The 54,377-nt window shown below is 41.5% G+C and overlaps 1 long non-coding RNA gene across 1 annotated transcript; it reads right to left on the bottom strand.

The window, feature by feature from the left end:
* Window positions 1-8,150: 8,150 nt before the first annotated feature.
* Window positions 8,151-50,882, bottom strand: LOC309619441. Its single transcript, XR_014238963.1, has 4 exons — window positions 50,766-50,882; window positions 39,245-50,577; window positions 28,200-38,880; window positions 8,151-16,300 (listed from the first exon to the last, which is right to left on the bottom strand). It is a non-coding gene; the product is annotated as an uncharacterized lncRNA (long non-coding RNA).
* Window positions 50,883-54,377: the final 3,495 nt, after the last annotated feature.

Genomic DNA, 54,377 nt, shown 5'->3' with positions numbered 1-54,377 from the left:
AACTGTATGGTCTAACACGCCCCATTCTTTATATTTCGTATTTCCTTTCTATGACATTTTTTTTCAAGGCACTACTTTGTTCTCCCGATGTCCTGCTCAGCTTAAACAGTGAGATTTAGCCCCTGATTATTTCTCTCCTCATTCCCATCCTCTGCTGTTTCTACTGCACAATATTTTTGGCAATTGTTGCTCAATGATATGGTATCACAGGAAGGAGACAGCAAGCAGGAATCAGACAGGACTCGGGCGGGTCATTTCCAACATCACCACCTTCCTCCGATTCTATCCCAGGCTTCGGACTGACGGACTGTTGGCCCACTGTAAGATAGTCCCTCTTAATTTTGACGTTTGTGAAGCTCCTGTTCCTCCTGGAGCATACAGTGAATCGAGAGAGGGTCACAGACTAGCATTTGCTAATAAGAGGGAGGAAAAAGGAAGGGAGGAAGGAGATGAAGCAAAGATGAAAACAGGAAGGAGGGACAGGAAAAAATGAGGAGGGTCAGAAAAGGAAAATAGGACAGAAAAAGCAGGCACACACAAATTTTAAGAAAAGAATGAAGACGTTGAATGACCTTTCAGGAAGGGGATGGAGAAGGAGTGGCAAATTCTTAAAACGCATAGGAGAAATCTCTGCAGTTCGTGAACAAGCCTGGCAGAAGTGAAATCTGCTGAATAGTTCTTGAATTGGATTACAGTATTTACCAAGTAAATGGGGTGAATACCATGATGGTTATTTGAAAATAATGGTAAAAGTCTGAGGTAAAACACTTGAAATACATTTGGCAGGAAATAACTTCCATCTCTACTTGTGGGCATGGACACTGAAAGTCACATCATTCACCATCGTTCATATCATGGTGAGGTGCTTTCGAGAAGATCACGAGGAAACAGAAAGCATCTCTTCATCTCCAGATTTAAAGCAGATGGTTTTGCATGTAACATCAGATCACACGAGAATTTCGTTGTGATTTTTTGTCTCACAAGTTATAGGACAAGTTTGTGCTGTGTGTGAGGAAAGGACAAGTTCTGTTGCCCCTGTCGCATGTGGGTGGGCAGTGACGGCGTTGGCAGGAAAGAGAAGTCATCCTTCATCTGCATTGTGCGGGTAAGGACCCACGTCCTCTGTGCTCTGGGGGACCTCGAGCTTCAAGAGGCTGAGGGGGTCCTGGAGGTTGCAGAGTTCTCTTGAACAATCCAGTCTCTCCTCTGCCTCTGAGATAATTCCCGGAATTTGAGTTAGACCTAGAAGAAGTCTTTAGCAATTCTGAAAGTCGACCTTTCATTTTCAGGAGTGAGAACTGTTGAAGGTTTCTCCTGAGACAGACAGTGGAGAAGCAGAGTCCATATGAAAACACAGGGCAAGTGACCGTCAGTGTAATGTTTGTCTCACTTCTGCAATGACAATCAATGTGTGTTCCACAAAGTGCCAGGCTGACACCAGACCCCCAGTCCTCATTCCACAGAGCAGGCCTACTTTTATCTGTTTTACGCCAAGATACTGGGGGGGTGGGGTGGATTTTATTTTAATAAACGTCCTTGCAAATTCTTTTTTTAAGTTACTGCTCTGACATAGGACGTTTACATTATTGAATTACGTTAACAACCTCTTGCTCTCTGCAAAAGCCATCGCCGCCCAGCTGAGCAGCTATGCCTGGAGTTTTGGCCAAAACCCTGTAGCACTGAAAAGCCTTTCCTTGACCAGGGAAGCAACATATGCTGACACCAAGCAAGGCCACTGTGCTCTTATCAGGAGAGGGGAAGAGTTCTTAACCCCCATACAAAGTGCCCCAGCCCGAATACTGCTTACAACAGAGAATTTCTTAGAAAAACTAGGTAGGCTTTAATTCAGGTTTTTAACAAGGTACACTTATTGGACAGCCTTTGACCGAAGCACAAACCTAAACCAGCATGAGCTGGGCTGCAGCGTCCTCTGGGTTGGATTTATAATCAGCCCCTTCCCTTGAGCCATGAGACGTTACTCTTGGACCAGATCCATGTGCCTTGATTCTCTCTTCGCTTCTGAAGAGTTGTCTTACCAAGGACTTTGAGCTGCAAACAAACAGGAGCCTCCCTCACCTGGACATGCCTCATTTTCGTCAGAAGGCTGGTGTGAACTCAGCTCCTTTGTAAACGCGCTTTGCCCTCTCTTAATCTGGTCAGCTGCCGTAACAGAATACCACAGACTGGGTGGCTTGAACAACAGAAATTTACTTTCTCACAGTTCTGTAGGCTGGAAGTCCAGTATCAAGGGGCCAGCAGGGCCCCTTGATCCTGAAATCAGGATTTCTAGTTTCTAGTGAAATCTCTCTTCTTGGCTTAAAACAGCCACCATGCGTCCTCACTGTGTTCCCATGAGGTCTTTCCTCTGGGCACCCGTGGAGGGAACAGACTGTGGTGTCTCTTCCTCTTCTTAAAAGGACACCAGCCCTATCAGATCAGAGCTCCAGCCTCATGACCTCATTTGACCTTGAATACCTCCCTAATAGCCCTATTTCCTAATGCAGCAACACTGGGGCTTGGTGCTTTGACCAAGGAATTTGGAGGGGACACAGTTCAGTCCATAGCAGTCCCTCTTGCAAATTTTAATTGGCAAGAAAAAGTTGAATATGAATCCAAACTTTTGACACCAAAGAAAGTTATTTCAAGGCAGATGGAGCACCTGAAGAGTGTTGGGAGCTGGTGTGAGAGCCAAGTAAAGGAGATCTGCAGAGAAAATAATTCAAGAGCATTCAAGCTATACCTGAAACTCCACCTGAGCTTTTGAAAAATAGCGCAACTGAGCTGTAAGTAAAAATAATGAAATAACTGTGTATATAAACTGGGTTTTGCTTCCAACTTGGGTCTTAAATTGATCTGCCTCTATAGTTGATAACATCAAGATACCTTGTATTGTAATGAGCTTGTGTTGAACAACTGTCTGCTGCTTTCATGAATCTCCATGCATTCTTAATTTGTTAGAAGGAAATCTGGAAAAAACTGGCAAATCTAGAAATGATTTTTCCAAGCAAGATACAAAATGTAAGAGACTCTCAGGATTCAGCCAAGTATCAAATTTTAGAATCTGAATTTATCACCACTTGTGATTACAACAAAACAATGTTGTAATACATTCAGTCATACATTTTGTCACATTAGGTCATGAAACTTTGTACTTTAAATATATCAATTCCAACCCTTTCCTCTTTAATATGTAAAAGAGTTTACTGGAGGCTAGCTTTGAGAGATCAAGATAAATGTTCTGAGAAAGGGTCATTTTTAATTTAAAAAAAAAGTGGGTTCTTTTTGTAAAACATACAGACAGAAAGAAAAAGGAAACAAATGACAAGACATAATTTAAAGGCATCTGAATATTAATGACATTACACTGGAAACAAATTTTGTGTTCAAATGTCTACTTGATTAAGCATTTCCCATATCATTTAGATAGGAATTTCCTTCATTTTTAATGAAATGCACTTTAGTCATAAACCTTAGAAATTCAGTTTAAATCAGCACTCCTCAAACATTAACTATGAGAGAATTCTTACTGCACTGTTAAAGGGAACATGATCTGGAAAATGTCACTGAGAAATGCATAATATTCCTGTGCTTGAAACTGAACAAAGCAGGCAAAACTGTGTCCTTAATATATAACATGCTTATAAGATTAGACATAACTATTAAACAGCTGTTGGAGAAAAAAATACCATAACTTAGAAATAGCTATGTTGGGAATTCTCATCCGTTTCTAGCAGATTTGAATTTAATTTTTTACTCCTTCCTTCCTCAAAAGAAAATAAATTTATAGAGATCTATTGAAATCCCAAGTACCTTTTCTAAAAGATGATCAACAGAAGTCTCAATCAAGCCGATTCAAAGCATAGTTTGTTGAAAAGGGTGAAAGGTTAAAAGTGTACAAATATGAGGGCTTGGAGGAGGGGAGGTAATAATTTTAAAATTAAACTATACAAATCACCAGACCAAAGAGTGTGGGCATATATAAATTTAAAATACTAATAGGCAAATTAAAAGGTAAAACAGGAATCTATTATAATGTTAATAAAAAATATAGACCATCCTCCATGTACTACAAATCTCAAGAAAACCTAAATGTTATCAGTAAGATTCAACTTTCATCTCTAGGCAGGAAACACAAAAGAAGGAAAAGACCTACAATAACAAACCAAAACAATTAAGACAATGGTAATAATAGGAACATACATATCGATAACTACCTTAGATGTAAATGGATTAAATACTCCAACCAAAAGACATACACTGGCTGAATGGATACGAAAACAAGACCCATATATATGCTGTCTACAAGGGACCCACTTCAGACCTAGGGATACATACAGACTGAAAGTGAGGGTATGGAAAAAGATACTCCATGCAAATGGAAATCAGAAGAAAGCTGGAGTAGCAAATCTCATATCAGACAAAATAGACTGTAAAATAAAGACTATTACAAGAGACAAAGAAGGACACTACATAATGATCGAGGGATCAATCCAAGAAGATATAACAATTGTAAATATTTAGGCACCCAACAAAGGAGCACCTCAATAAATAAGGCAAATGCTAACAGCCAAAAAAGGGGAAATCGACAGTAACACAATCATAGTAGGGGACTTTAACACCCCACTTTCACCAATGGACAGATGATCCAAAATGAAAATAAATAAGGAAACACAAGCTTTAAATGATACATTAAACAAGATGGACTTAATTGATATTTATAGGACATTCCATCCAAAAACAACAGAATACACTTTCTTCTCAAGTGGTCATGGAATAGATCAGGATAGGATAGATCAGATCTTGGGGCACAGATCAAGCCTTGGTAAATTTAAGAAAACTGAAATCATATCAGGTATCTTTTCCGACCACAAGGCTATGAGACTAGGTATCAATTACAGGAAAAAATCTGTAAAAAATACAAATGCATGGAGGCTACACAATACACTACTAAATAATCAAGAGATCACTGAAGAAATCAAAGAGGAAATCAAAAAATTCCTGTAAACAAATGACAATGAAAACATGATGACCCAAAACATATGGGATGCAACAAAAGCAGTTCTAAGAGGGAAGTTTATAGCAATACAATCCTACCTCAAGAAACAAGAAACATCTCAAATAAAAACCTAACCTTACACCTAAAGAAATTAGAGAAAGAAGAACAAAAAGACCCCAAAGTTAGCAAAGGAAAAAAAAATCATAAAGATCAGATCAGAAATAAATGAAAAAGAAATGAAGGACACAATAGCAAAGATCAAAAAAACTAAATCCTGGTTCTTTGAGAAGATAAACAAAATTGATAAACCATTAGCCAGACTCATCAAGAAAAAAAGGGAAAAGACTCAAATCAATAGAATTAGAAATGAAAAAGGAGAAGTAACCACTGACACTGCAGAAATACAAAGGATCATGAGAGATTACTACAAGCAACTATATGCCAATAAAATGGACAACTTGGAAGAAGTTGACAAATTCTTAGAAAAGTACAACCTCCAAGACTGAACCAGGAAGAAACAGAAAATATAAACAGACCAATCACAAGCACTGCAATTGAAACTGTGATTAAAAATCGTCCAAAAAACAAAAGCCCAGGACCAGATGGCTTCACAGGCAAAATCTATCAAATATTTAGAGAAGAGCTAATACCTATCCTTCTCAAACTCTTCCAAAATACAGCAGAGGGAGGAACACTCCCAAACTCATTCTATGAGGCCACCATCATCCTGATACCAAAACCAGACAAAGATGTCACAAAGAAAGAAAACTACAGGCCAGTATCACTGACGAACATAGATGCAAAAATCCTCAACAAAATACTAGCAAACAGAATCCAACAGCACATTAAAAGGATCACACACCATGATCAAGTGGGGTTTATCCCAGGAATGCAAGGATTCTTCAATATACGCAAATCAATCAATGTGATAAACCATATTAACAAATTGAAGGAGAAAAACCATATGATAATCTCAATAGATGCAGAAAAAGGCCTTCGACAAAATTCAACACCCATTTATGATAAAAAATCTCCAGAAAGTAGGCATAGAGGGAACTTACCTCAACATAATACAGGCCATATATGACAAACCCACAGCCAACATCGTCCTCAATGGTGAAAAACTGAAACCATTTCCTCTAAGATCAGGAACAAGACAAGGTTGTCCACTCTCACCACTATTATTCAACACAGTTTCGGAAGTTTTAGCCACAGCAATCAGAGAAGAAAAAGAAACAAAAGGAGTCCAAATCTGAAAAGAAGTAAAACTGTCACTGTTTGCAGATGACATGATACTATACATAGAGAATCCTAAAGATGCTACCAGAAAACTACTAGAGCTAATCAATGAATTTGGTAAAGGAGCAGGTTACAAAATTAATGCACAGAAATCTCTTGCATTCCTATACACTAATGATGAAATATCTGAAAGAGAAATTAAGGAAACACTCCCATTTACCATTGCAACAAAAAGAATAAAATACCTAGGAATAAACCTACCTAAGGAGACAAAAGCCCTGTATGCAGAAAACCATAAGACACTGATGAAAGTGTCTGCTGAAAGAAATTAAAGATGATACAAACAGATGGAGAGATATACCATGTTCTTGGACTGGAAGAATCAACACTGTAAAAATGACTGTACTACCCAAAGCAATCTACAGATTCAATGCAATCCCTATCAAACTACCAATGGCATTTTTCACAGAACTAGAACGAAAAACTGCACAATTTGTATAGAAACACAAAGACCCTGAGTAGCCAAAGCATCTTGAGAAAGAAACACAGAACTGGAGGAATCAGGTTCCCGGACTTCAGACTATACTACAAAGCTACAGTAATCACGATGGTACAGTACTGACACAAAACCAGAAATACAGATCAATGGAACAGGATAGAAAGCCCAGAGATAAACCCACGCACATATGGTCACCTTATCTTTGATAAAGGAGGCAAGAGTATACAATGGAGAAAAGGCAGCCCTTCAATAAGTGGTGCTGGGAAAACTGGACAGCTACATGTCAAAGAATGAAATTAGAACACTCCCTAACACCATACACCAAAATAAACTCAAAATGGATTAAAGACCTAAATGTAAGGCCAGAAACTATAAAACTCTTAGAGGAAAACATAGGCAGAACACTCTATGACATAAATCACAGCAAGATCCTTTCTGACCCACCTCCTAGAGAAATGGAAATAAAAACAAAAATAAACAAATGGGACCTAATGAAACTTAAAAGCTTTTGCACAGTGAAGGAAACCATCAACAAGACGAAAAGACAACCCTCAGAATGGGAGAAAATATTTGCAAACAAAGGAACTGACAAAGGATTAACCTCCAAAATTTACAAGCAGCTTATGCAGCTCAATATCAACAAAACAAACAACCCAATCCAAAAATGGGCAGAAGACCTAAATAGACATTTCTCCAAAGAAGATATACAGATTGCCAACAAACACATGAAAGGATGCTCAACATCACGAATCATTAGAGAAATGCAAATCAAAACTACAATGAGGTATCACCTCACACCAGTCAGAATGGCCATCATCAAAATATCTACAAACAATAAATGCTGGAGAGGGTGTGGAGAAAAGGGAACCCTCTTGCCCTGTTGGTGGGAATGTAAATTGATACAGCCACTATGGAGAACACTATGGAGGTTCCTTAAAAAACTAAAAACTGAACTACCATACGACCCAGACATCCCACTACTGGGCATATACCCTGAGAAAACCATCATTCAAAAAGAGACATGTACCACAATGTTCATTGCAGCACTATTTACAATAGCCAGGACATGGAAGCAACCTAAGTGTCCATCGATAGATGAATGGATATGGAAGATATGACACATATATACAATGGAATATTACTCAGCCATTAAAAGAAACAAAACTGAGTTATTTGTAGTGAAACGGATGGACCTAGAGACTGTCATACAGAGTGAAGTAAGTCAGAAAGAGAAAAATAAATACCGTATGCTAACACATATGTATGGTATCTAAAAAAAAAAAGGTTCTGAAGAACCTTTGGGCAGGACAGGAATAAAGACACAGACATAGAGAATGCACTTGAGGACACGGGGAGGGGGAAGGGTAAGCTGGGACGAAGTGAGAGAGCGGCATGGACATATATACACTACCAAATGTTAAGATAGATAGCTAGTGGGAAGCAGCCACATAGCACAGGGAGAGGGGTCAGATCAGTAATGTGGGACTGAGACAGACTTCCTCACCGGTCTCCTCAGATCTCAGAAAGCCAGGCCGTTCTCAACACACTCTGCTTTTCAGGATTTGTCCCCAAACTGAGACGCTACTGTCCAGTCTCTTGAGCAGCCGACGAGCGAGAGTGACCCCCTCTGCCTCCATCTCTCTCTGCCAGAACCTCCCAAGAGCCAGAGCTTTACTTTCATTCTATTACATGGAGATTGCAATGTTTTTAGCTCAGCAGAAGCCAAAAGCTTGGAGTTAAAAACAGGAGTGATTTTAGATCATCAATTTCACAGCCGAGTTTTAGAGAAAAAATATATTTGACCACTGAACCTTCAATCTTGGAAATAGAAAGTTATAAAATAGGCAAAATATTGCTCAGTAAAAGGAACTAGCCTATTGGTATCACAGAAGCACTACATAAAGGGTAACAGTCTAATTCCTGCTGAAAGCAATTCTGAATTAAAGAGGCTAAAACCAGAATTTTGTTGGCTTTCCAAAACCTAATATGTAAGGGGCAAATCAATTACTTCAATTTAAAGTGATATGGAAACATACTCAATCCAGGCAACTTTTCATCTCAATAAAGTTCTTTATAGCTATTTTTTTTAATGAGGTACCGACTACATCCTAGGCTTTACACTAGGTGCTTTACAAAATTTTTTAAAATTTCTTCCAATTCCTAACATTTTAGTTATAAGTGTTCCCATTTAGAGATTTGGCGAATGAGAAGCTAATGGTTAAAAGCATATGTTCTGAAGACAAAATGATTACTTTACCTTCTAAGTCTTACTTTTTTCATCAATTAGATGGAGAAACCAATTGTGCCTGCCTCTAAGATTGCTGCAAAAATTCAAAGTGGAGGCCAAGAAATCAAAGTTGCCCGTGGTGATAAAGAGGGTATTGGTGGAGTACACAGAACATTGTAAGGGTGAGGGTTTTGTGTCCAGGCAGCAAGTCAAATGTCCTTTGGAACACTCTTCTTCAAAAGCTGAAGAGAAATAAGAAGCAACTTCTAGAAGCTCAGAAATATCGACTCCTTGATACACTTACATACATATTTTAGTTGCTCTGGGTGTAAGAGCACTTTAAAATCAGCATGACAAAGCAGTATTTTGCTCAAAAAGGGCTTTTTTCTTCTAATCATTTAAAATCCAGTTGAAGAATCTGCCAAATCCAAAATAATGATGTGAGAGATCTAATCTTCCTTCCATATTGTTATAAATTATGGAAAACAATGTTCCATTTCAGCTCCGTGGAGTTTTGGCCACAAAGCACATTTCGAGGGTCACATACCACCCAACGAAACTGGGCTATCAGGATACTCAGACATGTTAGCAAAAGAAAATAAACCAAGACGTTAGGAGAGAGATCGCCTACAAATCAAGCACACACAGAGGTGACACAATCAAGTGACCCACTGGGAAAGCAATGCCAGCTGAAATAAAGGTGCTGGACCCCTTGCTGCTACAGAACTGTTGCCACCCTGGACTGAACAAGAATAACAGTGACGATGACGATGATGATGATAAGAAAGTTCAAAGTTACCTCTGGTCACAAACCTCTTTCTCAGCTATTTCGCTCTGAGAGCGGCTGCCATATCTTTATGGGGTGACAGGCGACTGGCTGGACACCCGGACGACTTCCAAACTGAAAAACGCTTACACATTCAAGTCAGTGGCAGAGCGGAGTCAAGGAAAGGAGAATCATTCTTCCAGGAAAGAAAGTAACATTGACATGCCATTTTGGAGGTGCTGGAGTCTAAGTCAGCCCGTGCTGCCCCGGGTCAGAGGTCATGAGAAAACCAAGAATTATCCATCCCACTTTGGACAGTCCAGAACTACACCCTGGAAAGTTTGAGGCCAACTTCCTATGAAATGAAAATTTTAACCGAAGTCTTTAGAGAGAGTAAGCACTTACATTTGGAAATTCTGGGTCTTGCTGTTTCCAGTATTTCCTTTTCTTCAATTCCATTCATATAGTCATTTTCACAGTATCATAATTTTCACTCTTTATTTTCAAAGTGGTTGTAAGCTTTGTGAAGATGGTTCTAGTTTGATTCCATGAAGAGTATTCCTTCAAATTTGCAACGAAAGACAATATGCCAAGTAAATAATTATCATCGATTCATGATCGAAGCCCCTCTTCTCTCCGCTGTCAACTCCCCACAGGCACAAACTGGGAAATCATGACAGAGGACACTATCCAAACCCTCTTTAACTGTCGCAGTTCAAAAACACGAAGCTGAGATAATTTTCCTAATCACAGCCATTAAAAAGCTGATTTTGAGGAATAAAGGACGCGAAGGGAATTCTTCCCAGCAACTTGGGGAGTTATTTAGGTCTTCCAAACAGTCCAACTTCTAGAGAATTATTAAGGCAAAATAATAAAAAGATCATATGACTCAGGCATTTTTAAAATATGTATTTTTTGTTCCTCAGTAGCTTTTCAAATGTTGGGTCAAGTCACCCTCTTATGAATGCTCAGCCCTCGCACGCACATTCATACACGATGGCACCAAGCCTTCCCTCGGATCTTTGTTTCACAAGGAACTGGTGCACAGCGATTCAAGGTTTTCACATGCTGTGTGTGTGTGTTGCTGTGTGGGAGTGTGTGTCTCTTCTCAGCCATGGAGTAGGACTGGCGAGTTTAAAATTGAGTGAATAATATAAACTAGTTATTCAGTACTTGCTATTTCTTACATTGTCCTGTGTGCATTTTTCACAGGTGGCCACAGGAATCTCTCTCCTCTCGCATGCTCTACACTGTGCTGTGCGATCGCCCCGTTGAGGGTCCCATCCCCTTGAGTTTGGGTGGGCCGTGCGGTTCCCCAAAGCTCTCATGCTGGGAGAAGCCTGAGTGACTCAGAGAAGCCAGGTGTGTGTGCTCTGTCGGCCTCCCTGCTGAGCCCTGCCTTCAGTGCGTCCCCGCCCAGGTGCAGACATATGCGAGATTCCAAACTGTGGTCCTTCAAATCAAGCCCAGCGGAGGCCCCAGACACCATGGAGCAGAGATTAGACATCTTGCTAAACTCTGAGTTCCCGAACCACAGACTCTTTGGGGAAAATAAAATGACTGAGATTTCTTTTGTGCAAAGTCCCAGGTGCTATGTTTAGGCAATGATAGTAAATTAAATAGAACTGGGTGCCATGAAATGAAGAACTGCCAAAACAAACCCTAACCCAGGCAGAATTTGTCTTTAGACTGTGTGTGATGTAGAAGTCTGAAAAGCCTGTGGTAAAGTGAAATATTGCCACTGAAAGACACCCCCATCCTCATTCCTGGAACCTGTGAATATAACCTTATTTAAAGTTCTTTGCAGACTTGATTAAATTAAAGATCTTGTGATGGGGCAATTATAACTTACCCAGGGGGGCTTTAAATGCCATCACACTGTCTTATTAGAGAAAGGCAGAGGGAGGTTTGACACACAGATAGAGAAGAAGTTCATGTGAAAACAGAGGCAGAGATTGGAGTGATGCAGCCACAAGCCACAGAAGCTAGAAGAGGCAAAGAATGGATTCTCCACTGGAGTTTTCAGAGGGAACTCTGCCCTACTGACACCTTGATTTTGTCCAGTAAAACTAATTTTAGACTGGTTCTCCAGAACCGTGAGAGAATGAATCTCTGTTGTTTTAAACCACTCAGCTTGTGGTAATTTGTTAGCAGTCATAGGAAAGCAGTAGCCCACAAAAAGACAGTCCATGAAGGCTGAAAGACACTAAGGAGATTGTTATTGGAAAGTAGAGGAAAGGAAACCCTCAGTCCTGGGGAAAATCAGAAAAACACCAATGAACTCAGTAAGCTGGGTAAGGGGGTTTCAGGAGAGGAGCTGGGTACGTGTGGCTTCTCTAGCTGGTTATGGTAGAAGGTGAGAGCAGGCAGATGAACCGAAAAACAAACTATATTCCGTTTTCAAGAGCAACTACAGAGGGCTTAGGAAAGCAATTCAAGACAGAAAAATCTTAAATAAGAAAGGATCTTTGGTTCAAATATTGAACCCAGAGTGCTAGCAGGAAAACATCATCACAGAGTAAAGATGAAACCATATGTCTGACTGTGAAGATCTCAGAAAGGTTTACATTCATGACCTGCAGACACATTCAGATGGACAAACAGCTTTCTAAGGCTCTTCAGGGTCTACCTCTGTTAAGGAAAAAATTAGGATTTTTAAAAATCTTAATGATGTTATTCCAAAGAAGTCGCACAAGTGGCCAATGTAGAAATGGGCTTATCGCTAAGAGATTTGTGAGTATGGATTTTCTCTAAAGCATTAGGTTCATAAGTTGACATATAACAAACCCACAAAGGTCTTAAAGAAGTGTATTCACTGAAACTAAAAGGAACAGAGATGGTACAAAATGATGAAGTCTTTGAATCCCTGAACTTCTATAGGCAAAATACAGGATAAAAACAAAAATAAATAAAGAAACAAACAAAAATCTGCTCGGCTGTAAACATGAGCTACAGCTTATGAAAAAGAAGAATGTCTTTGGGAGAGGAACGAAGAGCCCAGGATGGATCCAAAAGCCTCGGAGAGCATCTCTCAGGTTGTAGGTCCAAAGCCCTCATCAAGGAGCCAGTACCGTGGTCCTGCTGGATTTCAGAATTGCTATGGAACAGTGATTCTGTTTTTGACTAGGACGGTCTATTTTGGTTATCATAAATCTGACCAGCACATATTTGCTATTTTGGGGACAGATAACCTGTCTCTTGTTCTCAGATCAGATTGAGAGAAACCATACTTGAGGAATTGCATCCAAGGTGTCTTATCTACATGTCTCCTGATTTAGATGACAAGAGTCTGGACCTTGAGCCTGAGATGGAAATCAAAACAGAATGAGACTTCTAGAGTCTCAAAAGAGAGCGACTGTATTTTGCAGGCTGTGAGATTTGAACTCTTGCGGCCCAAGGGTGAATTTGGCATACTCTATTTCCTGAAGGTGGCCACCAAGTGCATCCCCCACAGAATACTTTTCTGAAACGTGCTTTGCGACCCTCCCATCAAGAAATGCAGTCTATTCTTCTTCCCTTCAATCTGGGTGCGCTTGTGCGGGTTCAGTCAATTGAGTACAGTGCAGGTGCTGGCGCATGACCTTCAGGTTGGGTCAGCAATCCCGTGCTGCTTTTGTGGTCCGAGTCATTGGAGACGCTCACTCTTTGGACACCGCCTCTGGGATGTTCTCCCACACTGTGCCGTGGGTCTCCTCACCCACATGGAGGGGCCATGGCCAGAAGTCCCCGACAACAGTCCCAGCTGAGTCCAGCCTTTGCGTTACCCCAGGCCAGATACCAGACATGTGAGTGAAGAACCCTCCAGATGACTCCAGCCCTCAGATATCTGAAAATCCCTCAGCAGAGGCCCCAGAAGTTCTCTGGCAGTCCCAAGTCATCCCTGCTGGGCTCTATCTGAATTCCTGACCAGTAGAATCAGTGAACGTAATACAATTATGCAGTTTCACAGTAATTAATATGGATAGTTTGTTACATAGTAACCAAAACAAGGGTGATCAAAGAGTACCAAAGTAAAAGAAGAAGTCACTAAGGAAACTTTGGAGAGGTAAACAAACATTAATACTACAACTGATCTTGTTTACATGCCTCAACAATGTCAGCAATTGGGCTTTTCGTGGGATAAGAAGGTCCTGGAAATGGATAATGAGGCCATTAGTGCTCCATGCACCATATGCAGCTCATGATTAATCCGGGAAAACCAAATACATGCACAATAGCGGCACGGGGGAAGCATGCCCATCAATACGTTTTGTGTCATTATTAGAGAGATGCTTGACAAAATGTTAAGCAAGTCGTTTGTTTTCAAGTCTGCCTGATTTGCCAAAATACCAGTGATGTTTGAGCAAGGGGGTTGGAGGTGGGGAGGAGGCAGAGGGGAAAGGAATTTTAAATTATCAAAGAAAGTTTCAGCCCAAACCATTTTAATGAAAACAAGACTTTATAGCAAAGTTGCCAGATATTCCAGTGGATTCAAAGCATTCTTAATTCTTAACAGCACACAGACGCTTTTTCTGTGATAACTTGCTTCCTTCACAAACACACGGATGCCTTTTGCAGGCAGCATGCTACCACCGGGTAGGTCTTTGCATCCTTTGTTGAAAACGTGGCTCAGTATTCGTGCATATGAGAAATACTCAGTTTTAGATCAAATTATATCCTCTTTACAAACCAATTTTTTTTCTTTCTTTTATTTTTATTTATTTTGGGCTGCGTTGGGTCTTCGTTGCTGCGCGCAGGCTTTCTCTAGTTGCGGCGAGCGGGGGCTACTCTTCGTTGTGGTGCGCAGGCTTCTCGTTGAGGTGGCTTCTCTTGTTGAGGAGCACAGGCTCTAGGCACGTGGGCTTCAGTAGTTGTGACACGTGGGCTCAGTAGTTGTGGCTCGCGGGCTCTAGAGCGCAGGCTCAGTAAATGTGGCGCACGGGCTTAGTTGCTTCAGGGCATGTGGGATCTTCCCGGACCAGGGCTTGAACCTGTGTCCCCTGCAGTGGCAGGCGGATTCTTAACCACTGCGCCACCAGGGAAGCCCAGAAACAACGTTTTAAAAGGTGACAGAATCAATGTAATATTCTGATTTGGCACACGACAACCTGCTCAAATAAAGGGGAACAAGACTTCCAGGTGAGCAAGTCTCCTTACCCTAAAGAACAATCACAAGTGGATGCAATTATCCAAGGAGGCAACAGGTTCATGGTTAAGAACTGTGTCAAGAGGAACACGGGCAGGTGTCACCAAGCGTAAACAATGGGAATTGGACCCTTCGCTCAGTGCAGTGGGTCTCTATCTTTGCAGGACAAATGACCAGAGCCTGAGCAGCTTCAAACGACACCTGTTTACTAACTTACATCCCACAGACTGGAAGTCCAGAGGGGCGGACCCCTCTGCTCAGAGTCTCACAAGGCTGGATGCCCGATGCTGGGCTGGGCTGGACCCCCTTGGGGGTCAAGGGAAGAACCTGCTTCTAAGCCCATTCATGCTGCGGACAGAGTCCGCTACCTCCACGGACCCCCTGCCTCATGTAGAACCCTCTCACGCTTCGACTCGCTGTGACTTACTCTTCTGCAACCAGCTGGAGAAGGTTTCAAAAGGCTCATGTGACTAGATGAGGCCCACCTTCACCACCTCCCTATTTTAAGGTGAACTGGTTCGTCATCCTAACATCAGTGGAACCACATTGTTGAAAAGAGGAAAAAAAAATCCTCTAATTTACTTTCAGCCCTCCCTGTATAGATGGCCAATTTCAACTCTTCGGCACTGTGGCCTGTCAACGGGGTCTGAGTTTCAGAGTCACAAAGCATACTTTGAGTTCCGCTTCTGCTTCTGACCAACTCTGTCATGTCAGATATATCCCTTTATCACACTGCATTTGCGAAAAAAAGGAGGAAATACTACACATTCCACAGGGTTCGTGTGAGAATTAAGTGAGCTAATAAGTGTAAAACGTTATCTCGTCCTATGCTTTTTATTGACCTAGTGAGCACTCAGAAGAAATCCCCAAGCTCTGTCTGTCCTTCTTCTATAAAATTACAGGTGAGCTATAAATATACTGTCTACCCCCGTCACCTCAGGTATTCAGCATCTTTTATCAGTATTCTTTTATGAGCATCCATTATGTGTCAATCTTTTGCTGCATGTAATACTCAAATGAAGGCAGAGCAGTAAATCACCAGCAAATGAATATTTAATTTTAAATATTAAAATAAATCTAAATATAATTCCAGTATTTATGGAGTTGGGTTACACCAGTTAATATCAATGTATATTTAGTGGGAGAATTTGACAAGTGTAAAAGAAAAAACTAATAAACATCTGGTAAATTTGATTTCAGGAGTAATGCCAATAAGCCCTGGAAATGTTCTATTAATTTTAGAATAAGCTTATTTTTTTGAGAGTAGACCCTGTATTAATCATATCTTTCTCTATTAATTTATAAAGTAAGTTACTAATACCTATATTTGTCATTGTTCAGACAATTCCAGTGATGTAGGTAAGTGTACTTACTTCCATGTTGCTGATGAAAACTGAGAATGATTTAAGTAGCTCCTCCAGGATCGTTAAATACGTTAATGGCAGGATCTGGAAAAATCCAGAACAGTCATCTCTTATTGCAGAGCAAGCCCCAAGTCTTACGCAAACCCATGCGCCATAATGCTACCTTCAGTGTCATTCTCACTCCTTCCAAAGGTTTCTACCCTCGACTGCATGGAGGCAGCTTGTTGAAATGAGATGAAAACAAACCAAATTCAAATATCAAGTTAACCCAGGTCACAGTTTGGTTTAAGAACTGAGAACTGCTTGCCAATCCAAAGTGCATATCTTATGGGTTCAGAAATATTATCTTCCTAAGTTTATTTATTCCTATTTTTCTGTACAGAGCATCATAGAAAAATCATCCACTTTACATTCAGTTGTTGGTAATAACTGAGGTATAGACATGGAAAGTCACAGAGATTTGAAGGAAAACAGATGTTTCTGGGTTTTTTTTTTCACCGATACTGAAAAAAACAGCTTAGAAAAACATGTCTTGCTTGAGTGCAATTTTCTCCAGAAGACAAAAGTGAAAAGAGCTGCATTTCTCCCGTAAATGAATTCAAAAGCACCAACTATGAAAAACTACCACCAAAATCATCACACTAGACCAGACCAGAAGGTTGGCATTTATAGAGACTCATCTGCAACTATTCCAGAAATTTGGAAGCACAGAGCTGGTCTCTATCATTGGAGTTGCAAAAGGAAAAAAAAAGCTAAAAGGATTTTGGAAATGGATTACTGGGGAGAACTCTAAAATTTTATTTCCCAATTAAAGTTTTTTAAATTTTTGGAAATTTTCTAACTTTTGGAAATGTAGGTGAATTCAAAAATTAGAGTTATGATTATTAATAAATGATTGAGGAGTCACACATATTAAGATAAAATTTTAAATTAGCTTTCAAGAGGTAAATGCAAATTGTTTTCCTATTTGGATAATTTGTCTAAATTCTCTTTGATTCTTTGCTCATTCCTTTCTGTTTGGCCGGTATATTTCCAATAAAATAACTCAAGCTACATAAGACTCCTGCTGGGCTGAGAGCTGTATTTCAATTGCCAAATCGCTAGTAATCCAAAGTACCAGTCACAGAAATACTTTGTCAATTAAAAAGTTAAGATGGAAGTTTTACTAGTTCTTATGAACTAGCAAAGACTATTATAACAAAGACTTTATTAAGGAAAACCTAGAATGTAGAAACTCTTTTGTAAGTAAGGCTGTTTTCATAGGATCTACAGAGAAACAGGTAGGTTTTTAATTCAGGAAGAATACAGTATGATCAGATGTTACATATTATATTATTTTTCTTCCTTACCCTCAGTAAAGCTGGTTTGACTCTCAAATTAGTTTGTGTACATAATTAAATATTTCTTTTATCCTTATGAGTAAAGGACAAATAACTTAGCATTATTTTATCCAGTCTCCTCTCCCCCATTTATCACTGTATTTCAAATTAAGCACCACAGATACACTAATATTCCTGAAACATTACTCTGAATATATTACCTGCCTATGAATTTACAATATTGCCTTCCAGATCAGAAGCAGAATCCTTTCCTTAGCGTTCAGAGTGCTCCACAAAAATCCCCAGAGGATTTTCCCACTACTATCCAGATTTTGATCACTTTGGACTGGACCCTTCACTTTTCCCACCACTACACTTTCCTGTTTGGGGATAGCCGTCCCGTTGCTGCTCACTTGATTGATACCTTATCTTTCCTAGTAATGCCACAACTTCTCAAAAACTATTTTCAAACTATTTTCAAATCAAACCAGATTATAAAAAGAACATAACTCCATTCTAAAACATTCAGAAAATACATGAACCTAGGAATTAAATTCACTCTAATTCTATCATCAAGAGATACTCAGTTAACATTTTGATGCAACATCCTTGACAGACTTTAAATTTTGTTGTAGTATATACTTTGAAAATGGTATCACGCTGTACATAATATCTCATAAGCCATATTTTCACTAGCAACCACCCTACAGATATGCTAATATATATCTTTTCACACCTCATTCCTTGACTACTTCTCTGTGTATCCTTCACCTTTGTGTTCCCTGCAGCATCCGACACAGAGTGTGACATGCAGTCACAGAGGTCAATGTACAATCAGTAATATACTGTAGTTCTGCAACTTTTGTCTATTTACAACTATTGGAATAAAAACAAATTCAGCGATGTTTAGTCACTTAATTAAATTTTATATAACATTTTGTTTTGTATATGAAAAACAGATAAGAAAATTTGTCACCTAAACAATGTATTTAATAGTTAATAAATTATTTTATTAATCACAGTACTATTACATAATTAATTTGTAATGAATAAATAATAATTAGCAAATAATAGCATATTTATATTATATATAAATATATAATAAATATATATATATACTCTAAAAAGGAAGATAGCTCAAGAGAGAGAACCTTCTCTAAAACAAAACAAATTCTGATGATAAGATCTTTAAAATGATCCGTATGACCAAAAAAATGGGGGCAACACATCAAAGACAGGATTTTGACTGCATGGCAAAAAATCTCTGAATGGGCACCGACTAGTGTGTTTCAAACCTGAGCAGTGGATGGATCCATGTTAAAGAGGGACGTGGGAATCCCTTGGACGTGAAACTGCATCTGGGGATTCATGATCTCTGCTTCACGGTTCAGGTAACTGGCTTTGATTTTTAAATGCGCATTCACAAAGCAGGAACCAGTTAGAAACATCTGGTGTGTTCTTGCCACTAGCTTACTGTAGAGCAACAATTATGCACATACATGATTAAATTATTTAAAAACCTTTTTGCATGCTAGAACTGCGTGGTTTCTAGCTCAGCTGGAGAATAAAAATAACTTCTCCATTGCGAGGGGATCTAGACGTGACAAACCACGCGGTGTTTGCAAGGATGGCCCCAGGATATATCATAATTTAATCTGGAGATGACTGTATGCAGGTAGCGGTTATGTTCACCTTGAATAGAGAACATAAATCTTCCTTTTTCTTTTACTCTTTGGCTTTCATTTATCAATTCCCTCAACCAAATTCCTTCCTCATTCTCTGCTCCTAGCACTCCTCTATTTCAATCTCATGGAAACCATTGTACTGGAGGAAAGGGACGAAAAATGTAGATTCATTCAAGAAATCGTAACAGGGACTTCCCTGGTGGCGCAGCGGTTAAGAATCTGCCTGCCAATGCAGAGGACACGGGTTCGAGCCCTGGCCCGGGAAGATCCCACATGACGCGGAGCAACTAAGCCCGTGTGCCACAACTACTGAGCCTGTGCTCTAGAGCCGGTGAGCCACAACTGCTGAGCCCACGTGCCACAACTACTGAAGCCCGGGCGACTAGAGCCCGTGCTCCGCAACAAGAGAAGCCACTGCAATAAAAAGGCGGCGCACCGCAACGAAGAGTAGCCCCCGCTCGCCGCAACTAGAGAAAAGCCCGCGGGCAGCAACGAAGACCCAACGCAGCCAAAAATAAATAAATAAAATAAATCTAAAAAAAAAAAAAGAAATCGTAACAATTATAACAAGACTGTAGATATTAATTCACACTTTTTGCTTTGTCTAGGTTTCCACATTAACATTGCTAGATAATAAAAAACATTAATAATTTAAGAAAAATAGCCACATATATAACAAAAGTAATGAAATTATTCCCAATGTTATGATACAGTAATTAATACATTTTAAATACTGAGATTGAGTTAAATGTTTTAATAGTTTTCTCAGTTACTATGGAAGTTATGAAATGGATTCTCAACAGATCAGGAAAATCTATTCTTATCTTTAATCTATTTTAGTCAGTTTTTTTAACATTAGGCTCACTAAGAAATTGACATATTCACTTTAGTTTTATTCAGAATTCCTCACTTTCATTCTGCATAGATTTATTCTTCTTAATTGAAATTTTTATTCAGAGCTTAGCTTTTAGGAAGAATGAATATAAAATGCACTGTGCTCTTCTATCTAAGGTATTCCAGAAATCTCTGCATATCCTTATATTTCATCACCAGAAATTCATGCTAATATTTCCCTTAAATTAGTATTACGCTTGTTTATTTCCTAGGAAATGGTCTCCTGTGAAGATAGTAAAGAAAGACTATATTCCAGAAATAACACAAGTCACCTTTTTTTTCATTAAGACTGTATTTTTAGAGCATTTTTAGGATCACAGCAAAGCTGACAGGAAGGTACAGAGATTTCCCAGACGCCCTGCCCCATACATGCCCAGTCTCCCCACAAGATGGTCCATTTGTTACAACTGATAAGCCTACTGACACATCATCATCATCACCCAGGGTCCACAGTTTATCGTAGACTCCACTCTCGATGTTATACATGCTGCGTTTGGAAATATGTAAAATGACATTTATCCATCATAACAGTATCACACAGAGTATTTTCACTGCCCTAAAAATGCTCTGTGCTTTGCAGACATCCATCTTCCCCCCAACTTCCTTCCAACCCCTGGCAACCACTGATCTTTTTCTGTCTCCATAGTGTTGCTTTTTCCAGATTGTCATAGAGTTGGAATCCTACAGCATGTAGCCTTTCCAGATTGGCTTCCTTCACTTAGTAATAAGCATTCATGGTTCCTCCATGTCTTTCATTTCATTTATTCAGTCATGCAAAAAATGTAATATTTTTCTATACTATAATTTCATCTCTTTTGAGGCAGTATGTGTCTGATGACAAAAAGAAATAAACATTGGCCAACTACGGAAGAACTCTCATCCCAGATTTACATTCAACTAGATAGCCCCTTAGCTGTGACGTAATACCTTGGCTTTGGGAGAGAGCACCTATAGCTGGATACTGACGTCTGCTCACACGGAACCCTCTGTGAGTTACTGTACTTTACAGTCCTTGGATGTAGTCAGCCAGGAACACCAGCACGTGCTGAGATGCCTGCCTTCCTGGATTCTCCGTTGGTCTGTGTGAGCTACATCTTCCTTGACTTGACTCTGAGGGACCTCATTTTCAACCACCCCTAGCCTTTTGGGGGACTTTGAGAAACACAGAGATGGTTTTCAAACCTCCAGAGGCAAATGAATCTTATCCAGCCTTTTCTGTCTCAAGAAGTCTTGCTGCCATTTCTACACTTCTGCTACTGTGACAGGTGGGCACACATCAGGAAGACCCCATCCCCTGCTTGCTCACTTTCTCGAGGAAGCTGAAAGCATGCTTCTGTGTCACATTTTCTCAACTCGAGGCTAAACCTCCAAAGGCTACTCTGGAGATGGGGTAGGGGAATGCCTGGTCCCTACACAGATACACTCCCTGGGCTCCTCTTCTCTCTCCAGTTTTTCCTCCTTTTCCAGCCCATGGAATCTTAAATATGATCTAGGTGGTTGAGGGGAGAAAAACCAGCTCTTACTGTATATTCTTTGCTTATTGTTTAGATAGGAAACCTTTGCTCTTGCTAGTCAATGGATAGAGATGAAAACTCCAAAAAGGCCTTTTCTCAATGACATGTACTCTGCCTTGAGGTTCCAAAGTCTATTAAAAAAAACAACAGCAACAACCAAAAAAGCTCATCAGATTGCTTGTATCACTACTGCAAGAATCTCCACCTGAGGGCAGTAATATAAATCACCATTTCCCCACTGCTCCCTGAATTTGAGAAGGAGGTGGGGAAGGATAGAGATAGCTGGGTGTGCTAGAACGGAAAAACACAGTAAGTCTTTATAATTTCACTCTGCCACCCATGTAAAGTACTCAGAACAGTGCCAACTATATAAGCACTGATATATTTCACATCCATAGGAGATTAGCAGAGCATATATTATCAAGTTTACAAGATAAGGAAATTGAAACACAAAGGTTTACTTAATGCCTAACAGTCTCAGGCAAGTGGGAGAGGCTAAAACAGCTTCCCTGATCCTTTTCTGTTTTCTTTCCAGGATACTGTGTGGCCTCAGGGAGTTGGTTAAGAGATACTAATTTGTTCTTCATGTGCGCCAAGGCAGCAGTTCACAAATCTGTCTTCTTTTAAATAAAAATTCAACAGGTCTAAGATCAAAATACCACTTTTGAGATATTTTGCAAGTTATAAGCCTTTCCCTAATACTATGCCAATCTTTGAAAAATGGATTTCTCTGCTAATAGAACATGTACAAGAAGGTACAAGAGCTTGAAATCTGTCAGTGTCTCAGTAGGCTGCACCAGAGTAACACTTTGGGAATCTTTTGCACATATTTCACATATATTTCTATATAACTCCATATGTCTAAGAAAACAGGGTTTGAAAGGGGTATAAGTTTGGTAAGTGTGTGAATGTGAAAAAGAGTGTGCCTTCACCCCCAAATCAACTTTCAGGATGAGAAATAAAGTAATTAAAGAAACAGTGTGATAATATTTTTGCTAGGCAAAATTGTGAGGCCAAATTTTAGACATTTTGTTAGCTCTGTGGACTTTCCTGATATTATTTATAAAGGGCCAAGAAAAAATATAATAAGTGAGGATGATAAGTAGATTTCAGACTCACATTGATTTTTGTAGAGCATAAAGGAATATTCGATTCAACTGGGGCAAAGTAGATGGGAAAAAATTTCAAGTTCCCAACTTCCCAGAGACTTGGTCAATATATATGATACACTTCTACAATTCATTTTCATAAAGAGGGCTGAAAAATGTCAGTGGTGAAAAAAATGGAGAATTAATTTAATGATGTACTTTTGTCTGAAAAAATACCACCTGACTCATCTCTTTTTCTCTCCTTCCCATCTCATTGTTACTGGAATGACTTCTTATTTTGTGAAAAGAGAGAGAGAGAGAGAGAGAGAGGCGGGGGGTAGGGGGGAACTTACTTAAGGAACTAAATATTAAATATTTTCTCCTATAATATATTTAATATAACTACCATTACTGATTAATAAGAGATCGCCATAGACACACAAGTGTAAGATAATCATTTTCTCTGTGGTTGCATTAAAACTGCTGAATACTAAGACGTTCTGAAATTGCTACTTTGTCAGCATCCATGAGAAAATCCTGTATTGAATACTGAGCAAATAATGTACCATCACCTGTTAGATGTTCCATAACAGCTTGAGAAGCCACAACATAAAATTTTGTACATGGTGACCTTATAAGGAAAGGCTTCATGTAAACTTCGGAAACATGCTGGTGATTCAGGAGGAAATGCATTTCTCATCTAAGCCATTTTGTTCTGTTTCATCTTGTGTGGCTTTTACTTAATATGCTTTATTCCTTCTTTTTTTTTTTTTTCCTTTGAGAAAAAAAATAGAAATATTTTTGGACTTCATGTATGTGTAATAGTGATTTTAGGCATATGTATATGTGGTGTGACTACTGAAACTGTGTTTGGGAACCAAATCTAAGAATTCTTTGCTTAGTGCTAGATTCCCAAAGACTCTCCATTTTTTCTAAAAGTTGTATAGTTTTATTTTTTATATTAAATCCTTGTTTCATTTTGAGTTAATTTTGTATAGAGTATGAGGTTTGGATAGAGGTTCATTTTTTTCCTATTGCTCCAGCACCATCTGTCAAGAAGTCTATCCTTCCTCTATTGAATTGCTTTTGTAACTTTGTCAGAAGTCAGTTGGGCTTATTTGTTTGGATCTATTTCTGGGCTCGCTATTCTGTTCCATTGATCTTTGTATCTGTGATTCCACCAATTCAACACAGTCTTGATTACTATAACTATATAGTGCATCTTGAAATTGGGTAGTGTAATCCCATCCAAGTTATTATTTGTATCTTTTGCTATATATTAAATGTTTTCAACTATTATTTGTTCAAGTTCTTTTCAGCCCCATCCTCTTTCTCCTGTCCTTCTAAGACTTCTATGACACAAATATTAGATATTTTGTTATACTCTCAAGGATCCCTTAGGCGCCATTCATTTTTTTCCAAGTCTACTTTCTCTCTGATTTTCAGATTGGCTAATTTCTCTTGTTCTATTTTCCAGTTCACTGATTTTTCCTCTGTCTTCTCTATTCGGCTCTTAATCCCATCTGCTGGACCCTTTATTTCATTTTAATGTTATTCAGTTCCAAAATTTCTATTTGGTTCTTCTTCATATCTTCTATTTGTTGATACTTTGTATTTTGTGGTGAGACTTTTTCATTTATTTCAAATGTGTTCATAGTTGTTCACTGAAGCATTTCTATGGTGGCTGCATTAAAATGTTTGTCAGATTATTCTAACATCTCTGCCGTCTTGGTGGTACAGTCTATTTACTGGTTTTTTTTTTTTTAATTTAAATTGTAGTTTTCCCGGATCTTGGTATGATAACTGATTTTCAGTCAAAACCTGAATGATTTGTGTATTAAGTTATGAGACTCTGGATCTTATTTAAACCTTCTATGTTAGCTGTTTTGGGGAAGTGGGGATTGCTGCCTTGTTACTTGTAGCCAGGTTGGGGTAGAAATCTACTTGGCTTTTGTTGACAACAGGGGCAATAGGGAGAAGGGAGGAGGGAGGTTCCTTTTTACTCCTGGGTTGGTGGGACTTCCATCTTCCCTCTGGGTCTCCACTGACACCACTCTGGATGGGAGGGGTGGGAATTCCTTCTTTACTGCTCCCCATTTGTCCTCCACTGACACCATGGCATAGGTCTCATTGCCACCAGGCTGGGGTGAAAATCCACTGCCAAAACTTCAGCAGCAAGTGGGAGGGCTACCTCATTACTGACCGATGGGATTGGAATCCCTGGAGCCTCAAACTTCTTCCCCTACACTGAGTGGGGAAGGGGTGCAACATTACCACCTGGCAGAGGTGAAAGTTCCAGCTCCTAACTTGACCTTCTCTGACATCGCCTTGGCAGGCGGGTTGGGGTCCCTCTTTACAGTCTGATGGGAGTGGAGGTCTAGGCTACTCACTCAACATTTACTGACATGGGTGGGGTGGGGGTGAGGCCACAGTATTTTCTGTGGTTTTTGACTGGAGTAGAGTGGTTATCGTCTAAAACTTTTCTTTCTAAAGTGCCCTCTCCCTGTCTTTTGACTAGAGCAAGGAGGCTTTTGTTGGGGCTTTTTTTGTCTGCACCTGTTGGTGGGTCTAGATCGCCAGCTTCTTCATCTCCAAGTCTGGGATAATTGAGGGTAAAAGAAAAACAGGGGAATGCACCCCTGTTTTAATCCTTGGGTCCCAAGTTTCCCAGCTAGTCCTTTTTCTTCTCTTCACTTTTAGAGTTTGTTATGTATATAACGGTTGTGGTTTTTAGTTGTCCTTAGAGGGAAAAGTATGTCTACTCCTTCTTCCCAGAAGCAAAGTCTTTTGGTGTGATTTTTAAACAGTGCTGTCTCAAAGGCATAAGTGAAAAAATTCACATTATCAGTGATTTTACAAAACACCATCAGCCCCAAGTTGAAACTGCCATTGGAGAACTTTCATGAGGAACTACTATAGGGAACCTACACATAGAAAATACTATTAAAGAGTATTCTTAAGATTAAAGGCATGTTAACATATATAGTAATCCCGTATGTCAGTGTATTTCCAATTACCTAAAATTTACTTGAAGAACAGAACACTGTTGGCAGACTACTCCAAAATGATAATTCTCTCTCATATTTTTGATGGGAAAGAGGAAACCATATAACATGAGAAATGCCTTTGCATCATCAGCCTGAACCGAATGACTTTTCCCACAGTTTGTTCAGTTTGTGGATATTGTTTTCATCTGACTTCATCAACGCAGTTATCAAGGTGAAAATCATCCAGAAAACTGCCTTCAGGGAATAAAGATGTTGAGCAGACCACTGAGGCCCATAAAGAACAACTTGCATCCCAGACGACAAAATAATTTTCATCCATGTTATTTTCACTTAGGAGGTTATCGCATCATAAAAACAGTAGATGTGGAAAACTAAATGAGAATTGGCCACAAGAATACAAATGCTCTGAATGGTGAGAAGAGCAGTTCACTGCAGAGGCTCTGGTATTTACTATAAGAAGTCTGAAAAAGGCGTAATCTGTCTAAAAGTCACTTTTTGTGTAATATTTACTTGAGGCCAAGATTCTGAATGAAAAATAGCTATACAATCAATCAGGTAGTTGTTTCTAATTATCATGATTTTGACTTTATAGAAGCATGGTCTTGAGTTTAGCATCAATTTTGGTATGCAATACACTATGCATAAACATGCATTCTAAAGAGGAAACTAAGGACGGGTGAGGGGAAGGGATCATATTAAAATAGCTCAAATGTTTTCTAAAAATATGACTTAGAATCTAACATTTGGTGAAGACTGTATATGCTTTGGGCTATATGATTTCAACTAGGAACAGGGTCATTCTCATGCTTTTTCACCATCTGTTTGCAGTCATAAATCCAATTGTGAGAAAAATTCTACTCTTATGACATCTTTGTGTTAATTGAGTTGTGCCCTTTTTTGCAGTAGTTGGACATTTCAGGGTCGCTAAAAGGGGTAATTTAATCAAGATGTAGGGTTCTTTCATTCTAGATACAAAGAGATGCAATGACGGTTTTTTGGTGATGTTGACATCCTACAAATTTACCTCAGTTTACGTAGTAACTCACTTAGAAACTGTCCCCCTAATGACTTAATTTGCTTAATAAACAGCATTTCCAAGTTTCCTTTAATAAAGGCTCGCTGTGGATTCTTCCCCCAAATGTGCTGATTGTGTACAGAGTCCTTAATGGCATCAACATTACCTGCTGTCTGAAGCCTTCCTTGATATATTCAAATAAAGTTCACTGATCTGTCCTCTGTGCTCTCCAGACTTCCTACATATATTTACATAAGTGGTTCTCAACTGGAGGTGATTTTGTCCCCCAAGGAACATCTGACAACGTGTGGAGACATTATCAGTTGTCACAAGTGAGGGAGTGCTCCCGGAAGCCAAAAATTTCAATCGTGACAAGATGGAGAAGCCATGATCTAGCTTAAGTCACCCTGCCGACCACACCTGACCCTGGATTTTCAGTTAACGAGGACATGGCTTTATGTCCAATTCCACCCTGCCTGCCCCACGCTGCAACAGCCACTGCACCCGCTCGTCTCCTGCCACACCAGCTGAGTCCAGAGGAACCTCAGGGGTTCTGCTTCTGATCCCAGAAAATTTAATATGTTTTCTTAACTCACGTCTTAGGTGGGGTTCCTTTCTCAGGTTGTGGCTACAGCACGTTTCCATTTATAAACAAGAGCGAGCAAGGGAATGACTGTCAAAGATGCTCTAGTAGATGACCTAGGTGCCAAAGACAGTCTTTTCTGCCCACGTGGTATAACAGCAGCCTTAACTCCTCCTGATAAACAGGGTCAGTTGCCGGAGCCTGGATGGTGACTCTTCTTCCTGCTCACCTCTGGCATGAGAAACTCAAAAGTCACCAAGACATAGTCATAACATAATTAAATCCTTGGGCTTGTAATTGTCTGGTTTTTACTGCTCTGTGGATGCAGGAGGTGAAGGTCTCTTTATCTGTAGCCAAAGAGACCCTCTGACTTTCACACTTCCATTTCAATTGGTGATTAATACCCTTCAGTCTTTTATTTTCTTTCTCTAGTTCATCCATGGTACTCACGAGAAGCCATCCATTTCCACCTTATATCACCTTCCGGTCTTCCAAACACCTGTGGTATTGCACTGCTGTTGTCCCAGAGCATTCCTTTCCACCCACATCCCATCACAGTTCTCCAGGAATGAAAGTCTTAACAACTGAAATGCTACAACAGGCAATTACCACTCCACCTACTAACCGGATGGAGTACTCGTTGCCTACAATCAGTTAGTAGTGAGTAATCGAGCACCAAATCTCACGTTAGAGTCTGCTCCTTCTACTAGAGTGCGGAGCTAGCTACACCACAGCACAAGAAGCGATTGTACACATCTTTTCCCAACTCTGCATTCAGTCAGATCTTCCAAGGTGGGTGTATTTACACCATGGAAATTGGCAAGAACCACAAATCATGGCGTATGTTTTCCCAGAGAGCCACTGCTTTAACATTTACCTGCACACCACTGGTTTCCTCTCCAGTCCCCTCTGGCACCTGCTGTCTTAGGTTGTTTTCCTGGAAAACAGATTTTGAGATGAAGATTTGTCTGCAGGAAGTTTATTGGGCTATTAAGAACAGTACCTGTAAGGAAGTGAAGGAACCAGCATAGGCAATAGGGAGAAGTTAAAATATAATGCAGTCTGCTAAAAGGTTTCAGACAATCCCAGGAGTTCGAGTTGGGATTCCCCAACAGAGTGGCTCAGAATTGAAACGGAGAGCTGGACCTTTGTGTGCCTGCACTGCTGAGTCAGAGGATGTTGGTTGCCCCAGCCGGGTGTGTGACCTTAGGGGGCCAGTTCCCTTCAGCTGAGGACAATTCCTGGGGGGATCCCAGCTGTGAGCCATAAGTGGCCAAAAAGCATTCCTGAAACATGTGGGAAAGTGAATGTTTTGGTCCTCAAAGTGGGATGCTGAGCAATTGTGTGCCTCCTTCTGTACCAATAAATATTCATTTCACTTTATTTCTTAAGTACATCATTTACTTAAGAATCGTATAAGATTCTCTACAGAACTTTCTTGTAGATAAATATTTGTATACATTGATATTTATTTTCATAGAAAATTCCTAAGAAACAGGGTTTTCAATGGGTTGTGTTAACTTATGGTTCCATTGGCCAAGAGTCCCCTTTCCTTGCACTTTCCCCAACAGTAGTTATTATTAATATCTGCAAATATAACAGCTGAAGAACGCATTTAATTTTTGGTTAAACTGGCACTTTTTTTATTGCTAATGAAATTAAACATATCTCATATACTTAGTGACTATTGTATTTCTAAAATTGTAAACTATCTTCTCATGTTCTACCCCCTTTTTCCACTCTGAGTCTTTTTCCTTATTGATTTGAAAGGGCTTTTAAAAATATTATTAGGATTCTAGCTCTTTTTCAGTGTTACACATTGAGAATATTGTCACCAATGGCTTTATTAAATTTTTTTGCTATTGGAAGTTGTTTTTATTGCATACATAATCAAAACTTTCAATATACTTTCTTGCACACTACTATTATTATCACTATCAATATGGCTAAATGTATTGAATTCTTACTATAAGGTGGGCACTATTCTAAGTGCTTTGAATTATTAAGTCACAAATCTTTACGATAACCTTATGAAGTATGTGTACTACTGTTCACATTTTATCAGATGAAGAAACTGGAGAATGGAAAAGTAATTTGCCAAAGCTCACACAGCTGTGACTGACAAAACCAATAGTTTGACCCAGGGAGTCTAACTCCAAAACCTGCATCCAGAATAAATTATATATATAAATTATCCCTAATAATCTCACATCACATACACTTAATGAGCTAAGGTTATGCTACTGCTATATTGCAGTGAATATCGGTAGAATTTAATATAATTAGATTAGGGTTTATTTTTCATGATAAAATTACAGTGTGATGGTGTTGGGTTGGAATCTCAGGATATTTTACTTTTCTACTATAATTTATTTATATTTTCTAGGAATTCTAGAATATCCTTTTCCATTACCAAATCATTATAGAATGATTTGGTAATGGAAAAGGAATAAAATAACATTTGGTTTGGAGTGAAAAGGGGGAAAATATAGCATTCACCAAGTGACCAATCATTAACATTTAAATCAGCTCGAATTATGAAAAGGAAAGGAAGAGGAAGAGCTTTTTTTTCTAGCCCTCTTCTTTTGTTGTTCCTCTCCTTACAAAAAGACTTTAAAAACCACAATGATTTATAGCACTTATGAAAATAAGTATTTCACAAATTTGTTTTAATAATAATTCCAATAATGTTACCATTTTAGATAGACCCACTGAATCCTCAAGATTATTTATACTTCATTGTTTTTGTGTGCTACCTTGATCACTTCTTAACTATATGTTTAAATCGCTGAAATGAGGGTGTTAGGAAAGTTTAGTGAGTTACTAGGACTGACGATTTGGAGTTCATTAACAAAATGAGCAGTGCATTGTTATTGAAAGAAATATCAATTTAAGTGACTGTCAAATTATAGCTCCTTCTTTCAGGCCTGGAAGCAATTGAGTCCTGTACATTCCACACTTCTGAGGAATCTTCTTTTGCATAATCACTTAACCATTTTGACTGGGCAGCAGTACAGCTTTTAGATCTTTGCTTGTTTCTTTTTCATATGCACTCAAATCTAATTGAAATGCGTATCACTGAAGACAAGCAGTCATCTTTCAGAAACCTCCATTATCTTGGCAAGACTTATTTGATTAACAGTTGCCTGCCCCGTGTCAGGCAGGACTCTCTGTGCTCTGTGTTGGACATCACATCACCCTCACGCTCTTCAGAGGGTACCAGGCCTTTCTATTCTTCTGCAGATGACACCATGCAAGGCACGTATTCCAAAAGAGCATCTCAACAGGTTTTAAGCCTCTTCTACCATTTTCTGCAGTAACTCCATTTGGTGGTTTCTTTAGCTTCAGAACAATTCCAAGGCAGACACTCCCAGCCCTGATGCTGATATTTTAAATGACCTTCCCTGGGTTTTCTATGTGACAGTGCCACAAGGGAATGACGCAGTGGTCATTCAGTCGTTTTGAGAGAGCCTGGAATATCCCTGGGGAGCTGTTAGAAACAATCAGCCCCTCCTTCAGGAAATGAAAGGAAGTGCCAACCCAGTGGAAATTTATTTATTACCTGTTTGAAAGCTGCTGAAATAACAAAACATCCTTAACAGACCAACCAGGGCTACACAAAGAAACTGAGGATATTCTCACGTTGGGGCCGTGAACGTCATTCAGGCAAGTGAGGGGAGTATTTTGTTATCGGCACCCCCAAAGAAGGAAGAAGGCAACGTGGTCATATAAAGTAAATTAAAAATAAATTAAGCATCAGTGAAAAACTTTCCTTGACCCAACTCATGGCAGGAAATCTGCTCAAAGCAAGCCTTGGGGCCAACCAGGTCAACAGCTCCTGCGTCAGAGCAGACGTTCTGTCACATCTGCACTGAGCTGGGAACGCACTTCACTCAGGTTCTAGGAGTTAAAACCAGACCTGCCTCGGGAGCAGCTACTGTCCAAATCACTTCTCGAGCCTGTGGGAACCCTCAGGACTGAAAGTTATAATCATTTTCTTTCCCTTCCCAAGGCACAGCTCTGCATCTTAGAGACTCTGTGTGTGGGCCCTGGGGCCGAGGAAGGCCAGCCCTTACCCACACTGTGCTTTCAGTTAGGTCAAGTGGGAGCACTTGTCTCTTCCTTTGATCTTTCTGAGTTACACTGCAGGTGATCCCTCTGCGTTGTAAACCTCTGTCAATGCCTGAAAAGGAGGTTCTTTTCTCCCAATTTACTCTGCCTGTACTCTCTTGTGATAGTGTGTATTCTTGGTCCTCTTTTGAAAGTCTGCCTTCTCTCCAGTATATAGAAGTAAAATTATACAGGAAAACATAGGAAGAAGGAATTCAACCTCAAAGACTGTAACCTAGAAATACGGCCTGAGTTGCCACGCTGCCTGGCCTGCCCTACGGATTTCAGACTCAAGACTGTAAAATCACCTCTCATCTACATTTCCAGCCTGTGCATCTGCCCTATGGATTTCGGACTTGCCAGCTCCTATAATCATCATTAACTCCAAGCCATGGGCTGAGGTTCCCCAGGAGGATGTGAGCGACAGGCCTTGGGTTCTGGAGGCCCCTCCCAGCAGCTCTGCTGGCCCAGGCACCTTTACCCCTGGGGACTCTGAACGGGGCGCCCTGCGGTCTGGTTGCTGGAAGGCCCTGGAAGCGGAGCATCCTTGCGTTGCCGTGCAAGCTCCTGTCCAGCTGGGCGGACCACATCCTCCTTTCCTGGGCCTCCTTTCCTGTCAGCAGTGGGAAGAGCCAGCACGACCAGGAAACACCCCCAGTGCAGGTTTGCGACTAGAGATGCCAGTAAGCATGTGCCCTCCAGAGGAGACACCAGGGAGTGAATCCTGCCCAGAGACGCAGAAGCCGTTTTCTGACCCGGAGAACACAGACAGAGAGAGTCTTGGAAGTAGTCCTGCGGACCAGCCTTTCATGGCAGAGTCCCAGGTGATTGGCAAGGAGGCTCTGAGCCTGAATCTGGAGAGTGAGATTTGAAGGAACGAAAGTTGGCAAATTTAGCCCACAGAAGGACTCACTCTCTCTGCAGAGGCACACTTCTGAGGTGACTCGGTGGACTGGAGACCATCCCCAGGGCCACCTGGGAGGCACGTGCTGAAGATGGCAGAGCCACGTGAAGGAGGGAGCCTGAGTCACCGAGTCACAGCCTGAGCCCCAGAGGAACGTCAGCCCTTCTAGGAACACTAGGATTGAACGGGGACACACTAGCTCCACAGAAAACCTGTAAAATGTCAAGACCTTGCCAGTTTCAACTGATTTCACCTGAGTCCTTGCGAGCGCAATCGAAGTCTCTCATTTCGAGGACACCCTTGAGTCCCCTGCCCCTGCCTGCCCGAGTGAGCACCACGAAGGAGAGCAGGTGCCTGCAGGGGACGGAGATCCCTGTGACCCTTGCAGGGAGAAGCAGCATTCCCCGCTGCAGGAGGAAACCCTACATCAAGGGACGGCCTCACCCAGGGACGTGATGCCAGGCGCCCTCACGGCAGCCCCTCCCTTGTGACGGGACACCCAGGCCGGAGGGCGGGACGCGGACGTGCGGCGGGACTTGGATCCTCCGGGTTTGCCGTAAGGCCCGAGTTCCAGGCTGGTCTCCGGCTGCAGTCGGCTCTTTGCGCTCCCTTCAGAGCCGCGACTAGCGATGCCGTTCTCCCGGCGTGCAGCCAGCGGCAGAGCGAGAGCTTCACTGTCTTCCGGAACGTGGCCGCCCTCCCCTCCGCCAGCCCAACCGCTGCTCCGTCCTGCGTGGCGGGCCTTGTCTTCTCTCGGGACAGAACAGCCCCAGGGCTCTGCGCAGTCGGCTGTGCCCACGGGACACGGGCCGTCAGCGGAGAAGCCGGGCCCCTGGAGCCCGGAGAGGCCTGCCGGCCTCGCAGGAGCGTCTGCCCTGCCGGCCCCGGGCAGCTACGGCGTCCCCGCTCGCGCCGCCCAGTTGCTTGAGGCCAGGCCCGGTCTCCCAGGGTGTCCCCGGGCGCTCCAGGTCACACACTGCCGGGCTCGCTTCCCCAGTGCACAGCCCACACGCTTTAAGGAGAGAACAAGAGTCAGCCAAACGATCATCTGCCGGAGCTGAGGACCGTCACAAAGCCCACGGCACAAGCCTAGGAAATCCTCAGGTCTCCAGGCGTGGAAGCGGTCCTCTCCGCGGACAAACTCCAGCGACTGGCAGCGCTTAATCAAAATGGAACAGGGGGCTTCCCTGGTGGCGCAGTGGTTGAGAATCTGCCTGCCAATGCCGGGGACACGGGTTCGAGCCCTGGTCTGGGAAGATCCCACATGCCGCGGAGCAACTGGGCCCGTGAGCCACAACTACTGAGCCTGCGCGTCTGGAGCCTCTGCTCCGCAACAAGAGAGGCCGCGACAGTGAGAGGCCCGCGCACCGCGATGAAGAGTGGCCCCCGCTCGCCGCAACTGGAGAAAGCCCTCGCACAGAAACGAAGACCCAACACAGCCATAAATAAATAAAGAAATAAAATTAAAAAAAAAAAAAAAAAGGAACAGGGCTGCACTTGAAGACACAGCGCGCGATCTCAGAACAGGACAGAAAGGGAGCCCCCAGCTCCTCCCGGCAGGCGCTGTCACCACCTCCACAGGCCACCGCGACCTGGGCCTCGCATCGCCCAGAGAGCTTGAGCACCGCGAAGACGTCCCACGTGCCGCCACCCGTGTCCCCCGCGGCTGCAGGGACGAGACGCCGTCCACCCGGACCGACTCCGGCCCCCGGCCTGCCACCCTGGCCCGCCGGCCTCAAGCTCGGACCCCAAGCGTGGCCCCACGCACCCCGACTCCGTCCCCGCCGTCCCCAAAGCCAAGGGACCGGCGGGGGGGACCAGGTGAGCTCGGTGAAAAGGGAGGTCGGTGCCCCTTGTCCAGAAAGCCCCTGGCTCCCCACGAGGCCGCTCTAGGCCCAGCCGGGTGGATGGGTGCCCCGCCCGGCGCCGGGTCGGGCGGATGATGCAGAGTTCGGGCGCCCACGCGCGCTCCGCTCGTCGCCGGCGGGCAGGGCCAGCGCAGGGAGCAGGGCACGCGGGCCGGCAAGCGGGGCGGGACCGCCACCGCCAGGGAACCCTGATGCCCGCCTCCCATCCAGGGCGACGCGAGCGTGGCAGCAGCGGAGGCGCGGCCGGCACCGGGCGCCGGGCGTCAGGTGATGGGCAGCGAGAGCACCGTGTCCTTGCAGGCGCGGAGGCCCTCCCGGCCGGCGAGGTGCAGTTCCACCCCGGCCCCTTCACCCACCCTCTCGCCCCAGCGTCTGCCACTGTCCTGGAATGCACCCGTGTCAGAAATTAGCCAGCTACTCTGCTTGGCCAAAAAAATAAATAATTCATCGGCTGCTGCTGATGACTCACCTTCGGGAACAGACAGCCGCTCCAAGAGGCATCAGCGTCCGTCTAATCCCCTAACGCAAAAAAACAGCTTAGCACCTCAGGAGAACGCAGAACGACTTCAGGAGAAAACAGTGCATGGTTTGAATGAAAATACCTTCAGGAAAGTCTAAAAACTGCTTGCCTAAGAAACTGCAGCATGAAAGCAAAGAGTACCTGCAAGCCGAAGGAACAGAAAAACGTGCTTGAAAACTCAAACACACAAACGAAACAGGTTGTGAACGATAAAGAGAGCCAGTTAAAATCGCCACCTGAAACTGTACTGAAGGTTGTAAATTTGCCTGATCTCTTTAGAGAAGATTATAGGATGACAGCATCTTGGAATTAGAGAAAAAGTGTGCATTAGAAAAGGGAGATCAACTAATCAGTCAGAAGTTGATTTGAAAAAACTCACGGATGTTGTTATATGTAGATGTTTCTTTTAGAAGACTTGAAGGAGAAAAATAAGAAATATTCAAAAAATTATCTGAAGACAAGACACTCGAATGAAGAATTTACAGGACAAGTAAAAAAAAAAAAAAAAACTTCAAACTGAGTGAACATTTTTGCAGACTGAAAATTCGGAGCTTGAAAGAGATTCAGAAACTTCTGCCGGAACTTCAGATACCGCCTACATTATGTCAAGAACGTATAATGCAACTTCAGGGAACACTGCTAGAGGGAACGGGCTGCTTACAAACAGAGACCAAGCTCCCCAAAGTGTACAGAAACACAAACTACACAAATCAGAACTCAGCCTCTCCAGGGAGGGATGAAGATGTGGACAAAGAATTGGAAAGAATCACTTTCTTCTATCAAAACCAGATTCTCCTCTGTGGGAAAAGAGCTTATGAAAGTTGAATGGCAGCCCTGCCAACCTAGAGAACGCCCAACAAGCTTAGAAAATGACCGCAACAGACAAATCGTGGCTAAAACACAGTTCAAATTCCAGCCTTCCCTGTGGGAGCCCTTCGGTTCCTGCTGTTCCACCTGCAGCCACAAAGGCCTGCAAGTATCAGGGGGTCCCCCTGGATCATAAGATCCTCAAGGAAGGGGGAGGTTTAGGCTGGGAGGGCTCAGAAATCCGGAGTCACGTGCAGGCTTGATCAGCTTTCACAGCGGCAAACCCCTGATCTTCCACAGCCACGGCGCAACAGTTGCCAGTGTTTTCTCTCTTTAAAAGTAATTTTGATTGAGCTCTTTTTAGTTTAACTGCTGATATTTAATTGATGCTACAATATTTCCTACTGTAGTTTGATAGCATTTTAATTTTAGCACAGTATTTTTCACACGTGGATTTGTTTAATGTAACTCTCATGAGTACATATTTCCACTTCATTGGACCCTCTAGAATTAGATTGTATACGTATGACATATTGTATTTTGATTTTATATAAAAAGGCCACTATTACTTAAAACCACCTCTGAAGCTTAATATGAATAGAGATGTTTGAAACAATAGAGACCATTTCTGTATGCTAAAAAATATAGTCTACATTTTACACAAAATGTGGCTGAAGATTCAATACATCTGGTCTACTTCTACCTTCAAAAATATTTGAAGCTTCTGAGCTTTTGGTCACAACACTTAACTAAATTTTATTTTGAGAGAAGGAGAGGTATTACTAGAATTCTTCTCTACTGAGAGAAATATTCAACTGAAGAAGGAATAAGAAGAGGGCCACTTTTATTCTCGAAGCAGGTTAAGCACATGGTAATTGTTTTTAACCCGTCCACTTGTTGCACACACACTGATTGAGAACCTACGGCTGTCAGACCCCCGGCTGGGGATGCTGGGCTCACGGCAGCACCGCCCTCAGTCCACGTGCTCTGGAGGGTTCAGGGAGCAGAGAGAGGCCGAGAAGGCAGTACTGGGGAATGTCAGGAAGCAAACCCTTCCTAAAAGGGAGAAGTCACTACCTGAGGGAGAGCAGAACCTGGTCAGGGAGACAGAGGGAAGCGCATGCTAACTGGAGGAAAGAGGGAGAGCAAACATCAGAACAAGAGCAATCAGGGCAGTCAGGGTAAAACAGCAACTTACCGTCCGTGCGGGCGGGCAGCAGGCTTGAAGCTGGTCCGATTATAAAAGGTCTTACCTACCATCCTAAGGCGTCTGGCTTTATCCTGCACTTTGATGAAGGGGTTTGAGCAGGGCGTGCTGCAGAGTTTCACCTTAGAGAGAAGATGATGGCCCCTCTTTAGAATGCAAGCCTAGCCTCAGAAACGGGCAGCTAGCAGAGAGGTCGCCTCCTGACCTAGAAGGTGGAGAAGGATGAATGACTTTGGCAGACATCCAGAAGGTAGAACACGTAGGACACAGAATAGACAGGAGGGATAGGGAGATGGAGAGACAGAAAAGTGTAAAGTTGTTTTGTTTTGTTTTGTTAAGATTTTCCAAAGAGGGACGCCTTTAACTCCAGTAAGATGCACAGAAATACAGACAAGTGGGTCAGGAAAAACACATTACCTTTCTGGCTCTGGTCCCCAACACAACCCAGGTAACCAGATACACTTAGAAAGAGACCTTTGCCTAGTGTTGCGAGAAAAGGCTTTTTGATCAACTGTTGTGTGTTCTCTCCCTATGTCTCTTTGCTTGAGGGCTTAAATCGGGTTTATCATATTGATGTATGCAAGGCCCCTTTTCCCTCTCTCCTTCTTTTTTCTTCTTCCCTTCTTCCTACTAATGTAATCAGCACCTGCAAATCTCTACCGTGCAAATTGAGCTCAAAGGAGGACAGTAATCTACATCCAAAATTGCGGTTCCTCCGTCTCCATCCTATCACTGCCCCTGAGCAGCCTAACATAATCACCATCTGGAATCCCTTACTTTTGTTTTTATGTGGCTTCATGGTCTATTCATCCCTAAAGTGGAAATGTAAACATTTTACCTCTTTTTAACTTTCTACTTTAACATTATATTGCCACTGGTGTCACATGCTGCTCAGTGCCTTGCTGTCTGTGCTGTATTATTCTCTTTTATGTGAACTTACCCTTGTTTATTTATCCACTCTACTACTGAAGCACATCGGGTGGTTTCCAGGTTTGAGCCTTTTGTACACTTCGGCACATGTTTCTCTTCCAGCGTACAGGAGGTTGCTAACAGGTTGGGGTTCCTCATGTTTTTCAGAAGAGGAGGATGCCGTTATACATTTTCTTCCCACACAGGCTTAAAAAACACTTATTTCAATCTAAGTGATCTGTCTTTTCACATTGACTATTGATCCTGAATCCACGAAGAGTCTCTTTTTACGTCACACCAGAAGGACAAGCCCCGCTGCCGGATTTAGGCTACTGGTTAACGCAGTGGAAAATAAATCAGTCACACAAGTTATGTGAACGAACCGGCCCAACGAGTGCAAACAGGGCACACAGAAGCCCCACAAATCCTCAGCAATGGAGGCTTGCTTGTTTCCTCTAATGGGCAGATAAAAAGTTGGAGTGAAATGTACTCCTAACCCTTAAGACTCTTGTTTTTTTTTTTTTTTTTTAACATCTTCATTGGAGTATAATTGCTTTACAATGGTGTGTTAGTTTCTGCTATATAACAAAGTGAATCAGTTATACATATACATGTGTCCCCATATCTCCTCCCTCTTGCAAGACTCTTGCTCTTAATCGGAGCGGAGACAGGTCCCCAGGCTGATAGGCAGGCAGAGCCTGAATCAGAGACGCACCAAGGGGCGGAGAGGAATGTTCCAAAGCTCTGAGGAGCAGCTGCACCACCGCCTTGCTCTCAGGGCTGCTTCTCCTTCGCGCCTCCCGAAGTCCTAAGCAGTGGACCCCACCTGCACCCCGTAGCTCCCCTGGCCTGGACGTGTCAGGAGTAGATATAACTGTGCAGGACGGAAAGGGGGACTTCAGTACTTCCAACAAGGTCCTGCCTTCTAGGCTAACATCCCCCCTCTGGTGCAGCATCAAAGGCTGTTTCACTATTAAAACATTTATATTTTGGCCTGACTTTCCCACCTAACATTTCTAGAACTTCTGTCTCAACCAAGTTTGAACCACATATTCAAAGAGTTTCTTGCTCTCTACTTTTTTACATTTCCTCTAATTTCTCTGGAAATTGGGACTTTTTTTCTCTTTCCTAGCAGAGTATATAGTACTTACTCATTTCCTTCACTCATCCAACAAATATGTGTTGAGTTAGACTTGTGAGCCACATACTCTGCTAGAGCCCAGAGATATAATGCTGAAAAAAAGACCAAAATTCCCCTTAAGAATTTTAATTAATCACACTGTGACCCCCCCCATGAAAATTACAACAAGGAGGTGGCGATGGTCCCTGATCTATTCTGGCAGCCCTTGAGTGCAAAATCCTTCTTAAGGGAGTGAAACTGGGTGAAGGGGGGCTCTGCTGAGGACGAGCCAGGATCTAGAGAAAACGTACTTCCTGCTGCTGCTTCTCTCTCTGTCCCTCCGGCCTCCGCGCCCATCCAGGAGGCGGCATCCCCCAGCCGACCACCACACCACCCAGCTAGGACACTGACCTTCCCACTTCCGTCCTGCCCACCCACCCTCTCCCAACCTCCCCACTACCCTCTTTCTGACTTCACCTCCTGCTGTTTCCACCAAGTCCACAATGACTCACGAGAACTCTTCCTTTCCACTTCCTCAGAAGGTCGACATCCCCCAGCTGGGTTTTCAAGAGGCTCTCTGTCTGGAATTCCCCTCCTCTTGTCACTTATATGATTAAACCTTTCTCATCTTTCAGATCTCAGCCTAGCTGACATCTCCTCGGAAGGTGACTTCCTCAGAAGAACAGAACCTGTAAAAATCATAAATTTGGTTTGGTTACTTCTACATTGTTTCTCTCCAATACCAGTCTATCATCTCCTCAAGGGTAAGAACCATTTTCCCTCGTATGTACCAGAGACTAGCATAGGGCCTGGTACATAATACACCCTAAAGGCAATTTTGCTGAACAAATGAATGGATGGTGTTAGATATACATTTAATTTTTTTTGTCAAATAAAATCTTTGTTAGAAAGATTAATTCCACAGGCAAGAAACAGAAATTAATTGGAAAAAATTTAAATATTAAATGAAACTGTTCAATTCTATATTATATTAGTCAGGGTTCTCCAGAAAAACAGACTCAATAAAATATACATGTACATAAATAAAATATACATATACATATATACATAATTGACTCATGCAGTTATGCAGGCTGACAAGTCCCAAGATCTTCAAGGTGAGTCAGCAAGCTGGACCCAGGAGAAATGATGGTTTAGTTCAAGTCCAAAGGCCATGACCCAGGAGAGCCAATGGTATAGTTCTAGTCTGAAGGCCCATGGTCTCAAGACCTCAAGACCCAGGAAAAGCCAATGTTTCAGTTTGAGTCCAAAGGCAAGAAAAAACCCAATGCCCCAGTTTGAAAGCAGTCAGGCAGGAGGAATTCCCTCTTAAGAGTCCTTTCTGTTCTATTCAGGTCTTCAACTGATTGAGGAGGTCCACCCACCTTAGGGAGAGCAATCTGCTTTACTTTGTCTACTGAATCAAATTTTGATCTCACCCAGAAACACTCACAGACACACCCAGAATAATGTTTGACCAAATGTCTGAGCACCTCATGGCCCATTCAACTTGACACATAAAATTAACCACCACAATCTCCCCGTAACATCACAATTGTGTTTCCTCTGCATATTGTTGACCTTCAAGGTATCCAGGTGAGCTCAAGTTCATGGTGCAGGGGGGGCTCCAGAATACACTATGTGTGATTCCCAGATAGAGGACCCAGTGACTCCTGTCTGCTGCTAGACCAGTTGTCTTTCTCAAGCTGGGATTCTACGCTACAGGTGAATGCAAGAGATCGTAACTAGAGTCAAAGCAAGAACCCAGAGCTGCAAAGTTATCGTCACCATCAAGTGACAGAGGAGGAGAAATGGAATTTATAATGCTTATTTATAACAATAAATATTTGTCATTATTATTGAATAAGTGTCATTTACTAATGCTTGCCAAATACTGTCCTAAGCACTTTACATACAATACCTCATTTAATCATCGTAACAGCCCGAGTTATTACTATCACTCCTCTTACACAGGAGAGCAAACCGTAGCACAGAGAGGTTAAGTACCTCGTCTAAGGACAGAGATGATGAGGCAGGTGAAGGATCCATACCCAGGCATTTCTGCTCTAGAATCTGCACTCTTAGCTAGTGCACTTGACCGCCCCTCAGAGACATAATTGTGCACCAGCTGTTTATACACGTTACCTCTTTAGTCCTAAATCAACTCTGCAGGTTAAAATTATTGCGTGAGGAAAATGAGAAAACAAAGACTAATGACAGTGAAGGAACTGAGGCTGCAATACAAGTTAGTGGAAGAAACTATTTTTCAAACTATATCTGTTTGACCCCTAAACCAAGTCTCTTTCCAAAATTCCTCAGCTACCTCCTCTCTGTGGATTGAATCCAAGTGGGCTCATTCATCTCCAAAGCGAAGTTTCCAATCACACATGAAACAATCTCATATTGATAGCATAATCAGGATCATGGAATTTTAGTCAGGTCATATTTTTTTCTATTCAAATTGTATATATGCAGTGAAACTGAGTTAAGTATCACTTTTATGCAGAAATCGTTTTACATTTCTGACTTCCCTTTGCTTTGATTATTTTTGATGGTAAAAATTCATCAGTTGGAATGAGTAACGCCAGCCCCTTATTTATAGTTCAGGAAACTTACATGGTGATTTGATGAGTATAAGATACGTCTAACCCCATTATATAGGATACTGAACAGTGAAAGAAAAGCACCTGGCCACAGATTGCTGAGATTCCAGCTTTAACTAGGTAAAGACCGAGGAGTGACCTAGGCAGCTTGACAAGGTTTGTCATCAGGTAAAATCCATTCCACTGTTCTCTGTACTTCCAAAAATTTACTTTTGTGAATGGACCGGGAATAACCTCGTGAGTCTGGATAAGCAACCGGGAACTCTGAGTCCACCCACGCATGTCTTTAAGGGCACTTGAACACGAATAACATACCCTCTGGTGCACATTGCCTCAAGTACTATGAGATCACGGACTCGATCCACTTGGAATAGCAAAATGAAGCAAATGCCAATATTCCTTTCAGCCAAGTCCCATGCTTTGAGCAGGACACTTACAAACAGTGTCCCTACCCCCCTGCTCACCATTTTCATTGTGTACAGTGCCTCCTAGAATTAACTCATATTCTGTAGGTTGCTTTAATAATAAATTCTAAATACCTCAACCCGCTGTTCCAATGTTCATGGGTATACATTCACTTCATTGTTTTAAAATAGTTACTTGAGAACGATTGTTTACTTTAAAAATATTTCTTCCAGATAACTGTAGATAATTATGATGATGGGCTTCTGTTTAGACACTGTCTGTGAAAATAATATCCAATACATTAAAAATAACATTACAAATAGTCCACATTAGCTAAATGAGCAGCTGTGAAGTGTGTTCCTCAGCAGATATTTCTTAATAGCCTAGATTCCCATCTGCCCAGCATGGTCGCCCAGAAGCTGCCCGGACGCCTAGATGTAATACAAGAAAAAAGCACCTTTTTGCCTAAGTATATTTCCTCTGTTTTAAATATACACAAACAGTCTACTAGGACAAACTGACGTTATCCTCAATCTTTCGCTTTCATGAGCAGAGTAAGGCCTGAGGCAGCTATGACAAGGGGAAACAATTCTGATTTCCTAAAGGCGAGTTTTCACTTAAAAACCTCAGACAAGTTGAGGTTTGGTTGACAAATGTCTGAGGCTCCATCCCTGGAGAAGCTCCAACCCTCCACCCGCTGATGACACACAGACTAAAACCTTGTACAACCAATTCAGAAATAACTAGCCCACATCCTAGTATGAGCTATAGAGTCTGACACTGACATAATAAAGATGTGCGTTGGAAATACCCTTGAGGGACAGGTCTTGACTGCTGGCACAGTCCACAGTCCATTAGCGGCCAAAAGAAAAGGTCAAGCAGTATTATTTAATTCCGCAACTGACTGTTGTGTTCACTTGGGGTGCTAATATGAGCTCAAAGAAAATAATTCATTCTAGGATGAGTCCCAACAATCTTCCAATCTCTCATGGTACCGACTGACCACATAGAAGCCATTCTACTAAGATGTGCTTTCATTTTCAGTCCCATCATCTTTTTTAGAGGCTCTATAAAAAGATACAGCACAGCGTGCCAAGGAGTATAGCTCAGTGATTGTAACTCAACAAGGCATTTGCTCCATTTCCCTGTGGAATGTTCTGCAAATCTTTCTCTCCCTTAAGAAACTGATGGAGTTGTACCTGTCAAGAACAACATGCTGCTAGGCTTGGCATTTCCCCAAGTTGTGCTAGGAAGACCTTGAACTTGACTTTGTTATCTTAGCTTGAAATATTTCAACCCTACCATGAAATGGGACAAACCAGCCAAAGGAGTGGGGAGAGGAGCGTATATATATTTTGGAAGAGGAAGCGGCATCTTGTCTTCTGCAATGTATCACTGGCTAAGATTTTTAACTTAAATGTACAAGTTCAAGTTCACACCAGACTTTACTTCTTAAAAGTATGACTTACTGAGGTATGGGAAATGCAGATAGCTTACAGAAATAAAATTGCTTTTTTTTGGCTCTCTCCTGGGTCTTGTAGTTAGATATATCATGTTTCCAAATTCCCCCTTCCCCCGTCATGTGTGTTATTAAACTATGCCCACAACCTTCTCCAGGTCATTAAAAGGAGTATATTATAGAAATAAAAGTCAACTCCCTCATTACATGATAAAGGCATCTTTTCAATGTTTTCTCAATTTAATTCTGTATGCAGGAGTTGTATTTATAAGAAAATGCTTATCTCAAATGACTGATGAAAGAGTTGCTTCCCACTGCATGGAAGAGTTCATGATAGTTCCCTGTTCTTGGAGAGCCACTTAGAGGTTTATTCATTGTGAGCAGCAATCCGAGCTGTGTATACCAAGAGCCAACACACTGTAGCTGACAGGACCTCAGCTGAGAGCATTCTGGAGCTAAGACACAGCAAACCAAAAAGTAACAAGGTGAAATTCTATTAACACTTGGTAGGTCAGACAATATTATAAAACAGTCAGAATGTAGGATTAAAGTAGATAGTTTGGGGAATTTCTGGAGGAAGTTTAGCTCTGAATTAAAATCAAGGAGTATCAGCAATGACTAGGTTTAGAACATCAGGATAACCCCATGAAAAATATTTCAAATCTAAGCGTCACTTCACATTCAAATTTATTTTAACCTTGGATTTTTCAGACAGCAAATAAATTATCTGCATGCTTTGCAGCAAACTGAACTTTGATACTAATTAGAGCTACAGTTGGGTGGTTTTCAATCGCCATCTGTTCCTTTTTCCTGAAATAGCTTTGGATTCCACACAGCACTAACATTGGAGGTTTGTTCTTTTGTCAAGTAATGTATGGACTTTCTGGACATTCTACAGCATGCCTGAACTTTATAATTTGGCCATAAAATATGTAGGTGAGTATAGGTATACACACGTTTTTCTCTTAAAATATATACTTAAAAATTCAAGCTTTTATGTTATCTTACAGTACTGAGGTCTCAGGGAACTACTGTGCTCATTTAAAAAGCATCATTCACATTTTATACCATTTTCACTCCCAAGTTTCTAGCCCTGGACCTTAGCTTGGAAAAAAGTCTGCCATCACTGTTCTGGATAAAGAGTTGCTCAGAAGCAGCTTTCCCATCATGTGCCTTCACATCTCACAGAAAACTGAGAACAACGGAAGGCAGTGGGCTGCTAGTCTCCTCTTCAAAGCAGCCACACCATGGCCACACACAGCGGCCAGACAGAGGAGGGCAGCCCTCGGCTGATGGGCACTGGCTTCCTCAAGCTGCACGGCCACTCAGAGCTCAGCAGAGTCTGGGTGATGCTTTTTCTGAGTCTCATTCTGAGCACCCTCACAAACAAAGGCTGCAGAAGAGGGTAAAGGATTGGGTGCTGCCCTGGGGAGGCGGAGCTTGAGGCTGCCATCAGGACAATGGACGTGACAAGTCATCAAACGCCAACCTCACAAAGATGACAGGGAATAAGGCGACAGTTGAGGAATTTGGGATCAGTGAGGCCAACAGGGAACGGGAAAACGTCTTTGAATTCAGGTAGAGTTGACTTTTAATTCATAAATCAGTACTGCACTATCCCCATCTTTTCATATTCTCACATCATATTTCTCTCTATCCCTTTCTTCCTCTCCACGTAAAATTTCTGTAGGTACCAAATTACTTGAGTTGCCAAAATGAGATCTGATCGCTCCGGATGAACTGGTCATCTCTGGAGCCTACTGAATAACGGAAGTGTGTATTGACCCGATGCTTGTTTAGCATATTCTGAGCCACAGCTTGTGAGCTGTTTTACTCAGTCCTCATTACAGCCGAGTGAGACATGTCCCAGGACCCTACTTTCACAATAACAAAATAAAGGATAAGAAAGATTAAGCAACTGGCCCAAAGACACACAACCATTAATTCCCAAAAGAGTGTGGCACCAAATCTCATTCTTTCTTCTCCTCTTTCCATTGTGGAACATTCAAGAAGGAATTTCTGTTTGCCTTTAGTGGTGTCCAACTAGTCAGACCTTGAATCAACTGAGATCGCAGAATGACTGTGTATACGTTATGTCGTATCTACAAATATGGGAAGTAGTTACAAATAACTAAAACTAGGGAAATATTACATCAAAATATCCATTTCTGGCTTCTCTTGAAAAACTCCTATACCCACTCACAGACTGTAAGTTAAGCCCCTAGTGGAAGTCCACTTAGCTGAGGATAAACTCCATCTAATACCAGGTTGTGAATATAGAATCAAACTATTTAGAAATATGTAGCTGCGCGGAAGGAGAAATTATACTAACTAAACAAATGCTCACAATTTGCCTTGCCCGGTGTCACATTTATCACCATTCCTGGGAGAAAGTGTTCGCTATAAACAGAGGGAGAGCAGATGTGATCATTCCTTCAATGTGAGTCGAACTCTGAAGTGGCTTAGGATCCACTTCATCTTCACTTGACAGATACAAGCTGAAGCGTTAGGTACCGCTAAGCGGACGCTCTTCAGAGGCTCTGTGTAATAGCTTTCATTACTTCTTCTGCCCTGGCAAGCAAATCCACCTGAGTCTCAGAGGTCTTTTCTATCTAAGATCTATGAGCCCAGATCTCTGCTTCTTACTGAGACAAAATGCCCACTGAGCACTCCTGTACTCGGAAGAAGCTCTGAAATGTAATTCCCTCGTTCCCAAAACGTCCAAATGCTAGAAGTATCTGATGATTAAGAAGCTTGTCTCTGTGTCAAAGGAAGGTTCATTTCCCATAAGTAAACTCTTGGTGGGCAGCAGGGTATCATTTATAATCCTATATTTAAACACACAAAATTGAATAGATGCTGTGGGAGTTTCTGTTTAACTAAAAATAAAGATGTTTCCTTTAATCTGATAAGTGTTAGGAGTTTTCTATAAACCCTACCTCTGGTCCCACCCTCCATCCCTTTTCCCTTGTTTATTTCTGTCTTATATTTTTCACATCCTGAACCTCTGTCTTTCCTCAAGAACCCTTCCCATTACACTTCACAAAGTTCATGCTTCCTCCAATAGGACGTTATCCCCTGGGGTCCGTGCATCCTTTTTTGTTTTTTTATTCTGAAAAAGACACTTGAATTGGCTTTTAGTTGGGGGCATGAGCATGAGGGGGAACCCCAGGCAGTTGATTTCCCCCCAGGGGTGGCCATGCATCTTTACTTCTCCTCTTCCATTTGATCATCAGAAGCAGCATGATGTTTTTTATAAGAGCACTGGGTCTGACACAGCAGAGCTGGGATTATTTACTCTTAGTTGGATGAATGTGGATCTATAGCTTCAATATACCCGAGATTCCTGAATCTGTAAAATGGGAACAGCACTTTCCGCAGGTGTTCCTTGTGAAAATCATATGAGATAACACATAAAACCCACTTACCACAGTGCCTGGTAACTGGCACTCAGTAAATTTTCTTTGTATAACCATCAAGGAGATGTTGACTTTGATTTGAGTTGATGAGGAAAAGAATAAAAATTGTGTTTGTTACTTGCCTTACACCAAAATGGTTCTTATCTCCCACGTGTATACAATAATGCTAAAAATACACCTCAAGAAAAAGTATACATTTTGGAACATGATATTTAGCCTTGTGTAAAATGTTTCTGCCTTTTTTCCCCAACCCATAAAGTAAGATTAAAATTGAGGCTTACCTTGAAGACTCTTTAAGAATCCAAGTTAAATAAAATATTCTGTGAATTAACATATTTAATTCAATGGGATTTTTTTCCCAACATCACAACAAAGCCTTTGGTCAAAGAGTCTATATTTGAGAAAATTTCTGAAAAAGAAAAAAGAAGTTAACATTACATGCTCTGATTGAATAATCGAACCAAATGAGAAGGAAAGGACGTGCAAACAACCCTTTGAGGATCGTAATTTCCAGAAGCAGAAAGTAAGGGTGAAGGGGTTAAGTGACTTGCCTGAGGCCATGCAATTAGCAGTCTGTCAGAGCAAGTAGTTGAGGCAGATTTAGAATCCAATTCTGTATGGCCTGTATGTAAGTTAATATTCTTTCTACTATGTCACATTGTTCAGTTATTTCCCATCAGATTTTCAAGGCCCTCTTCTTCAACATCACAAAACTGAAATTTGAAGCCAATGCACAAAATACAATTATTCTTAATTCCCAATACACTGCAAGTATTTTCAGAAATCTTTATTTTATAATATCAATACTCTAGTGCAGTGGTTCCAAACTAAAGACAATTTTGCTCCCTAGGGGATATTTGGCAATGTCTAGAGACACTTTGCTTGTCATGACTAAGGGGAGTGGGGATGTTTCTACTGGCATCTGGTTGGTAGAAATTAATGACATTGCCAAGCAATTTACAAAACACAGGACAGTGCCCTCCAGAAAAGAATCATCCACCATATAATGTCAGTAGAGCTAAGATTGAAAAGCCTTGATTGGGGCTTTTGCTTCATAGCAAGTGAAACAGACTCACCTTCCAACTAAGGACAAACTTTACAAATCAATGGAATGTAAGTTAATATTTTTTAAAACACTGAAAAGAAAGTGAATAATTAGGGGAACAAAATCTGAACAAACACCATATTCCACAGAAGTAAGCTTAGCACACAAAACTGGTTTTGCCCCGAGGGCATTCACTCATCAGAAGAAATGGTTACCAAGCCAAGCTCCAGTTCGGGTGGCTTTTCAGGAAGAGGAGAGCAAATCCCAGGGGCCACTCACCCTGGGAGAATCAGTTTGCATCTTCTTCCAGTGGAATCTGGGAGCCAAGGGTTATACACACCCAGGGTTGCTCTGAACTAGAAATGAGTCAGCCTTTGTGCAGACTTGCAGCCCACATTTGTATCTTCCTAAGCTTTAATTTTTACTTACTACCAGACTGGTGGTGCCCAGAGGTGCACCAGTATCTGGCTCTGCCCGGCTTCCAGCCCATGAGAGGATTCACACTTCCTCACCTTTGGAAATTAGGAATGGCCACATGACCGTTCTGTCACATCTCTTGATGGTACAATTTGGGCTACTGTTGTATCCAAAAATTACAGGCTTAATTCCACTTCATTCCAAAGACTACTGTGGCTGCCTGAAATAATTCCGCTTTTGCATTAATGTGCAAGACACGGTCACCAGGTCACAAAGCAGAGTGACTCTACACTCTCATTCTCAAATTGCCACGATGTTTAATCCTCGGAAGTCACTCTCAGCCTCAAACAAGTCTGTCTTCACGCACACAGATCGTCTTCCTCACTGGCTCTCCAAACAAGCCTGCTGCGTCTGAATCATCAGTGAGTGTGGAGTCCAGATACCAAGTAAATGTGCCACTTAGATATTTACGTTTGTTTTTTATCTTCTTGAACAGCCTATAACTCCATGATGGAGGAACGTACTGCTGGTGCAGGCTCTTTGCCTTATAATTCTTGGCCTGGGGTACAGCACGTAGTAGGCGATAGACATTAGGGGTGGGGTCTGGGGATGAGTGAACAAACTCCAAAAGAAGTCGCCACATAATGTTCCCAGTAGCGATAGTGATTTGCCCTTTAAATAAATATTTATAAGGTGCTCCCTTATGATTGAAAACAAAAATACAATTTTAGGACCTCAAATATGCACATCTGCAGAGATTAATGAAAGCATACTTGTTACATAACCTCAGGAAATTATGGTCCTCTGTTATTCAGTAGAAGGTCTTTGCCACTAAGGACATCGTTTAAATGGTAACGTTTTCTAAGAAGTAGCTTTAACCCAGGCCTGGCTTAGATCGCTATGGAAAAGAGAATTCCAAAAACAGAGCTGCAAACGGTGTCAGCTTTGTGTGACCAGGTTAGTCCAGGGACACAGTTGCTCTGTGTAGTGGGAAGAAACTACAGCACCATCTAGGGCGAGAAAACAAATGTTGTCTCTTGAAATCTTGTATTTGTGATTGTCCATTTCAGAAACATTAGCTTGTTGGTGAATCATTCCTTTTGAAATATAAATTATTTATTAAGAGACTTGTGTATCTGATCTCTTTAATGGGAACTTCCTCTTTCTTATTTAATGGTGATTTATTATGCAATTGAATGCATTAAATGTATTAATTTATGAGGTTTAATTCATCTTGCATCATAGAAGGCCACCATGCTTGAGTAATCAATGCTTCACAGCAAATACTATAGATTTACCTTAGAGTGTATGTAATTAATGCCTAGAAACACAGATATTGCTAAGTATACGAAACGTTTGACCCCCTTTTTCTCTTTTTTTTTTTTTTTTTTGATGATCACAGGTATTTTTTACCCGTGTTTTTTAAATTTGTTTATTTTCAATTATTTTATTTTATTTTTATTGGAGTATAATTGCTTTACAATGGTGTGTTAGTTTCTGCTTTATAACAAAGTGCATCAGCTATACATATACATATATCCCCATATCTCTTCCCTCTTCCCTTCTTCCTTTAACAGACAGGAAAATGCCTCACCATTTGTAGGAAGGAGATCTCTCCTTCAGGGCATATGTGGGAATAAGGGCGGACACACGTCTAGCTTCAGGGAAGGAGAGCTCCTTGCTGGGGGCAGCCTCAAGGGCTACCTGCTTCCAAGTCTGCCAGTGTAGACAGCAGCAGGGCAAGGAGGTATATCGTCATTTTACCTGCTCTCTTATTCCCTCTTTTCCAAAAGGAATATGTATCTGGAACAATGTAAAAATCCAAACCTCACTTGGATTCCTAGGGTCCTTGAACAATGGAGGTTTGGAAAAGGTCATTAGTGTCTATTTTTTACTTAAATTCATCTAAAACATCCTTGTATTCACTTCCTCTGACTACTGTAACATAGGACCACAAACTGGATGGCCTAAAACAATACAAAATGATTTTCCCACTGTTCTGGAGACTCAAAGTCCAAAATCAAGGCATTTTTCTGATGCTTCCAGGGGAGGAGCATCCTTTGTCTCCTCCGAGCATCTGGTGGCCACAGGTGCTCCTGGGTTTGTGGCAGCATCATTCCAGTCTGGACCTTGTCTTCATGTGGAATTCTCTCTTTGTCCTGGTCCAAATTTCATTCTTCATGTAAGAACACCAATCATATAGGATCAAGGACCTACACTACTCCAGTCTATCCTCAACCTAACTGAACTAATTACATCTGCAAAGACTCATTCTCAAATAAATTCAAGGGCTGGGACTTCAGCATATCTTTTGAAGAGGCACAACGCAACCCATAACAACTCCCAACTAGTCACAGGGCAGACTCAGGCTGAACCACCTGGGTTCTTGCTTTTGTTCTTTGAATTAGCTGAACATCAAGGAGTCTCTCTTTGGTGTCTTCGGAGCACCGGCTCATGCCCAGCTGCAACCAGAGAAGGATGTACAGTTCAGCAGGGGCACCGATGCAAACAGGAGAGCACTTATGTCGTCTCTCAACTTGAGTGGGAAATTTTTCTGCAGATAACAGTTGCCCAGAACAGAAACAGGAGAGAAACCCCACAGAGGATGGTGGCTCTAGTTTTGAGAGATCACACACAGACAGAGCCCTACCATGCAAGCAAAACCAGTTTCATCTGAGCCCCAGCCATTCCCAAGTGCAAAGCCACACCTCCATACTCTTCACATTGCCCCACGTCATACAGTTCTACATCATCTGGTGTTTCTTCTGGGATTGCATGGCTAGAAGCTGCCCAAAGGCTCAGCAGTAATAGGGCTGCCTACACATAACGAAGAGGGAAAGACGAGGTGCAGTGATGGTGGAAGTGGTGGGGATAATCTTCCACACAAAGCCAAGCAACTGGCAAAGAGGTTAAAAGGCAAATGCTTTCACCAAGGCTCAGTTCATAGGTGACGTTACGTCATTGAGTCCTCACATTAAGGATGTTTGCTTTAGAGTTATACAGTTTTGAGTCATATAATGGCCTTGGTACACATTGCAACATCAAGAATTATTACCCAGCTATTTGTGGTCATTCCTTTCTCCACAGAAGCAAAGTGGAGGGTGGGTGGAATGGAAGGCATATTGCACTCAATAAATCCGCTTGATTAAAGAGGATATAGGAAACTGGTTTCAGAGACTTCCCGAAGCTGATATAAAAATCCTTTGCTACTTGGGCCAGTCGCTATGCAAGATGTGTGACTGCTTTCTATTAGTGTCCACACCAGTAATTTGCATCCTTTTATGGCTCTTTTTTCAAATGCTCCTTCTGTAGTTCTTTTAAACTTCATTTGCATATCTTTCTCTCTCTTTTTATTTTGAAAATGCTGTTCCTTTTTCTATACTGGAGAATCATTTCAAATCCACCTCTCCTCTATCTATGTTTGGGACAATTTACGTGGAATTTTCCTCCTTGGAGCCATGTACAAAGTACGTTTGTGCTATTCAAGTTCTGAAGAGAAAATGTATCTACTGTCTTTTTCTAGAACAAAAAAGCATAGGAAAAAATGAGCAAGTGTGGTACAGTGTATTTTAACTTATCATGAATGAGAAATGTTGCAAATACCTTTAAGTTAAAGAGCACGGAATGAATATGTTACTTGCCAGGTCACATTTAAACAGTTAGTTCATACCTGGGGGATCATCCAAGTTCTCCCTGACCTTGGCAATGAAACAAGAGCAACATTTTTTAAAGGATAAAAATGTTCTCGAAAAACATCCCAGAGGAATCTGATGTGGCCTCATTTTGCTTTCATCACTATCCATGTTTCTTTGCCTATTTCTCTTCCTCAGCCAAGAAATAGGGAGTCTTTTAAAATAAAGGTAGGAAAAATGTCATCTCTAATTCCATGTCTTGGATTACTGCTGGTACTTAATAGAGTCATCATGGAAAGAATCTTCTGAGACCGTGTACCGATTTTACTTCTCTTGAGGTGAATGACAGCGAAAGACCATAAATTGAGAACAGAGCAAGCCACAACTTTCTGAGCTGAATCCACTGGGAGAAATTTCTCTTGTTTATTTGTGTTTGTATATTTTAATGCCAGTGATCCCACTGGCCAGTTCTTCTTGCTCACAAGAAAAGATTTCATGGAATGAAATGAAAGAATGAAGGGTTGAATCAATTAATCAATGAATGAATAAGTAAATTAGAATATATAAAAAGCAAAAATGTTTGCAATGCTATAATTTTTCCCTTCTTTGTAGATTATGTCCTAAATTTTAGGGGCTCAAATGTAATATTTTAAATGAATTCATGGCAATCTTGGATTGTAGTAGCATTCTACAATATCATTTGCTAGAAAAGGATCAAAGTTCAGATCAAGTAGGAATCCACTCAAAATGAAATTTAGAAAATCACACGACTCTCACCCGTGAGTTGATTTCTCTGGATCCTTGCAAGTAGCCACTTTGATTTTAAAAACATTTTTTTAACATTTTACTCATGCTTGAGCAGGCAATTTCATGCTAATAACAAAGATTGGTGACCACCAAATTGGTAGTTACAGTAAGACCCACTCAGTTATTCAAAATGCATAATTTCAAAAAGGTGCTTACTTGATGAAATGAAACCAGTGGACTGAAAGGAAAAGACAAAAATAATGAGGTGGGGTTATCCAGATTGTTGAGATACCCATAGGATCACAATAAAATGAGAGAATTTACCTCATTATTGCCATCTAGGAAGGGTGAATGAAAATTAGACAGTTTATGAAAGTGAATTTTGAAATTTTTTTCAGTAAAGGACAAATTTGTTAGATTAAATGTGTCTTCCGAGTGTCTCACAGAATAAATTTATTCCAAAAATGTACTGAGTTCCTATTATGTGTCAGGCATAGTGATACAAGGAAGTCAGAATCAGGAGTGAACAGAGAGTGATTTTATGGGGCTTACATTCTAGAGAGCAAAAAAAGCCTAGCGTCTCTCTGTGAAATTGGAGCATGCCAAGGATAAAGCAAAGATCCCAGAAGATTCCAAAGAGGAAATAATTTTTACAGAAGAGCAATACTGTCACTGGCTCCCAGACTCTTATCAACAACCCAGAGTACTTGAAGATATTGAAGAACTGCTTCAACATTCTGAAGGAAAAATAGTTGGAACCAAGAATTCTGTGCCTCGCTAAAAGAGCGACCCAACAATGATTAAGCTTTGCATTCGGGACTGCAGAGGACAAAACGTTCATTCTTCCTTCCTTCTGCCTTTCCCATTCAGCCTGAAGGCTTTCCTGTGCTTGTCCCTACAAAAGATCTGAAAGAGATGCCATAGCGATTTCCTTTCACATAGTAAAGAACAGCCTCCTTTTTAGGTATTATAATTTTGTCTCACAGTCTTGTGTCAAATCTAGAAACTTCTCTCTCCCCCATCCTACTCCCCCCAGGTCCCCCTGCCGACAACACACACACATACAATTCAGGTCTGACTCAGTGCGGAGTTGGGAACCAGTTGGAGAACAATGTCCCTTTTTTCCTGTCTCTTCATTCCTCCTCCTGCCCCAAACTCTTCTGCTCTTTCTGAAAACTCTAAATTGGGCAAAGGCGGCTTAAAGTGGGGTGACAGTGTCTGGTAACAACAGAGGCTGCTGCCTGAATCCCCATAGATTTTTTCTCTCTTCGTGTTAATTAAGGTAACCACATTCATATGTGCTGTTATGAAGAGAACCAGAAAATTAATTTTGTTTGGTGAACTTAACTCATTTACCCCCAAAACATAACTGAACACCACCACATTCCGGTGTAGGGCTTTGCCGTTTAAAAGGGCCGTCACATTCCAACTCTCATTTGAGCCTTACATCCCTGTGAATATTCCTATATTACAAAATAGACACCTGAGTTTCCAGCTGGCTCTGTGACCAGCCCAAGGCCATAGGCAGATAGTAGACCAGAAATTTAGCCCTGCATTTTTGGACTGCAAATTCTTCTTTCTATTTCACAAACTCCTTTGTCTTTTCATCTCAGAGTCTCAATATCAGATCAGTCTTTTCCTTCACTCTAGTGTATTAGTGGATCTCTAAATGGGTTTACCAGTTACAATCAAATCTAAGAGAAGAGAAAACATTAATCACTGCTCTCTTCTTTCTTTCCTGGTTTGAAGAAAGGCCTGAAAACTCTTTACAGATGCACTGGAACATGGCGTGTTCATCTAAGTACAAGATCTGCTTTTCGTGGCATGTACAACAATCCCCAGAATGTAATAGGTCTTTCACCCAAATGTTAGCTGAAAGGAAC

This window comes from Balaenoptera borealis (genome assembly GCF_965194805.1).
Source record: "Balaenoptera borealis genome assembly, chromosome: 21".
NCBI lineage: Eukaryota > Metazoa > Chordata > Mammalia > Artiodactyla > Balaenopteridae > Balaenoptera > Balaenoptera borealis.
Note: the sequence above shows the minus strand (reverse complement) of the source record. Positions and strands in the feature narration are given on the sequence as shown.